The 69,899-nt window shown below is 44.3% G+C and overlaps 5 protein-coding genes, 1 long non-coding RNA gene and 1 pseudogene across 9 annotated transcripts; 4 read left to right on the forward strand and 3 right to left on the reverse strand.

The window, feature by feature from the left end:
* Window positions 1–399: 399 nt before the first annotated feature.
* On the forward strand, window positions 400–13,670 carry LOC121582327 (alanine aminotransferase 2-like). Its single transcript, XM_045213879.1, has 11 exons — window positions 400–1,014; window positions 3,788–3,877; window positions 8,022–8,130; window positions 8,519–8,652; window positions 8,878–9,121; window positions 10,023–10,102; window positions 10,232–10,368; window positions 10,884–11,058; window positions 11,182–11,337; window positions 11,573–11,685; window positions 12,174–13,670. The coding sequence occupies exons 1-11, from the start codon at window positions 694–696 to the stop codon at window positions 12,283–12,285; spliced, it is 1,671 nt and encodes a 556-aa protein (XP_045069814.1). The 5' UTR covers window positions 400–693; the 3' UTR covers window positions 12,286–13,670.
* Window positions 13,671–15,322: 1,652 nt separating this feature from the next.
* Window positions 15,323–18,028, forward strand: LOC121548431 (borealin-2-like). 2 transcript variants are annotated; one of them, XM_041859863.2, is made up of 10 exons: window positions 15,323–15,483; window positions 15,570–15,701; window positions 15,785–15,825; window positions 15,924–15,975; window positions 16,050–16,108; window positions 17,103–17,155; window positions 17,307–17,393; window positions 17,552–17,642; window positions 17,719–17,805; window positions 17,889–18,028. In XM_041859863.2, the coding sequence occupies exons 1-10, from the start codon at window positions 15,363–15,365 to the stop codon at window positions 17,934–17,936; spliced, it is 771 nt and encodes a 256-aa protein (XP_041715797.2). In that variant the 5' UTR covers window positions 15,323–15,362; the 3' UTR covers window positions 17,937–18,028. The 2 variants fall into 2 exon arrangements, with proteins under 2 accessions (XP_041715797.2, XP_041715799.2); XM_041859865.2 differs by having other exon boundaries at window positions 16,050–16,054.
* Window positions 18,029–28,428: 10,400 nt separating this feature from the next.
* Window positions 28,429–33,307, reverse strand: LOC123483948 (dnaJ homolog subfamily A member 2-like). Its single transcript, XM_045213881.1, has 7 exons — window positions 33,039–33,307; window positions 32,822–32,902; window positions 32,506–32,639; window positions 32,202–32,398; window positions 29,692–29,836; window positions 29,477–29,604; window positions 28,429–29,219 (listed from the first exon to the last, which is right to left on the reverse strand). Exons 1-7 carry the CDS (start codon window positions 33,305–33,307, stop codon window positions 29,034–29,036), a joined length of 1,140 nt encoding a protein of 379 aa, XP_045069816.1. The 3' UTR covers window positions 28,429–29,033.
* Window positions 33,308–37,675: 4,368 nt separating this feature from the next.
* Window positions 37,676–40,378, forward strand: LOC123483946 (borealin-2-like). 2 transcript variants are annotated; one of them, XM_045213874.1, is made up of 10 exons: window positions 37,676–37,836; window positions 37,923–38,054; window positions 38,138–38,178; window positions 38,275–38,326; window positions 38,401–38,459; window positions 39,453–39,505; window positions 39,657–39,743; window positions 39,902–39,992; window positions 40,069–40,155; window positions 40,239–40,378. In XM_045213874.1, exons 1-10 carry the CDS (start codon window positions 37,716–37,718, stop codon window positions 40,284–40,286), a joined length of 771 nt encoding a protein of 256 aa, XP_045069809.1. In that variant the 5' UTR covers window positions 37,676–37,715; the 3' UTR covers window positions 40,287–40,378. The 2 variants fall into 2 exon arrangements, with proteins under 2 accessions (XP_045069809.1, XP_045069810.1); XM_045213875.1 differs by having other exon boundaries at window positions 38,401–38,405.
* A 7,495-nt stretch (window positions 40,379–47,873) lies between these two features.
* Window positions 47,874–52,796, reverse strand: LOC123483947 (annotated as a pseudogene).
* A 2,687-nt stretch (window positions 52,797–55,483) lies between these two features.
* Window positions 55,484–67,382, reverse strand: LOC123483945. Its single transcript, XR_006658347.1, has 3 exons — window positions 67,372–67,382; window positions 60,370–60,372; window positions 55,484–56,298 (listed from the first exon to the last, which is right to left on the reverse strand). It is a non-coding gene; the product is annotated as an uncharacterized LOC123483945 (long non-coding RNA).
* Window positions 56,899–59,564, forward strand: LOC121583275 (borealin-2). 2 transcript variants are annotated; one of them, XM_041899456.2, is made up of 10 exons: window positions 56,899–57,059; window positions 57,146–57,277; window positions 57,361–57,401; window positions 57,500–57,551; window positions 57,626–57,684; window positions 58,680–58,732; window positions 58,884–58,970; window positions 59,129–59,219; window positions 59,296–59,382; window positions 59,466–59,564. In XM_041899456.2, the coding sequence occupies exons 1-10, from the start codon at window positions 56,939–56,941 to the stop codon at window positions 59,511–59,513; spliced, it is 771 nt and encodes a 256-aa protein (XP_041755390.2). In that variant the 5' UTR covers window positions 56,899–56,938; the 3' UTR covers window positions 59,514–59,564. The 2 variants fall into 2 exon arrangements, with proteins under 2 accessions (XP_041755390.2, XP_041755391.2); XM_041899457.2 differs by having other exon boundaries at window positions 57,626–57,630.
* Window positions 67,383–69,899: the final 2,517 nt, after the last annotated feature.

A 69,899-nucleotide genomic window follows, 5' to 3' on the forward strand; every position in this document is an offset into this window, starting at 1 on the left:
CAACTCTGATATTGTTTGTTTTTGCCGGGATGTCAAGAGTCCTACTCATATCAGTACACTCCTAACAATCACGAAACACATTTTCCATCAAATAAGCCTCACGTAGCAAATAAGCCATTCCATTTTTGTAGACCAAATTCGACACTCTCTTTTTGACCTCCATACTAAAATTCCTCACTTTGTGAGCGAATAAAACGAAACGTTATCCCTCTCGCATCGCCTCTCCTCTCATATTACCCGTCTTCATTTTCAGCTATCTCCAGCTATCAGCCGCCTTTCGGCGTTCTTCGCACCCGTCTTCCATCGGGGTGGGTATTGTAGTTTTGAAACGTATGTCTAAGCATATAGTTAGGGAGGAGATTCTATAAAACAACGACAATACCCAGCATCCACCTCTGCCGTGAAAGGGTTGTAGAGGGACGCGGTTAAAATGTATGGTCGTAGTTGATGTGGTGTATTGAATTCGATCGTCGATATGGTTGTTGTGTCATACTTGAACATCATGCATTTTAGATTTCGTGGATTTACAAACGCTTTTAATTAAGTTTTAAAATAACTTTGAAGCAATCCATCACCGCTTTTCCTTGCCAGTGAACTAACGCTCAAAGACTGAAAGAGAGCTAGCTAACGCGTTTATGTGCCGCGCTCATTAATTTCCCTCGTTGTGGTTCTTCTAGCTACCCTGCTGAGATCATGCATCGACTTCAACACTTGGCAAATAGATCATTGATTGCAGGTGTTTTTGACCAGTCTCCAGCCCTTGTGCGGACAAAGGCTCGGGAAACCTCATGTTTAGTGCAGTCCATACGACTCAAAACACAAGGACCCGTTGAAGAGTATGGACTGAAGAGATTCAGTACAGCTGGGGCAACCGTGGTATTGAGAGAGAATGGCAAGATGCGAGAAAAGACTCTGACCATGGACACCATCAATCCGCAGGTGAAAGCGGTGGAGTACGCTGTGAGAGGACCCATTGTCACGAAGGCTGGGGACATTGAGAGAGGCTTGCAGCAGGTGAAAACACATTGCCCATCATTCTAGCTAGCGAGGAAAAAATCTACTTGGTGAGCTTGCTGGCTCATGCTAACCAGCATTTACCGGCAACTAGCTATTTACACAGCCGTAACGTTGGCACATCCTCCTGAGCAAGCAAGCTAGCTAACTAGTCATGGATATGTGCTCTCATGTTTTGTAGGATCAACTAAAATAGTGAACGACAGATGGGAAATGGAGACGTAACGTTAGCTTGCTAGCTAGTTTTTCTAGAAGGACGTGTGTAGCGTCTTCTCTCAGTGCTGATACAATGTTGCATCATCCTCCTCGATTCGGGGTGAATCCACCCCCTTGTAGGTGTGTGATAAGGAGCCAATCCTGCCTCATGATTTTCTCAACCTTCGTGGTCCCTCCTCGTGGACGTGGCAGTGATGAGTTTTGACAGGGGACCACCAGACAGTGAATTTCTAAATCTACCGTCTGGGATTTTTCTTTGTTTGCTTCTGGAAACGTGGTCCTCTGTAGCTCAATTGGTAGAGCATGGCGCTTGTAACGCCAGGGTAGTGGGTTCGATCCCCAGGACCACCCATACGTAAAATGTTATGCACACATGACTGTAAGTCGCTTTGGATAAAAGCGTCTGCTAAATGGCTTATTATTATTATTATTATTATAAACGGTCCACTACAATCCGGAATGTTGAATACAATTACATGTGAAGTTACTCTACCGGTTGTCGGCGTGGTTGGTCCTTTTGCAGGTAGGACTTTGAGACTATATCCACAGGAAAGTATTATGAACACTTTTCAAAGCACTGGTAGTGCGTTCCGCTAATTATCACCTGAAGCATGCATACATGATGCAAATACTTGCACGCAAGGCATGAATACTTGCCAAACATGTAACGTTACAGTGCGCATGTTTACATGGTTTTACGCCTGCTTCAGGTGATATAATTCTGAACGCAACTCAGTGCTTTGAAAAGTTGGTCTAATAATACTTTCCTGTGGATATATTGGCTCAAATTCCTACCCGCAAAAGGACCAACCACGCAGAAAACCAGTAGAGTGAACACATTTAATTATATTCAACATTTCGGCTTATATAGGACCATTTCCAGAATCTAACACTCTTGGGGGGGTTGTAAAAAGTCCTGACAAAGGCCTTGAGGCCGATATGTAAAGCTTAATAAAGAACAGTGATACTAGCAAGAGCAGTGGGCATGGCTTCTATTTTCTCTCATGTTATTCAATTGTTACCATGCACCTGCAACAAAGATAGCTCAACTGCGCAAGTCCCTTTTTCAATTCAGAATCAAACACTGAAAAATCCCAGAAGGCACCATCTGGTTCCCAGGCAATGATGAACTTAGCTAGTGAAAGCTCATCGAAAGATACTGGTAACTAACCCTTCTATCAGTGGCTCAACTGGAGGACTCCTTGTGATCCAGACTGTTGAGCGAAAGCCAGTCTTCGAAATCTACTCACACTATCCTTTCACTTGAGTCTTACACTCACTTGCTTCTCTGTCATGTTGGATAAGTTGATTGATGTGTGCCTTGGGAAATGGCAGTTCAACTAATAATATCCCTGAAACAGGTGCCTTCCTAGGGGTCGGTAGGAGCACATGATCCTCGTACCACCCACAGATACAAGACCACACTAGGGTGGGTCGTTTTATGTCCCCTGCATACTCTTGTCAAAAATATGATTTAGATACTGGGCCAACACAAGGGCATTCAAATGTAATTGTAGGCCTACAGCATTTGGGTTAGGCTAATACATAATGTAATGGATGGTGTCAATCAATGATAAACCCCCAGTATACATAATCATGCAATGTATTTGCTCTTTGACCCCAACCATGACTGGAGTGATTATTTGATCCATCACTTGCTGTAACAACTCCTCTAATATACTCTTCTGTCTTGTAGGCCTAAATCTGCCTCAACAGTTACACTGATAGAAATAATAGCCTACTTAGATCTGTACTACACTGAACAAAAATATATAAATGCAACATGTAAAGTGCTGGTCCCATGTTTCATGAGCTGAAATATTGAACCCAGAAATGTTCCATTTGCACAATAAGCTTATTTCTCTCAAATTGTGTGCACAAATTTGTTTACATCCCTGTTAGTGAGTATTTTATCCGTTGTCATGAAATCCATCAAACTGACAAGAAGCTGATTAAACAGCATGATCATTGCTGGGGACAATAAAAGGCCATTCTGAAATGTGCAGTTTTGTCACAGCACAATGCCACAGATGTCTCAAGTTTTGAGGGAGCATGCATTTGGCATGCTGACTGCAGGATTGTCCACCAGAGCTGTTGCCAGATAATTTAATGTTAATTTCTCTACCATAAGCCACCTCCAACGTCATTTTAGAGAATTTGTCAGTACGTCAAACCGGCCTCACAACCGCATGCCACGTGTAACCATGCCAGCCCAGGATCTCCACATCCGGCTTCTTCACCTGTGGGATCGTCTGAGACCAGCCACCAGTCTGATTGGCTGGGCCTGGCTCCCCAGTGGGTCTGCCTGGCTCCCAAGTGGGTGGGCCTATGCCCACCCATGGCTGCGCCCCTGCCCAGTCATGTGAATACCATAGATTAGGGCCAAATAAATGTATTTCAATTGTCTGATTTCCTTATATGAACTGTAACGCAGCAAAATCTTTGAAATTGTTGCATTTCATATTTTTTAAAGTAAAGTTCTTAATATGTGCAGGGATATTTAAAAAATTGTAATTTTCTCTCGACATTAATCTAAATTGTACTTTTTTTCCTCCAGGGTCAGAAACACCCCTTCACTGAGGTCATCAAAGCCAACATTGGAGATTCACATGCCATGGGGCAGAAGCCAATCACCTTTCTCCGTCAGGTGAGGGGCAGGGATGGGTCAGGAAAAGTGTGGTCTTGCAAAGTCATATTTACATCACCTGTCCTACCACCATAAGGTCAAATAGACTTTTAATTCCATAATCACCCTCTCTAACTGGACTGTTGATTCGATGATCTTGCTAAGGAAATATTCTTGCTAAGGAAATATTCTGGCAGGACGGCTATCTGTTTATTCCGAGTTACTAAATCAGTCATCCTTTGCTGGGCATCAGTTTGGCTGATGAGGCTGCACATCTACTGTTTTGTTTAGGCTACTATTTGCACTCTGAAACATTAGAGGAACGTCCTGGGCTCATGGAAAGGTTGGAAATGGGATCACCTTCATTAATACTTAATAATACATTCATCTCTTAACAGCAGCATAAACATTTGTTATCTACCTCTATCTGGTATTCTAGAAGAATTGCCTCAACAAAAAAAACCATGAAGCATATTCTTACTCTACTTACTGTTGAATTCCACCCAGCAAATTTGTGTCGGATTGGCTAACTGGGCATGAGCACAGACTCAGAGCACACAGTATGGGGTGTTCTGTTGGTCTCTTCTAGTGAAAGTGCACATTCCAGAGATGGGGCTACATTATGTCCAGTCTTGTGCTCCACATTGTTATAACAATCGCCTTGGGCGATATTGAATTCATTTGAATTAATGTATTTGCGTGATCTTCCAAATGTCTATATGTCAAGAATCAAGTTATATTTAATTTTTTATGAGCGTTTATGTCGTCGTCGTCGTCCCCGCCACTCACAACAACAAAGATGAGAGATCACTTCTTCCTCTCTGACAAGCGGATTCAACTCGCTATTTGCATTTGAGGTTTGGTCCAACAGAATTGGTCAAATAAAATTGTATTTGTCACATGCGCTGAATACAACAGGTTACCGTGACCTTACCGTGAAATTCTTACTTACGAGCCCTTTCCCAACAAAGCAGAGTAAAAAAAAAAAAAAAGTAAGGAAGGAAACTAAAGGAAAAATGGACACCGAAACACATTGAGACATTTTACTGTAATAGAGAAGTTAACCTTTCTAACGATACCCCTTTTATGTCTCAAGTCTTCAAATTGCGCGCAGAGCCGACACTACTAAAACAAGAGTATCAATGAACATTGATTCTGGAAAATTAATGCTCAATTTGTCGCGCGCGACATTGCAGGACCATGTACCGCTAGAAGCATTTTAGCCAAAGACTGTTATACTAGCTGTCTAGTCTGTGTTTAATAATTGTGCAATAAGCATAAAACACAATTATATAAGGATTTGGCAACTCCTTCTCATTCTGAGAAATAAGGTAGGCCACTTGATTTCAACATCTGAACAAAGTGGACAGGCTAGCATGCTGTTCAAACAGTTGGAGACAGACAAGGGTGTGTTCATAACAATTCAACTGTTCTACCTTGTTAGCAAGCAAATATATCTAATTTGGCTAAACTTGAAATATAAAGGTTAGCTGGCTACTCACTAGCATGTGGGCTTGTGGTTGAGAGATTGTTTATGAGACCTGTGTTTAACTTTCTATAATTCCTGCTACAAGAAGTTAGTATTTTTTTTAAAATTAACCCATCCACCTCCATCCCCTCTTCAGAGGACACAAATATCTTATTTTGTTTTTGCAGCTTTTTTGCTACATATACACTAACATTCAAAAGTTTGGGGTCACTTAGAAATGTCATTGTTTTCGAAAGAAAAGCATTTTTTTTGTCCATTAAAATAACATCAAATTCATCAGAAATACAGTGTAGACATTGTTGATGTTGTAAATGGCTATTGTAGCTGGAAATGGCTGATTTTTAATGGAATATCTACATAGGCGTACAGAGGCCCATTATCAGCAACCATCAGTCCTGTGTTCCAATGGCACGTTGTGTTTGCTAATCCGAGTTTATCATTTTAAAAGGCTAATTGATCATTAGAAAACCCTTTTGCAATTGTTAGCACAGCTGAAAACTGTTGTGCTGATTAAATAACCAATAAAACTGGCCTTCTTGAGACTAGTTGAGTATCTGGAGCATCAGCAATTGTGAGTTCGATTACAGGTTCAAAATGGCCAGAAACAAAGAACTTTCTTCTAAAACTCGTCAGTCTATTCTTGTTCTGAGAAATGAAGGCTATTCCATGCAAGAAATTGCCAAGAAACTGAAGATCTCATACAACACTGTGTACTACTCCTTTCACAGAACAGCACAAACTGTCTCCAACCACAATAGAAAGAGGAGTGGGAGACCCCAGTGCACAACTGAGCAAGAGGACAAATACATTAGAGTGTCTAGTTTGAGAAACAGGCGCCTCACAGGTCCTCAACTGGCAGCTTCATTAAATAGTACCCGCAAAACACCAGTCTCAACGTCAACAGTGAAGAGGCGACTCCTGGATGCTGACCTTCTAGGCAGAGTTGCAAAGAAAAAGCCATATCCCAGACTGCCCATCTTCATCTTTTCTTTTTATTGGCCAGTCTGAGATATGGCTTTTTCTTTGCAACTCTGTCTAGAAGGTCAGCATCCCGGAGTCACCTCTTCACTGCTGACGTTAATTTTAGAATAAGGATGTAACGTAACAATGTGGAAAAAGTCAAGGGGTCTGAATACTTTCTGAATGCATTGTATATATCTCGTGAATTGTCCATAAGTTTGAAAAAAATAGAGATATGATTTTTAGGCCATATCGCCCAGGACTACAGTTGCACCCAGGGCAGCCCACTTCAGATCTTCCATTATCATTAAAATAATATCCCCAGTGATTGAATGAACTATTAGGCTAGCTTTACCAGGAGGCCTGTTTTTTTTTAAATATTGTTGAAGTACCGGTATGTGAAGTCTATATAGCCTAGTTTGAGTAGTTCTATGAAGCCTAACTCTGCACCACCCACCTTACTTTGTCTATAATAAACTTGCGTTGTCAGGTGGCTTGAAAGTAAATCTGTCAGTTGCCGATGACATTGTGTGCAGACCAGTGTGACCATGGAACTCTGTCGTAAAACTTTCCATGTGATTCAGTAGCTTGCAAGGCAGCAAGCTTTGTTGATGCCAGTCAATGCCACTGCTATGTCACTGTCCAAGGTGACTTGTGTCCCTGGCCTCACTCCCCAATATTTACTGCTATGGAACCATAGAACCTGTGTGCCAATGTCATGCTGCCTATTTGACTGTGGTCAAAGGTTCTGCCCTAAATCTCATCTGCAAACATGCTCTCCACCACCTAGCAACTTCACTACAAACAAATAAACACAGAACAGATTGTGTAAATTACTTGTGGCTAGGCTACACTAGCCTCCTATTGACGGGTTGGCTGACAACGTTACAGAAATGATGCGCGCACATTAATGGGTCCAGAAGCAGTGCGTTATGATTCTGAATGGTCAGATAGCTAGCAACAATGACAGGAAGCAGCCATGTTGGGAATTGTAGGAGGCACGTTTCAGCTAGTTTTATCTTGCTCTTGATGTCTTGTTTTGATGTGTTTTGACTTATTTCATGTCAATGCTAATATGGCACAAATTCGCTAGCTAGCTAACCAACAACTGTAACGATATATTTGAGACAAGTGCTCATTGTACAAATTAATTTGTTTTCAATAAACATTGGAGACTAAATATAGTTTACATGTTGACAACAATCTAAGTCAACCCTGTCTGTTTTGCCCCATAGTTGCGTATGCATCGGTTTTGTTGCTAAACCACCAACCCGCCTATGTACTTCATATTGGTAAAATGGAAGGCCATTTTTAAGTTGCTTATTTTATGTCTGTCATTGTGTAAACCCATGAGTCCTCTCGATAGAATGAGTAATGTTCAGATGAGTGTTGTTGATTTGCTTTAGAACCTATTCTCAGAGTGAAAGATCACAACGTATCTTCCTCCTCCACACATACTAGTCCTTACATGCAACAAGGGCTACAAACAGGAATCAGAAATTCCATTAGAACTGTACAAGATGTACAAGTGCAAACATGATTGTGTGGAAGGATGGCTTCAGGAAAGAAGGTTTTTCCTCCTGCTGGTTCACCTGGGATGCTTATGTAATGCTATTTACATATTATGTAAAATAAATTGACATTTTAAATGTGAAGGTGTCTGTGTGTCTTGATGGGGGTGAAGTTAACATGAACACCTCCTGTCTGTATGTTCAGGTGGTGGCTCTCTGCTCATTCCCAGAGCTGTTGAACAGCCCTAGTTTCCCGGAGGATGCCAAACAGCGTGCCCGTCGCATCCTACAGGGCTGTGGGGGACAGAGCCTGGGTGTGTACTGTATGCCTGTCTGAGTGCACTGCACTCACATTCCTGTGTTGAAATATAGCCTAATAATATAGCTTTAAATGCTGACCAAGTAGGAGATTTGGCCTCCTGTGCACTGTTGATGGGTTCAGAATTGTCTCACTGACAAAGAACAGGATGCTAAGTTAATGCAGAACCTAGCAGTGTTTTGGTTACAACGATATGCATTGGAATTCTTTCTGTGACCTACATTTGCTGCAAGATATGCCTAATAGTTCATGTAAAACTGCATTGTACGGTGGAGCTAGAAAGTGTATGCAAGTTGAAGTTATCTAAGCTCTAATTTATTTCCTGAAACAGAACATGAAAACCAAATCCGGAGTTGATACCATATTCTGTGTGTTAACTCCAGGGTCGTATAGTGCCAGCCAGGGAGTGGACTGTATTCGGCAGGACATTGCTGTCTACATAGAGCAACGGGATAAGGGTGTGCCTGCCGACTGGGACAATATTTACCTCACCACCGGAGCTAGTGATGGCATCGTGGTAAGTCTTTAGTTCTCAACCCTTTCGAATAATCCTCTTACAAACAAAAGGGAGTTGGTTGGTATTTGTTTAATGTGAGCTGTGACTGAAAGTTCGTTGGATTTATTAGGGATTTTCATGTTTTTGACAGTGAGTTGTTTTCTCTTATAATCAATATTGTTTTCATTCGGGATGCTTTCCTACTAGTTGTTGCTGTTGTGAAACGATATTCTCATCTGACTGTAGAGCATCTTGAAAATGCTGGTGTCGGGCCAGGGCCGGTCCAGGAGTGGTGTGATGATCCCCATCCCTCAGTACCCCTTGTACTCTGCAGCCATCTCTGAGATGGAGGCCGTTCAGATCAACTACTACCTGGACGAGGACAACTGCTGGGCCCTGGATATCAACGAGCTCCACAGAGCCTACCAGGCTGCCAAGGAGCACTGTCACCCCAGAGTCATCTGCATCATCAATCCAGGCAACCCTACCGGTGGGTCTCACCAGCCAGAACAATGAGATTAGGCTCCTTATGTAATGTGGCTATCCAGTGTTCAACACATCAAAGGCCAATATCACACACATCCAAGACCAGTTTCCACCAAATCCAAGACCAGTATCCAACATATCCAAGCATGAGCATCTCAAATCTATATGTTGCAAATGTTTCCCATGTCCCATAAGGCCAATAAGCATGATGATTAACTTTAAGAGGTCGCTATGTTGATACTGTACAACCAATTGAAACAAGCAACTAGGCCAAGGGTCATTGTGCAAGATATTATATGTGGAACCCCCTCTACTCTGCTTTGTCATGTAGGGGAGCTGATGGGTGTTTATAGCCTGCATAGGAAACTGGATCAGTCTTCACAAGCTGACATTATGTTCAAGGAATCTGACTCCCTCTTACATAGCTGTAACTTAACTTGATAAAGCTGTAATTTAATAGTCTGCCTGACACCTAACTTGAAGTCTTCCTGACTTCAGAGTCTGGAAAGGCTCCATGATGTTGTAGGCAAGATGTGTTCATAATGAATGGGGCTCTGCTTTTTTTACTGATTGGTTCAACTATTTCTCACTCAAACACCCACATTAACAGCCACACAATCAAAACTCAAGCCAACTTCTGTGTGAATAACAACGGGCTCCTGTCCAGACCATTGTGTCACAGTTCTCCCTCGCGTCCACCAGGCTAGTAACCGTCCGTGAGGTAATACTGTGGTCCTCTGGTTTCCAGCTGCCTCCATAATACAGTACATTCTGTCTTTGTAGACATGGTGTCCCATGTACAAATGGAAGGCCCATGTAGAGTTGCCCATGTACTCAATTTCAGCACATGTGGTGACCACTCTCCCTACCCCTTCTCTCCTTTCTTTCTCTCTGGCAATATTCAGGTCAAGTGCAGAGTAAGAAGTGCATCGAGGAAGTCCTCCACTTTGCCTACGAGGAGAATTTGTTTGTTATGTCCGATGAGGTAATTGTTTGCTGTTTCCAACTACTGTAGTGTATTGATCTGAATCGACACCGACTATTTCTCGACTTTTCCAGTCCTATGAGAAGTATCAATTCTCCATTGATATAATCCTCCTATGTGTGTGTCCAGGTGTATCAGGACAACGTGTACTCCCCAGACTGTCAGTTCCACTCCTTTAAGAAGGTGCTCTATGAGATGGGCCCAGAGTACTTCAACACTGTCGAGCTGGCCTCATTTCACTCCACCTCCAAAGGCTACTCAGGAGAGTGAGTATTCATATCCACGTGCCCCTTGCACGGGGTCACTATTTCCCCAAAGTACCCTTAAAACACCACACGCTGTCTGTGCTCACTCTGAATTCTCTGTCTGACCGCCATAAGTAGTCAATGACTTACATTACACGTTCCTATGTGTACATAACAAGCTGTCCATCTCTTATAGTCTTTGTCTTATGTATTTGATCTACAAGAGCACTCTGTATAATGTTTGCCTTTTGCGTTAGTACGCCATGTTGCCCTGGGAGACAGATCCGTGCTGTGATTTAGCCAACTCCTCTGATTTGCATTGTCATGCTTGTTTAAACGTCAGACGAGATGGCTAAATCACAACACAGGCTACCAGGCCAAAAAAAACGATGCTCTTGGAATGCAGACTGACTGGCTCATCAGATTGTCCTTGCCATGGTTGATTTGATCTAGGATAAACTCCAGTTTGGTTCTATTGTGTGTGACTGTGTACCCAACACTAACGCTCCCCTCTCCTCTGTCCTCTTCCCCTGCAGGTGTGGGTTTAGAGGGGGCTATATGGAGGTTCTCAACCTCGACCTGGAGGTCAAGGCACAGCTGGTGAAGCTGCTGTCTGTGAGGCTGTGTCCCCCTGTCTCTGGACAGGCTGCCATGGATGTCATCGTCAACCCTCCTCTGCCACACGAACCCTCCTATCTCCAGTTCCACAAGGTCTGTCACTCAATGTTCAGAGAGGGGGGGGGGGTCAATGCTCTAGGGTTCATTTGTTAGTGTTCAGTTTTGATTGTCATCCAAGACACATGTCTGACCTCTGTGTATCGTGTTGTCTTTCAGGAGAAGAGTGCTGTGCTTGGAGCTCTGGCTGAGAAGGCCCAGATGACTGAGCAGATCCTCAACACGGTCCCTGGGATCAAATGTAACCCTGTGCAGGGAGCCATGTACGCCTTCCCCCGCATCTTCATCCCCCTACGAGCTGTGGAGGAGGCCAAGGTCTGTTCACCTAACAGCCATCTATAAACCTACTGCTAAAATGGGATTCCTTTCTACACCCATTTGTCCATTAGTGAATTTGTCACTTCTCAACTCGGAGAACTCAACTCATGCATAAAACTTGCATGGTGTAGGTACTGTGCAGCTGACCACAAATTGGCATCGGCATATAATTATATACCTCCACACCCAAAAACTAGAAAAACAGGTTTGTAACTGTGTCTCTCTTCTGCAGTCCCTGGGAATGTCTGCTGACATGATGTACTGTCTGAGGCTGCTTGAGGAGACTGGCATCTGCCTCGTTCCAGGCAGTGGCTTCGGCCAGAGGGAAGGGACCTATCACTTCAGGTAACTGCTCAACTCATGGAAACATTGCTGACCATCATACATTTACAAAGACGGAAGAATTTAGAGAAGCCTTTCAGAAAGATTGTCTGTGACAGTGTTTTGTTTGTCCTGATTCACCAGCTGGATCAGATTGTAACAGTAGCTAGTGACCTACATTGAAGCATTGTAACATAACCATTACAGTGCCACGTCTACCAGGCTCAAATTGGTCAGGCACTGACATCTCGCTTGCATAAGTAAACTAAAAAGATTTAACTGAGATGGAAATTGCAAATATTACACTAGCCTGAAAGGAGCTAACTGACTAGCTGGCCTACTTTCATTCCAGCTCTATGTTTATATCTTACAGATGCTGTGTTTACTCTGCATTGATCTCTTCCTTCCTGTTTGTCTCTTGCCCGCTTCACGTGTAACAACGTTTGGGAGAATTTTACTTCTGGGTAACCGAGATTACCCGCTAAATTGTTTTGCATATGATTTCCCCCTAGAATGACCATTCTGCCCACGACAGAGAAGCTGAAGGTGCTCCTGGAGAAGCTCAGAGATTTCCATATCAAGTTTCTGAAGGAGTACGCGTCATTGGAGGAACCAAAGAGATGAGAGCACAGAGGATGACGCTCTAGAACAGTTCAGATAGTCCTCGTTTGAGAATGTTTAACACAGCATAAAAAAAACAGCATTTACAGAGGTATCGACTAACGCTAACGTAAAGAAAAAAGTAACCCCTTTTTTCCTCTGCTAGTGTAACCTATGATTGCTTGAAGTTTTAATCTGATTTTAGGAACAGTACTTGTGTTTAAGAGACATTGTGCCTTTGTCAGACAAGAGGTAAAGGTGTGGGGAATCTGCAGTTGCTACATACATACATATTAGGACTTAATTAAATTGTAAATCGATGTACCCATTGATTCTTGAAGAATACATCTGATAAATGCCTCATAAGCTGTCGTACCCCATCAGAACCCAAAATATATAAGCTTTGTAAATGTAAACAATATAGCCTTAACACGGTTAAAACTGTGTAATGTTGATATCATGGATGATCAGTCCTTGCATCCATAGCTCTGGCTATGAATTTGGTTACAATTCTCCAGTCCCATCCCTCAGATTTTTATTGGAACGGGCAGGGAGAACGTTTTATTGCAACTACTGCTGATTGCCCCTTTAACACTAAAGCAATGTAAATTGTGATGTATGCGAAGGTTCTCCATTATAGAGGATGCACTGGGGAATGGGACACAATGTTCTGGTTTTAAAAAATATATACATTTAGTTGTTTTTGTGCCCGGGAAGTTATTTACTCTGTGTTGTATTTTCTATCTGTCTTGAGGCTTTTGTGTCTCCTTAGAGGCATTTAGTGTTAGAGATCTAGACAATGGGGCACTGTAAGTGCTAATATTATCTTGGAACCAGCTGTACCTTTCCATGTGCCAAATGGAACTGGAAAACAGAGGTTGTTTATGTAGGTCATGGACTCCGGGCAATGAGTACTGCTACATCAGCTCTTTCTGATCCGAAAAACAGCAGGGAGGGATTCTCCTAACCATTTATAACATAACATCCTATCAGTCCAAGTCATAAAGCTTTGAGCCTGCATAGCTCCCTGTTGGGCACAGGTTTACCCATACAGTACCTATCTAGCATGACAGATGCACTTGGAGAGGGGTTTTTGGGGGGTGAATGTCTGTACTCTCGGGTGCTTAGTTACAGGTGCTTAGTGCCGGCCATTATGTGGTTGTTATGGAAAGAAATGCAATTGTTTGTGTGCTACTCTTAAATGAGTTTAAAGGTCAAACCAAGGGAATTGTAGGTTCTGGTAATTCTGTATATCGGCATGTCCCCTTATTAGGCTATTTATTGCATAGATTGTTTACGCTTTTTACTGACGGTGGCTTTAAGTCTATCATTCACATTTGTATCACAACTAATCTCAGATGATCTCCCGAGTGGCGCAGTGGTCTAAGGCACTGCATCGCAGTGCTAGCTGTGCCACTAGAGATCCTGGTCCGAATCCAGGCTCTGTCGTAGCCGGCCGCGACCGGGAGACCCATGGGGCGGCGCACAATAGGCCCAGCGTCATCCAGGGTAGGGGAGGGAATGGCCGGCAGGGATGTAGCTCAGTTGGTAGAGCATGGCGTTTGCAACGCCAGGGTTGTGGGTTCGATTCCCACGGGGGGCCAGTATGAAAAATAACATAAATAATGTATGCACTCACTAACTGTAAGTCGCTCTGGATAAGAGCGTCTGCTAAATGACTAAAAATGTGAATGTAATAGAGATGGTGGGTTGAATACACTTTTGGGTTTTTGTTTGTTAAATGTTTTTGGGATGCTTCTGCCAGTATCTATCTTTCTGCACACTGCGAGCCGCAGGAGATGTTATTGTAAAGTGAAACAGTTTACAATTTCATTTTTAAGTTGGAGATGAGCGTAGTGACCCACACAAGGCAGTCTAAAAGCTTCAGTTAAACCAATTTCAGCCAGCTGATGAACTTTTATTCTCTGATATCATCTCATCTCTATTTTTGTATGCAGTTTAATGCTGAATGAAGTGTTCAAGCATTAACCTAACCTCGGCAGCCATTCAATGTATGAAACTCTTGACTGACCTCAAAACATGAATTGTTTTTAACCATTTGACTGCAATGAGGTGCCTTCAATGGCGACAAGCTGTAATTTACATTGAGTGACTTTTGAGAATGTCAGCAAATTAATATTTTTTTTATCAATACAATGAAATGTTTTTAAAATGCACATATTCTGCTAAATGTTTGTTTTCATTTGTTTGCCTGGTTTGTATTCATTGTTCTTTCTTCATGAGCTGAAAGTTAACTGGAAAAGGTTTTGGGTTCAACATCGATATGCTTATACATATCAACGTAGTTTCTAACTGAAATAAGACTGTTAACCCCAGTGTTTGCTTGTCTTGTTTACGTTTTGGATATGCGATATTTAAAATAATTCCAGATTTGCATTTCTTCTTTTGTTATTATTTCTGTTTTGTACAATAAATACTTTTGAGATCCATTTTGAGAGAAGATTCAAAATATTTTTTTGTCTGAAATGAAGGCTGCATTTACACAGGCAGCCCAATACTGATATTCTTCATTAATTTGTATTTTGACCGTTCAGATCAGCTCTGAAAAAGATCTGATGTGATTGGTCAAAAGACCAATTAGTGGACAAAAATATCAGAATTGGGCTGCCTGTGTAAATGCATAAATGGTTTCATGCAATGTGAATTGAATTTAATGATTGTACTTGGAGAAACTACTGAATCTAATGTTTAGCCATTTGCCCAAACATCAGAAACTACAATGACACAGTTCAACAATAAACAGTTTACCCTCTAATACAGGAGGACAATTCACTCTCCACCAGTCATTGAATAACTGCATGTCACACTTCCAACAAAGAAAACATCAGCTTTCCAGTACTGAACTGTTGATAGATCTTAAACTTGGCCATCTTTTAAATTAATATTAGATTGACCCACAGGACACAGTTTTGTCCTAGCCCAGCACTAATGGTTAGTGAGTTGAGTTATTAGTGGCCTCAGGTGGATTCTAGGGTCAATTTAAGGTCAATTGACTGGTCAGGAACACCTGGTGTCCTGAAGGTTATAAATCAGCGTTCAGGTGATGTGGAGGCAGGGGGAAAAGGCACACTGATGAAACCATGGCACCAAGAAGGATAAGAAAAATCAGCAATCAGGCAGAAGGACACACAGATGGTCAAATTAGCAAGGAGATGCGCCAAAAGCAAAAGGCGCTTTTTATTCAACAGTTCGAGAAAGAAGGTTTTTAATTTGAAGAAGGCCTAACCCTACCGTCCGTTTTCCATGTTCTTCAAATGAACTGAATTCACTATGTTCTCCCTTTACAGCACAGGACCGTATAAACGAGATGGAGGCAAAATTGGAGCAGACTCTTGCAACAGTAGATCGGGTTTTCAAAGTGGAATTGATGAAAATGCCACCTGCGCTTCAAAAAACCCTGATAATAGATTTAATAAATGGTGCGATTTTCAATTGTATTTTAATTATTTTTTGGAATACATGTATGTTTTTATTTAGGTTGTTTCCACCCTTACTTTCCTAGAGGATGACATTTCGGCAGGTGAAGTCACAATCGCCATAAAGGTAGGATGGAACATCGATTATCCGACTGGCTATAAATGGCTTAGTACTGCCTCCTTGTGGCTTACTGTAGAAATGTCAACGTCCAACATATTTTACAGACCGAGTCACCCGAGATTCACCAGCCTCTCACTAGGAAGCTCAGTAAAAAAGGTAATGGTTTATTTCCTCAATTAATTTAAATGCATATAAACTTGTCATTAACGATACATTTTTTACTTCTGTAGTCAAAGTAAGTGAAGGTGCATCGGCTCATAAACGGAAGACTACAACAGAACCATCAAAGGTAGCTTGCAATTCAAAGAGCTTTATTGGCATGGGAAACGTATGTTTACATTGCCAAAGCACGTGAAATAGATAATAAACAGTGTTATAAAGATGTGCAAATGGATAAAGTACAAAAGGGAAAATAAACAGAGGTTGTATTTACAATTGTTTGTTCTTCACTAGTTGCCCTTTTCTTGTGGCAACAGGTCCCAAATCTTGCTGCTGTGATGACACACTGGTATTTCGCCTAATATATGGGAGTTTATCCAAATTTGATTTGTTTTCGAGTTCTTTGTAGGTCTGTAATCTGAGGGAAATGTCTCTCTGGTAATACATTTGGCAGGTTAGGAAGTGCAGGTCAGTTTCCACCTCGTTCTGTGGGCAGTGTGCACAGGCAGACCTGGCTCTCAAGAGAAGACCGGCTATGGCTGCATCTCAATAGCAAGACTATGTTCACTGAGTCTACACATAGTCAAAGCTTTCCTTAATTTTGGTTGTCAGTGGTCAGGTATTCTGCCACTACTCTCTGTTTAGGTCCAAATAGCAGTCCAGTTTGCTGTGTTTTTTTGGTAAAGTCATTCCAATGTGTTAAGTAATTATCATTTTGTTTTCTCACGATTTGGTTGGGTCTAATTGTGTAGCTGTCCTGGGGCTCTGGTCTCTGTGAATCGCTTCCTTTAAGGTAGTTGTAGAATTTAACGGCTCTTTTCTGTATTTTGATAATTAGCGGGTATCGGCCTAATTCTGCTCTGCATGCATTATTTGGTGTTTTACGTTCTACACCCATGTTTATGCAGAATTCTGCATGCAGTCTCAATTTGGTGTTTGTCCCATTCTGTGAATTCTTGGTTGGTGAGCAGACCCCACAACCATAAAGGGCTGATGTTTAGGCAGCGGTAGGTATAGTTTAGCTCCCACTTTATTTGCATGGCATTAGACCAATGTGTGATTGGGAACAGACTGGGCATTTCCACATAGAAAATGTACTAAATTGTATTTTTCTTTTTCTAAAGGGTTCCAAGAAAGCCAGATCACTTGCCAATAGCTCAAGCACTGGAAGCCTACGGTAACTCTCCCTATATATTCATCAGTCCTGGTGAGCAACCGGGTGCTACTCATTTTATTCCAGTACACCACTCAAACACCTGATTGAACTAATTCAGTAGTGTTAGCTGAAACGCCCTCTTCTGGTTGTTTCTGCTCATTTGTTCTTGCAGGTGTGCCACATCCACAAATACAAAAAGAACCAAAACTCGTCTTGCCAAAATCAGTGATCAGTCGCCACTGACTGGAACGAAACACAGGTTTGTCTTCACTTATCACAATCCCAGTGCAGTGTAACTGCAGTTCTGCAATTACTGGGTCCAAAATACCAGTTGAGTCGACTGCAGTTTCAAAACTGCAATCTTTTAAGGGATATCAGAGTTTATCAAATTAATTCTGTCCTAAATTCTGTTTCTAGATCTGTTTTGCGGTCAGCCAGTGATGACCACCTGTATTGCTCCCTGTCTGGATTGTCTCCACATGTAACAATCTCTACAGCCCATGGAGAGGTAACTTTTCATATTGAGGTTGTTGGGGTTTAAGTTATTTCAAGCAGTCTAAACTAGTCATATATTTTCTCCAAAGACATTGTGCCTCTCGGATGATACTGTTGAAGATGTCGACATTGGGTTACTGGATGACATGGCTGTTCTCCAGATGCAGAAGTTGATGGTAAAATGTAATCTGTTGTGAATTTCTCATTTAAAATGGACAATATATCCCCTACAATTAATTGACTAATCTTTCTCATTTAGAAACTGATGGACTACCTTTTCAACAAAGTCAAAGCGAATCAGCAATGATACCAAGACATCTAACGTTGATCCACTAATGCCACCTATGCATGTTTTACGTTCAAATTAAAAGTTGTGATTCAATAAATTGTATTTGTATATTCATGTTTACTGGCTGGTGAGCGCTATTTAGCCACATGAAGTTGGTTGTTGTGAGCATCCTATTGAATGTTTTGTATCAATGATAGTAAGACTTGATAGTTGGCTATATGAACAAATAATAATATAATGGTCTTCAATTTACATTTTAGTCATTTAGCAGACGCTCTTATCCAGAGCAACTTACAGTTAGTGAGTGCATACATTTTTTAAAATATATTTTTTTCATACTGGCCCCCCGTGGGAATCTAACCCACAACCCTGGCGTTGCAAACGCCATGCTCTACCAACTGAGCTACATCCCTGCCGGCCATTCCTTCCCATACCCTGGACGATGCTGGGCCAATTGTGCGCCGCCCCATGGGTCTCCCAGTCGCGGCCGGCTTCGACAGAGCCTGGATTTGAACCAGGATCTCTAGCACTGCATTGCAGTGCCTTAAACCACTGCGCCACTCAGGAGACCGTCTTGCTAACAGTGCTTGACTTGGGCAAGAGCTCACCAGGGCTGAGTACCAGCAACTAAAATGTTCTACAGTTTGCGCTCCTGTTCCTCTTATAGAATATTAACTCTAAGGTATTGTGGCGCTCCTGCACATGTACCATCCCAAGTCGGGTTTATTTAAGCAGTACTCAACTTATTGTGCCTGAATTTCTCACTTTTTGAAAACATCTGTCGTTGTAAACGCCATGCTCTACCAACTGAGCTACAGAGGGCCTATATACAACTCATGTATACACTGAACAAAAATAAACATGCAACAATTAAAGATTTTACTAAGTTCACATAAAGGAAACCTGTCAATTGAAATAAATTCAATAAACCCTAATCTATGGATTTCACATGACTGGGAATATATGTTGGTCAGATACCTTCAAGAAACATTTATGTATAGGGGCGTAGCTCAGGAAATAGAAGTTACAAATGTAACTATGGTTCTACGAATACCTTGTAAACCAGGGTTCTTCAATTCCGGTCCTGGAGGGCCGAAACACCTCTGTTTTTCATCCTCTCCTTCTAATCAGGGGCTAATTCAGACCTGGGACACCAGGTGAGTGCAATTAACTACCAGGTAGAAATAAAAAACAGAAGCGTTTCGGCCCTCCACGACCGGAATTGAAGAACCCTGTTGTAAACCATCCGTATGGTTGAAAGTATGGATTATGACCTCTCCGGAGCGCGAGGGATGAGTAATAAAGGTGACGTGACGTGACGTGGGAGGACGTGCCCACACGGTTCATGTACGGTCTTATGTCAGACCACGCACTGTCTCAGAGAATCTTCTCGCCCAAAAGATTCCGAGTGACAGGAAAGTACTGATGGTCTTCCAGGTATTCGTAGAACCATTTTTTTTTGTTAGGGGTTAGATCAGCTTTAATATTGCAGATAGATTGTAACGTCCATCAATGTAATTATCTGCATCACTTCCAATCCCCCATATGGTTTGTTTTCGCATATAAACTCAGCAAAAAAAAAACATCCTCTCACTGTCAACTGTGTTTATTTTCAGCAAACTTAACGTGTAAATATTTGTATGAACATAAGATTCAACAACTGAGACAAACTGAACAAGTTCCACAGACATGTGACTAACATAAATTGAATAATGTGTCCCTGAACAAAAGTAACAGTCAGTATCTGGTGTGGCCACCAGCTGCATTAAGTACTGCAGTGCATCTCCTCCTCATGGACTGCACCAGATTTGCCAGTTCTTGCTGTGAGATGTTACCCCACTCTTCCACCAAGGCACCTGCATGTTCCCGGACAGTTCTGGGGGGGAATGGCCCTAGCCCTCACCCTCCGATCCAACAGGTCCCAGACGTGCTCAATGGGATTGAGATCCGGGCTCTTCGCTGGCCATGGCAGAACACTGACATTTCTGTCTTGCAGGAAATCACACACAGAACGAGCAGTATGGCTGGTGGCATTGCCATGCTGGAGGGTCATGTCAGGATGAGCCTGCAGGAAGGGTACCACATGAGGGAGGAGGATGTCTTCCCTGTAACGCACAGCGTTGAGATTGCCTGAGGTTCTTCCTTTTTGACTTTCTTACTGGGGGGGGAGCCATTGGTTTCGTGGGCTTTCCCTCTTTTGGTGGCCCTGGGTGGGTCCTTGCGAACAACGCCGGACGCTCGTAAATTATCTGTGAAACCAGGCCCGTTGTTCTCTCAGCTCAGAATGTGAAGAAAATAAATTATAAAATATTTATTATGCAATACACCGATTCATCAAATTAACTAATATAATAGCAACCGAAGACTGTATACAACAGCTACCACAATACACAGTAAAGGTAGAGTGCTACAATAACCTGGCGGGAGCTGTACAGCACCAGCAAAAAAAATATCGGATGAGCTTAGCTATGACCACAGCCTGACACAGGGCTGGAGCAGGAGAGGTAGCATGTTTAAACATAGGCATATTTACAGTGGGGGAAAAAAGTATTTAGTCAGCCACCAATTGTGCAAGTTCTCCCACTTAAAAAGATGAGAGAGGCCTGTAATTTTCATCATAGGTACACGTCAACTATGACAGACAAATTGAGAAGAAAAAAATCCAGAAAATCACATTGTAGGATTTTTAATGAATTTATTTGCAAATTATGGTGGAAAATAAGTATTTGGTCAATAACAAAAGTTTCTCAATACTTTGTTATATACCCTTTGTTGGCAATGACACAGGTCAAAAGTTTTCTGTAAGTCTTCACAAGGTTTTCACACACTGTTGCTGGTATTTTGGCCCATTCCTCCATGCAGATCTTCTCTAGAGCAGTGATGTTTTGGGGCTGTCGCTGGGCAACATGGACTTTCAACTCCCTCCAAAGATTTTCTATGGGGTTGAGATCTGGAGACTGGCTAGGCCACTCCAGGACCTTGAAATGCTTCTTACGAAGCCACTCCTTCGTTGCCCGGGCGGTGTGTTTGGGATCATTGTCATGCTGAAAGACCCAGCCACGTTTCATCTTCAATGCCCTTGCTGATGGAAGGAGGTTTTCACTCAAAATCTCACGATACATGGCCCCATTCATTCTTTCCTTTACACGGATCAGTCGTCCTGGTCCCTTTGCAGAACAACAGCCCCAAAGCATGATGTTTCCACCCCCATGCTTCACAGTAGGTATGGTGTTCTTTGGATGCAACTCAGCATTCTTTGTCCTCCAAACACGACGAGTTGAGTTTTTACCAAAAGTTCTATTTTGGTTTCATCTGACCATATGACATTCTCCCAATCCTCTTCTGGATCATCCAAATGCACTCTAGCTAACTTCAGACGGGCCTGGACATGTACTGGCTTAAGCAGGGGTACACGTCTGGCACTGCAGGATTTGAGTCCCTGGCGGCGTAGTGTGTTACTGATGGTAGGCTTTGTTACTTTGGTCCCAGCTCTCTGCAGGTCATTCACTAGGTCCCCCCGTGTGGTTCTGGGATTTTTGCTCACCGTTCTTGTGATCATTTTGACCCCACGGGGTGAGATCTTGCGTGGAGCCCCAGATCGAGGGAGATTATCAGTGGTCTTGTATGTCTTCCATTTCCTAATAATTGCTACCACAGTTGATTTCTTCAAACCAAGCTGCTTACCTATTGCAGATTCAGTCTTCCCAGCCTGGTGCAGGTCTACAATTTTGTTTCTGGTGTCCTTTGACAGCTCTTTGGTCTTGGCCATAGTGGAGTTTGGAGTGTGACTGTTTGAGGTTGTGGACAGGTGTCTTTTATACTGATAACAAGTTCAAACAGGTGCCATTAATACAGGTAACGAGTGGAGGACAGAGGAGCCTCTTAAAGAAGAAGTTACAGGTCTGTGAGAGTCAGAAATCTTGCTTGTTTGTAGGTGACCAAATACTTATTTTCCACCATAATTTGCAAATAAATTCATTAAAAATCCTACAATGTGATTTTCTTTTCTCATTTTGTCTGTCATAGTTGACGTGTACCTATGATGAAAATTACAGCCTCTCTCATCTTTTTAAGTGGGAGAACTTGCACAATTGGTGGCTGACTAAATACTTTTTTTTCCCACTGTATGCGAAACACAAACGAATGGCCGTCGTTTAATAAGCCAAGCTGACAACACACAGTGGCAGCTATGTGGAGTTGGTCAACTAGCTGACGACACACAGTGGCAGCTATGTGGAGTTGTTAAGCTAGCTGACGACACACAGTGGCAGCTAGGTTGAGTTAGTAAACTGGCTAGCTAACTAGCTAGCTATCTTGTACCATGCTAGTAATACCAGGGGAGAGTGATGCCTACGGGAGGCAATCCGAATCTCACGTCATATAATGTTAGCTGGCTAACAATATTCCTAGGGAAGTGACCCGTCCGAGTTTTAAATAGTCGAAGTATGACTAGTGCCCGGTGGCCTCGATAACGAGCACAGCAGTGGAGGATATCGTGACAATGTTAGCACCGGAGGACGGTGTTCAACACACACACCTGCTGGGGGGCTAAGTCAGCACAAGACAAAGAAGCCCGGTATCCTCCGATAAAAGGGATAGGTAGGGGAGAGCTGTCACAGCCTTGAAGGCACATTTTACGCTCTGACCCACAGGTCACAGACTGTTGGTGACAGACTGACAGTACACACTCACACAGAGTTTAGCTTACCCTACCGGGACCTGGGAAGATGCGATCCGAAAAAACAGGAGCAGCGGCTAAGCTAACTTTGCGAGAAGAAATGAGACAGTGCCTGTTCTGACGTACGGTTTTATTTGAACCGCGGGCACGTCCTCCCACGCCTCACGTCACCGGCGTGAATTTGTTGTTATTATTACTCGACCTACGCGGAGCGCGAGGGATATAATCCATACTTTCAACCGTACTGAAGGTCTGAAAAGTATGAAGTAGAACCAGTCAGTATCTGGTGTGAACATTTGCCTCATACAGCACGACATCTCCTTCAATGTCCCACTCCTCTTCAATGGCTGTGCGAAGTTTGTGGATATTGGTGGGAACTGGAACACGTTGTCGATCCATAGCATCCCATCATGCTCAATGGGTGATGTGTCTGGTGAGTATGTAGGCCATGGAAGAACTGGGACATTTTCAGCTTCCAGGAATTGTGTGTGTACAGATCCTTGTTACATGCGGCCGCCCAACAACCTTCCCGCTTGACCCGATCTCCTCCTCTCTTCTCCAGACCATTTCCGGAGACCTTCTCCCTTACCTCACCTCGCTCATCAACTCATCCTTGACCGCTGGCTATGTCCCTTCCGTCATCAAGAGAGCGAGAGTTGCACCCCTTCTCAAAAAACCTACACTCGATCCCTCCGATGTCAACAACTACAGACCAGTATCCCTTCTTTCTTTTCTCTCCAAAACTCTTGAGCGTGCCGTCTTTAGCCAACTCTCTTGCTATCTCTCTCAGAATGACCTTCTTGATCCAAACCAGTCAGGTTTCAAGACTGGTCATTCAACTGAGACTGCTCTTCTCTGTGTCACGGAGGCTCTCCGCACTGCTAAAGCTAACTCTCTCTCCTCTGCTCTTGTCCTTCTAGACCTGTCTGTTGCCTTTGATACTGTGAACCATCAGATCCTCCTCTCCACCCTCTCCGAGTTGGGCATCTCTGGCGCGGCTCACTCTTTGATTGCGTCCTACCTGACAGGTTGCTCCTACCAAGTGGCGTGGCGAGAATCTGTCTCCACACCACGTGCTCTCACCACTGGTGTCCCCCAGGGCTCAGTTCTAGGCCCTCTCCTATTCTCGCTATACACCAAGTCACTTGGCTCTGTCATATCCTCACATGGCCTCTCCTATAATTGCTACGCAGACGACACACAACTAATCTTCTCCTTTCCCCCTTCTGATAACCAGGTGGCGAATCGCATCTCTGCATGTCTGGTAGACATATCAGTGTGGATGACGGATCACCACCTCAAGCTGAACCTCGGCAAGACGGAGCTGCTCTTCCTCCCGGGGAAGGACTGCCCGTTCCATGATCTCGCCATCACGGTTGACAACTCCGTTGTGTCCTCCTCCCAGAGTGCAAAGAGCCTTGGCGTGACAACACCCTGTCGTTCTCCGCTAACATCAAGGCGGTGACCCGATCCTGTAGGTTCATGCTCTACAACATTCGGAGAGTACGACCCTGCCTTACACAGGAAGCGGCACAGGTCCTAATCCAGGCACTTGTCATCTCCCGTCTGGATTACTGCAACTCGCTGTTGGCTGGGCTCCCTGCCTGTGCCATTAAACCCTTACAACTCATCCAGAATGCTGCAGCCCGTCTGGTGTTCAACCTTCCCAAGTTCTCTCACGTCACCCCGCTCCTCCGCACACTCCACTGGCTTCCAGTTGAAGCTCGCATCTGCTACAAGACCATGGTGCTTGCCTACGGAGCTGTGAGGGGAACGGCACCTCCGTACCTTCAGGCTCTGATCAGTCCCTACACCCAAACGAGGGCATTGCGTTCATCCACCTCTGGCCTGCTGGCCCCCCTACCTCTGCGGAAGCACAGTTCCCGCTCAGCCCAGTCAAAACTGTTCGCTGCTCTGGCACCCCAATGGTGGAACAAGCTCCCTCACGATGCCAGGACAGCGGAGTCACTCACCACCTTCTGGAGACACTTGAAACCCCACCTCTTTAAGGAATACCTGGGATAGGATAAAGTAATCCTTCTACCCCCCTTACCCCACCCCAAAAAAAAGAATTTTTTTTTTTTTTTTTACAATACTAAAATAAATAACAAAAAAAAAAAAAATTTTTTGTGGTAAAGTGGTTATCCCACTGGCTATAAGGTCAATGCACCAATTTGTAAGTCGCTCTGGATAAGAGCATCTGCTAAATGAAACATGTGTCACGATCGTCTTGACGAGAAGGAGTAGACCAAGGCGCAGCGTGTGAAACGAACATGACTTTAATAGTAAAGCACAAGTACAAAACAAAACACGATCGTGAAGTCCACAGTAACACTGACTGAACACGGAACAAAAACCCACAAACACAAGGTGAACACAGACAGTTTAAATATGGCTCCCAATCAGAGACAACGAGCCAACAGCTGACACTCGCTACCTCTGATTGGGAGTCACTCATTCAAACAAAGAAATACAACCACCTAGAACAACCCAACCAAACAGAACACAACGAAACGAACACACCCTGGCTCAACATACAAAGTCCCGGAGCCAGAGCGTGACAGTACCCCCCCCTAAAGGCGCGGACTGCGACCGCGTCTCAAAACCCCAAACAGGGGAGGGCTGGGTGGGCATTTCTCCTCGGAGGCGGCTCCGGCTCCGGGCTTGACCACCACCCTTCCACAATCCCCCCGTAGCGCCCCCGGTCCGGTCTGACCCCGCTGGCTGGATCTGGACCGGACATAGACGGAGCGGATTGCTCAAACTCCGTAGTGGAGTAGCTGACCTGATCAGGCACCGGACTGACGATACGCACCCTTGGCTTGGTGCGTGGAGCCGGAACGGACCTCACCAGGCTGACGACTCGCATCCTTCGCTTGGTGCGAGTAGCAGGAACGAGCTGGACCAGGCTGACGACTCGCACCCCAGGCTTGGTGCGAGTGGCAGGAACAGGCCGGGTCGGGCTGGCGACGCGCACCGTAGGTTTGGTGCGAGTGGCAGGGACAGGCCGGGCTGGGCTGGCGACGCACCCCGTAGGCTTGGTGCGTGGAGCAGGGACAGGCCGGGCTGGGCTGGCGACGCACACCGTAGGCTTTGTGCGTAGAGCAGGGACAGGCCGGGCTGGGCTGGCGACGCACCCCGTAGGCTTGGTGCGTGGAGCAGGGACAGGCCGGGCTGGGCTGGCGACGCACCCCGTAGGCTTGGTGCGTAGAGCAGGGACAGGCCGGGCTGGGCTGGCGACGCACCCCGTAGGCTTGGTGCGTGGAGCAGGGATAGGCCGGGCTGGGCTGGCGACGCACACCGTAGGCTTTGTGCGTGGAGCAGGGACAGGCCGGGCTGGGCTGGCGACGCACCCCGTAGTCTTGGTGCGTGGAGCAGGGACAGGCCGGGCTGGGCTGGCGACGCACACCGTAGGCTTTGTGCGTAGAGCAGGGACAGGCCGGGCTGGGCTGGTGACGCACCCCGTAGGCTTGGTGCGTGGAGCAGGGACAGGCCGGACCGGACTGGTGACGCACACCACTTGCTTGGTGTGAGGAGCGGGACTGGGTTTCTTCATAACCCTCCGCTCCCTCAGCTGCCTACACAGTTCCTCTCGCCGTGCCTCTACTCTCACCCTCTCCCTTATCGCCTCCAGTACCCACGTCGTCCATGCCCTGTGCCCCCCCCTAAAAATTTATTGGGGTTGCCTCTCGACTGTCCGACTTTGACCCGTTTGCCGCCGCTGCTCCTCTCTACGGCGCGCCTCCCATGTCCAGGCTGCCTGCTCCTGGACACGCTGCTTGGTCCTTTTATGGTGGGTTTTTCTGTCACGATCGTCTTGACGAGAAGGAGTAGACCAAGGCGCAGCGTGTGAAACGAACATGACTTTAATAGTAAAGCACAAGTACAAAACAAAACACGATCGTGAAGTCCACAGTAACACTGACTGAACACGGAACAAAAACCCACAAACACAAGGTGAACACAGACAGTTTAAATATGGCTCCCAATCAGAGACAACGAGCCAACAGCTGACACTCGCTACCTCTGATTGGGAGTCACTCATTCAAACAAAGAAATACAACCACCTAGAACAACCCAACCAAACAGAACACAACGAAACGAACACACCCTGGCTCAACATACAAAGTCCCGGAGCCAGAGCGTGACAACATGAGGTGATGGCGGCGGATGAATGGCACGACAATGGGCCTCAGGATCTCATCACGGTATCTCTGTGCATTCAAATTGCCATCGATAAAATACAATTGTGTTCACTGTCCGTAGCTTATGCCTGCCCATACCATAACCCCAATGCCACCATGGGGCACTCTGTTCACACCGTTGACATCAGCAAACCGCCTGCCCACACAACGCCATACACTGTCTGCAATCTGCCAGGTACAGCTGAAACCGGGATTCATCCGTGAAGAGCACACTTCTCCAGCGGCCATCGAAGGTGAGCATATGCCCATTGTGGTTGGTTACGACGCCGAACTGCAGTCAGGTCAAGACTACGAGCACACAGATGAGCTTCCCTGAGACTGTTTCTGACAGTTTGTGCAGAAATTCTTCAGTTGTGTAAACCCACAGTTTCATCAGCTGTCGGGTGGCTGGTCTCAGACAATCCTGTGGGTGAAGAAGCCAGATTGTGGAGGACCTGGGCTGGCGTGGTTACACATGGTCTGCGGTTGGACATACAACCAAATTCTCTAAAACGACTTTGGAGGCAGCTTATCGTAGAGAATTGAGCATTCAATTCTCTGGCAACAGTTCTGGTGGACAATCCTGCAGTCAGCACGCGCCCTCAAAACTTGAGACATCTGTGGCATTGTGTTGTGACAAACCTGCACATTTTAGTGGCCTTTTGTCCCAAGCACAAGGTCCACCAGGGTAATGATTATGCTGTTTAATCAGCTTCTTGATATGCCACACCTGTCAGGTGGCTGGATTATCTTGGCAAAGGAGAAATGCTCACTAACAGGGATGCAAAATAATTTGCGCACTTTTTTTTTAGAGAAATAAGCTTTTTGTGCATATGGAAAAATTCTGGGATCTTTTATTTCAGCTCATGAAACCAACACTTGACATGTTGTGTTTATTTTTGTTCAGTGTAATTACACATCTAACATAAGACACCTAGGCTGCGTTTATACAGGCAGCCCAATTCTGATCTTTTGCCCAATTATTGGCAAGAGCCGACCTGATTGGTCAAAAGACCAATTAGTGGAAAGATCAGAATTGGGCTGTCTGTGTAAACGCAGCCATAGAGCAGTGTTTCCTAACTCCAGCCCTCGAGTACCCCCAACAGCACACATTTTGTTGTAGCCACGGACAAGTACACCCTAATCAAGCCCTCAATGAGTTGAATCAGTAGAGTTTGTCCAGGTCAACAAACATGTGCGGTTGGGGGTATTCGAGTACTGGAGTTGGGAAACACCTAACCAGCTCATCAAGCTTTGATTAATTGAATCAGCTGTGTAGTGCTAGGGCAAAAACCAAAACGTGCACCTAGGGGGTGCCCCGGACAGTTTGGGAAACCCTGCACTAGAACATACCTACCATAGATGACTTGTCTTTATCTGTGACCACATGGGCAGTGCTATTGAGGCTACAACCCATAGGAATCCCCACCTAGTTGACTACCTTAAAATGGAGGAAGCATGGTGGAAGCCCTCAATGGTGCTGCCCATGCTAAAACGGCCTTTTGGCCAGTAGAGGCCTCTATCATTCTCTATGATACCCATCAACATTAAATGACACAGGACTGAGGCGGTAACTAAGATATTATTTTCCTGGCGGATGTCAATAATTTCCCAGACAATGACAAGACAGAATCACAGACATCCAGTATTGCTGTTTGAGATTTGAAGAACGTTTATTTAACAACTTAATAAACCTTGTTTCACTGAAGTTATGACGCTTTTAAATGGTATTTTTTCAGCTTCGCTCGTTAGATTGGATGTTTAATCAGTGCAGGAACCAATGCGGTCTTAACATGCACCAGGGTTGAGGCCAGATACAGGTGTTTGTATCACACCACTGTATAAGAGCAGCTGATATAAAGCTCACCGACAATCAATTTCATATTATACACAATGTCTTATGTTTGAATTTCTTTCTATATAGGAAGGAAAACAAAAGTAAAAACCTACAAAAAGAAATCAAGCGGTAAAAATCAAGCACAGAAACATACAAACCTAAAAATGTGATGTTTGTGTCCTTTCAGGATCTCCCTCCCCTAACTCACAACTCTCAGTCCAGAGGCTGAGGCCAAAACTGCATTTTATAGTAAGTTTAAATTAATTATTGTAAATACTATGAAAAAAATGCAAGTTACACACCAAGCAAAGGAGAAATGACCTTTTTCCATCTTATCTGGTGTTCTCACAAGGAGAGTGAGGAATGCGTGATCGGGAGCGGGGGGACAACACATACATTTCCCCCTGCGTGAGATGCTACTGGTGGGCACACTGCACTCCAGGGCCGTGGTGGCCTCCCTCATCATCTGAGCTGTCGTTGTAGGCCTCACGTCGTCCTCCAGACGAGCCCTGGCTGACGTCGTAGTCCTGCAGGTCCACCTCCTCTGCGTCCCCAGACACTATGGGAGCCTCGGCACGTGTTGGCAGCAAGTCTTCCAGCTCCTGGAGTTTACAGAGGAGAGGGTCACATCATTAGCGAGAACAATGTCACTTGTGTGGCTCTTAAAATGTGTAGCTCTTAAATGCCATTATCATCATTAGTAATGGTGTTTAAAAGCTGAGGTACCACAAGTGGCAGATTTGTATAACAAATGATCAAATTGTGTCATTCAATCCCATAATAGAACCTGTACCATAATGTTCAAGCTTGTGACAGAAAGGGACACAAGAAAGGCTTTTCCTAGTCCATCATGACTTACATTGAGTTTATCGGGGCTGATCCAGTTGTTGTCTGGGAACTGCACATCAAATTTAATATACAGGTCTCCTTTTTCAAATGGATTACGGTACTGTGGCATCCCCTCTCCTCGCACAACTCTGACCGAGCCTGTAAAATAAACAATGCATTATAGAAACACTACTTTCACATACTGCATGGATTAATATTCACCAGTACAAAATATCAAATTCTTACCTGGCTCAATGACTTTGCCAGCAGCGTACTTGACTACAATCTGTCTGCCGTCTAAGTGTTTCAACGTAAACTGGAATCCACAAAGTGCTTCAACAAGGCCAATCTTATGGGTCATGTGCAGGTCATGGGCCTCTCTTTTGTATGTCTGTTGGCATGAGAAAACAGGCGGAGTGTCAATATAGTAATAGAGAGGTGGTTTTAGGCCAATTTAAATGACAAACATTTGATAGAAATGTAACAAAGTATACCAGAGGACTAACCGATACTATTGGCCAATAGTACATACAGTGGGGGAAAAAAGTATTTAGTCAGCCACCAATTGTGCAAGTTCTCCCACTTAAAAAGATGAGAGGCCTGTAATTTTCATCATAGGTACACGTCAACTATGACAGACAAAATGAGAAAAAAAATCCAGACAATCACATTGTAGGTTTTTAATGAATTTATTTGCAAATTATGGTGGAAAATAAGTATTTGGTCAATAACAAAAGTTTCTCAATACTTTGTTATATACCCTTTGTTGGCAATGACACAGGTCAAACGTTTTCTGTAAGTCTTCACAAGGTTTTCACACACTGTTGCTGGTATTTGGCTCATTCCTCCATGCAGATCTCCTCTAGAGCAGTGATGTTTTGGGGCTGTCGCTGGGCAACACGGACTTTTAACTCCCTCCAAAGATTTTCTATGGGGTTGAGATCTGGAGACTGGCTAGGCCACTCCAGGACCTTGAAATGCTTCTTACGAAGCCACTCCTTCGTTGCCCGGGCGGTGTGTTTGGGATCATTGTCATGCTGAAAGACCCAGCCACGTTTAATCTTCAATGCCCTTGCTGATGGAAGGAGGTTTTCACTCAAAATCTCACGATACATGGCCCCATTCATTCTTTCCTTTACACGGATCAGTCGTCCTGGTCCCTTTGCAGAAAAACAGCCCCAAAGCATGATGTTTCCACCCCCCATGCTTCACAGTAGGTATGGTGTTCTTTGGATGCAACTCAGCATTCTTTGTCCTCCAAACACGACGAGTTGAGTTTTTACCAAAAAGTTATATTTTGGTTTCATTTGACCATACGACATTCTCCCAATCCTCTTCTGGATCAGCCAAATGCACTCCAGCAAACTTCAGACGGGCCTGGACATGTACTGGCTTAAGCAGGGGGACACGTCTTGCACTGCAGGATTTGAGTCCCTGGCGGCGTAGTGTGTTACTGATGGTAGGCTTTGTTACTTTGGTCCCAGCTCTCTGCAGGTCATTCACTAGGTCCCCCGTGTGGTTCTGGGATTTTTGCTCACCGTTCTTGTGATCATTTTGACCCCACGGGGTGAGATCTTGCGTGGAGCCCCAGATCGAGGGAGATTATCAGTGGTCTTGTATGTCTTCCATTTCCTAATAATTGCTCCCACAGTTGATTTCTTCAAACCAAGCTGCTTACCTATTGCAGATTCAGTCTTCCCAGCCTGGTGCAGGTCTACAATTTTGTTTCTGGTGTCCTTTGACAGCTCTTTGGTCTTGGCCATAGTGGAGTTTGGAGTGTGACTGTTTGAGGTTGTGGACAGGTGTCTTTTATACTGATAACAAGTTCAAACAGGTGCCATTAATACAGGTAACGAGTGGAGGACAGAGGAGCCTCTTAAAGAAGAAGTTACAGTTCTGTGAGAGCCAGAAATCTTGCTTGTTTGTAGGTGACCTAATACTTATTTTCCACCATAATTTGCAAAAAAATTCATAAAAAAATCCTATAATGTGATTTTCTGGAGAAAAATAATCTCTATTTGTCTATCATAGTTGACGTGTACCTATGATGAAAATTACAGGCCTCTCATCTTTTGAAGTGGGAGAACTTGCACAATTGGTGGCTGACTAAATACTTGTTTCCCCCACTGTAAATAATGAACATAAGATAATAGCCCCAGGAAGCTGTGCATATACATCCTGTCAGGGTATTGTCTCCCCTCCCCATTGACTCCTCTTTACTGGTCTATTCTTCACATGAGAGGCTGGTGCCATCAACATGTGTCTGTTCTCCCATCTTCTGAGCAGTGAGTGACAGTCTGGAGGTGACACAATGGAGTGGAAATGCTAGGGCTCCAGGATTAGGAACGACGTGCCACTCTTGACTATAATTAATACCAAGTTATGCCAGACATGCAGGGGGCTCAGAGGGTGGGAGGCCAGTACTGGAAACTGGATTACAGCATGTTCACATTGGCCTAACAGCATCGTGCCGTCACTGCAATCTGCTCCCAAAGGATCCCAGTCAAGAGTGCTGGAGGACCCAACACAGCCAGCTGGCTGCTTTTGTTCAACCAACTACCATTCAACATTCTCCATCTATACTCCTCAATTCCTCATAGACGTGAGACATAATAGCTGAGTAATAACAAGTTTACACATCAATGTTGCACCTTCACTAATATGTTTCTACATTGTAATATTGCCTTTAGTCAACAAGAGAAGTAGTCTTAAGGAGTGGGGACCATGGTGTCCAGAGCACAGCAGTTCATCTCTACCTCGTGCTCTTTCTCTTGCAAGACGAGGACAATGTCTCCTGGCTCTACCCCAGGCGCCTGGTCAGCTTCCCCTCCGAAGGTGATCTTCTGCCCATGCTTCATGCCCTTGTCGACATGGACCTCCAGGATTTTCACCTCCTTGCTAACCTTCTTGCCCTCACACTTTTTACAGCGGTCTTTCTCATTGATGACCTCACCTGTAGGTATAACAATAGAAGTTTCAGAGTCTAAGGAGGGGGCAAAGCCTTTTCACACGTATCTGGGTACTACAAGTGTATGGTTCCTAAATGGTACTGTTGCTTACCTTCTCCATTACAATCAGTACAAACTGACTGCATTTGTTGGACCATCCCAGGAGCCAACTGTCTGATCATGATGCGCATACCACGCCCCCTGCAGGCCACACACTTCTGAACTGCGCCAGTCTTCCCACCCTGGCTGTTGAGAAGAAGTTATAATTTTTTGTCTAACACACCAACAAACCTACATGATCAACATGTATGATGCAATAATTGACAGGCAGTGAAAGCAAGACCTCAACACTGCTTCATGTGAGCTAGAGAAGTAATTTGGAGGGGAAATTGTTGCAGATACCATTGGAAGAATGTGGAAACACTTACCCATTACAAGTGCCACAAAGAACATTCTTGCTCAGCTGCAGTTTAGTTGTTTTTCCATTGTACAGGTCTTCCAGTGAAACTCTTAAAAACCAAAGAACTTAATTAGAGACCGTAGCAAGGTCATAGAAACCGCAGGCCACTTGAACAGTCAGACACATTTTTTTTTGATAATCACACAAGAGATCTATGACACCACCAATCCATAGACTAAGCTTACTTGAGTGGGTGAACCATGTCCTCTCCTCTTCGTCTACCACCATTTCGGCTGCGCCCCTGCCCGCCCATGAAGCCAAAGAGTCCGCCGCCGAAGATGTGTGAAAAGATGTCATCCATTTCCCCACCACCTCCACCTCCTTCCCGCAGTCCCTGCTCCCCATAGCGATCATATAGCTCCTTTTTCTCTGGATTAGTCAACACTTCATATGCAAAACTGATCTCATATGCAAAACTGATCTCCTTGAACTGTTTGAAGGAGAGGGTGTACATTAAGTTGTATGACATTTACAGATATTTGATAACATTCATGATGTAGCTACTCAGAAGTTTAAGGAATGATTGAACCCTTTCCTCACATCTTATCCCTCCCAAATTGTTTTACTTCAAGCCATTTCAATACCTTGTCGCCAGCATTTGGGTTTTTATCGTGGTGATATTCCTTTGCTAGCTTCCGGTATGACTGAAAGAAAATGCAAGCACATGAATTAAACATAACATTACAAGCATTGGTTCAAGGCACTGGTTTCGAGTATTTATGCTAGCTAGTTAGCCAATGAGTTGTATAACCATGGGCCTTCCACTTTTTACGTAATCCCAGTAGTAGCCATCAGTGAAATATTGACAGGAATCTGACGTTCCTTTTTACGGTAAAGTTAGTTAGCTGGCCTAAATAAGCTAGCTAGTAAATTGAATTTGAAGGAAACTGCGGAAGACAGCTAGCTACTATATGCGTAATGCGTGTTGACGGACCAGCTAGCTAGCTATTCTCATGACTCAAGTTAGCTACTGGCTAATTAGTTACAATGATTATAAATCACAACTATTAACCAGCTATCCATCAGAATTTCCACAACAAAATCAACCCAAAATGGGAATGTCTGCTGACATGATGTACTGTCTGAGGCTGCTTGAGGAGACTGGCATCTGCCTCGTTCCAGGCAGTGGCTTCGGCCAGAGGGAAGGGACCTATCACTTCAGGTAACTGCTCAACTCATGGAAACATTGCTGACCATCATACATTTACAAAGACGGAAGAATTTAGAGAAGCCTTTCAGAAAGATTGTCTGTGACAGTGTTTTGTTTGTCCTGATTCACCAGCTGGATCAGATTGTAACAGTAGCTAGTGACCTACATTGAAGCATTGTAACATAACCATTACAGTGCCACGTCTACCAGGCTCAAATTGGTCAGGCACTGACATCTCGCTTGCATAAGTAAACTAAAAAGATTTAACTGAGATGGAAATTGCAAATATTACACTAGCCTGAAAGGAGCTAACTGACTAGCTGGCCTACTTTCATTCCAGCTCTATTTTTATATCTTACAGATGCTGTGTTTACTCTGCATTGATCTCTTCCTTCCTGTTTGTCTCTTGCCCGCTAAGTAATCTCTCGTGGACAGATTCACGTGTAACAACGTTTGGGAGAATTTTACTTCTGGGTAACCGAGATTACCCGCTAAATTGTTTTGCATATGATTTCCCCCTAGAATGACCATTCTGCCCACGACAGAGAAGCTGAAGGTGCTCCTGGAGAAGCTCAGAGATTTCCATATCAAGTTTCTGAAGGAGTACGCGTCATTGGAGGAACCAAAGAGATGAGAGCACAGAGGATGACGCTCTAGAACAGTTCAGATAGTCCTCGTTTGAGAATGTTTAACACAGCATTAAAAAAACAGCATTTACAGAGGTATCGACTAACGCTAACGTAAAGAAAAAAGTAACCCCTTTTTTCCTCTGCTAGTGTAACCTATGATTGCTTGAAGTTTTAATCTGATTTTAGGAACAGTACTTGTGTTTAAGAGACATTGTGCATTTGTCAGACAAGAGGTAAAGGTGTGGGGAATCTGCAGTTGCTACATACATACATATTAGGACTTAATTAAATTGTAAATCGATGTACCCATTGATTCTTGAAGAATACATCTGATAAATGCCTCATAAACTGTCGTACCCCATCAGAACCCAAAATATATAAGCTTTGTAAATGTAAACAATATAGCCTTAACACGGTTAAAACTGTGTAATGTTGATATCATGGATGATCAGTCCTTGCATCCATAGCTCTGGCTATGAATTTGGTTACAATTCTCCAGTCCCATCCCTCAGATTTTTATTGGAACGGGCAGGGAGAACGTTTTATTGCAACTACTGCTGATTGCCCCTTTAACATTAAAGCAATGTAAATTGTGATGTATGCGAAGGTTCTCCATTATAGAGGATGCACTGGGGAATGGGACACAATGTTCTGGTTTTAAAAAATATATACATTTAGTTGTTTTTGTGCCCGGGAAGTTATTTACTCTGTGTTGTATTTTCTATCTGTCTTGAGGCTTTTGTGTCTCCTTAGAGGCATTTAGTGTTAGAGATCTAGACAATGGGGCACTGTAAGTGCTAATATTATCTTGGAACCAGCTGTACCTTTCCATGTGCCAAATGGAACTGGAAAACAGAGGTTGATTATGTAGGTCATGGACTCCGGGCAATGAGTACTGCTACATCAGCTCTTTCTGATCCGAAAAACAGCAGGGAGGGATTCTCCTAACCATTTATAACATAACATCCTATCAGTCCAAGTCATAAAGCTTTGAGCCTGCATAGCTCCCTGTTGGGCACAGGTTTACCCATACAGTACCTATCTAGCATGACAGATGCACTTGGAGAGGGGTTTTTTGGGGGGTGAATGTCTGTACTCTCGGGTGCTTAGTTACAGGTGCTTAGTGCCGGCCATTATGTGGTTGTTATGGAAAGAAATGCAATTGTTTGTGTGCTACTCTTAAATGAGTTTAAAGGTCAAACCAAGGGAATTGTAGGTTCTGGTAATTCTGTATATCGGCATGTCCCCTTATTAGGCTATTTATTGCATAGATTGTTTACGCTTTTTACTGACGGTGGCTTTAAGTCTATCATTCACATTTGTATCACAACTAATCTCAGATGATCTCCCGAGTGGCGCAGTGGTCTAAGGCACTGCATCGCAGTGCTAGCTGTGCCACTAGAGATCCTGGTCCGAATCCAGGCTCTGTCGTAGCCGGCCGCGACCGGGAGACCCATGGGGCGGCGCACAATAGGCCCAGCGTCATCCAGGGTAGGGGAGGGAATGGCCGGCAGGGATGTAGCTCAGTTGGTAGAGCATGGCGTTTGCAACGCCAGGGTTGTGGGTTCGATTCCCACGGGGGGCCAGTATGAAAAATAACATAAATAATGTATGCACTCACTAACTGTAAGTCGCTCTGGATAAGAGCGTCTGCTAAATGACTAAAAATGTGAATGTAATAGAGATGGTGGGTTGAATACACTTTTGGGTTTTTGTTTGTTAAATGTTTTTGGGATGCTTCTGCCAGTATCTATCTTTCTGCACACTGCGAGCCGCAGGAGATGTTATTGTAAAGTGAAACAGTTTACAATTTCATTTTTAAGTTGGAGATGAGCGTAGTGACCCACACAAGGCAGTCTAAAAGCTTCAGTTAAACCAATTTCAGCCAGCTGATGAACTTTTATTCTCTGATATCATCTCATCTCTATTTTTGTATGCAGTTTAATGCTGAATGAAGTGTTCAAGCATTAACCTAACCTCGGCAGCCATTCAATGTATGAAACTCTTGACTGACCTCAAAACATGAATTGTTTTTAACCATTTGACTGCAATGAGGTGCCTTCAATGGCGACAAGCTGTAATTTACATTGAGTGACTTTTGAGAATGTCAGCAAATTAATATGTTTTTTATCAATACAATGAAATGTTTTTAAAATGCACATATTCTGCTAAATGTTTGTTTTCATTTGTTTGCCTGGTTTGTATTCATTGTTCTTTCTTCATGAGCTGAAAGTTAACTGGAAAAGGTTTTGGGTTCAACATCGATATGCTTATACATATCAACGTAGTTTCTAACTGAAATAAGACTGTTAACCCCAGTGTTTGCTTGTCTTGTTTACGTTTTGGATATGCGATATTTAAAATAATTCCAGATTTGCATTTCTTCTTTTGTTATTATTTCTGTTTTGTACAATAAATACGTTTGAGATCCATTTTGAGAGAAGATTCAAAATATTTTTTTGTCTGAAATGAAGGCTGCATTTACACAGGCAGCCCAATACTGATATTCTTCATTAATTTGTATTTTGACCGTTCAGATCAGCTCTGAAAAAGATCTGATGTGATTGGTCAAAAGACCAATTAGTGGACAAAAATATCAGAATTGGGCTGCCTGTGTAAATGCATAAATGGTTTCATGCAATGTGAATTCAATTTAATGATTGTACTTGGAGAAACTACTGAATCTAATGTTTAGCCATTTGCCCAAACATCAGAAACTACAATGACACAGTTCAACAATAAACAGTTTACCCTCTAATACAGGAGGACAATTCACTCTCCACCAGTCATTGAATAACTGCATGTCACACTTCCAACAAAGAAAACATCAGCTTTCCAGTACTGAACTGTTGATAGATCTTAAACTTGGCCATCTTTTAAATTAATATTAGATTGACCCACAGGACACAGTTTTGTCCTAGCCCAGCACTAATGGTTAGTGAGTTGAGTTATTAGTGGCCTCAGGTGGATTCTAGGGTCAATTTAAGGTCAATTGACTGGTCAGGAACACCTGGTGTCCTGAAGGTTATAAATCAGCGTTCAGGTGATGTGGAGGCAGGGGGAAAAGGCACACTGATGAAACCATGGCACCAAGAAGGATAAGAAAAATCAGCAATCAGGCAGAAGGACACACAGATGGTCAAATTAGCAAGGAGATGCGCCAAAAGCAAAAGGCGCTTTTTATTCAACAGTTCGAGAAAGAAGGTTTTTAATTTGAAGAAGGCCTAACCCTACCGTCCGTTTTCCATGTTCTTCAAATGAACTGAATTCACTATGTTCTCCCTTTACAGCACAGGACCGTATAAACGAGATGGAGGCAAAATTGGAGCAGACTCTTGCAACAGTAGATCGGGTTTTCAAAGTGGAATTGATGAAAATGCCACCTGCGCTTCAAAAAACCCTGATAATAGATTTAATAAATGGTGCGATTTTCAATTGTATTTTAATTATTTTTTGGAATACATGTATGTTTTTATTTAGGTTGTTTCCACCCTTACTTTCCTAGCGGATGACATTTCGGCAGGTGAAGTCACAATCGCCATAAAGGTAGGATGGAACATCGATTATCCGACTGGCTATAAATGGCTTAGTACTGCCTCCTTGTGGCTTACTGTAGAAATGTCAACATCCAACATTTTACAGACCGAGTCACCCGAGATTCACCAGCCTCTCACTAGGAAGCTCAGTAAAAAAGGTAATGGTTTATTTCCTCAATTAATTTAAATGCATATAAACTTGTCATTAACGATACATTTTTTACTTCTGTAGTCAAAGTAAGTGAAGGTGCATCGGCTCATAAACGGAAGACTACAACAGAACCATCAAAGGTAGCTTGCAATTCAAATAACTTTATTGGCATGGGAAACGTATGTTTACATTGCCAAAGCACGTGAAATAGATAATAAACAGTGTTATAAAGATGTGCAAATGGATAAAGTACAAAAGGGAAAATAAACAGGGGTTGTATTTACAATTGTTTGTTCTTCACTAGTTGCCCTTTTCTTGTGGCAACAGGTCCCAAATCTTGCTGCTGTGATGACACTGGTATTTCGCCTAATATATGGGAGTTTATCCAAATTTGATTTGTTTTCGAGTTCTTTGTAGGTCTGTAATCTGAGGGAAATGTCTCTCTGGTAATACATTTGGCAGGTTAGGAAGTGCAGGTCAGTTTCCACCTCGTTCTGTGGGCAGTGTGCACAGGCAGACCTGGCTCTCAAGAGAAGACCGGCTATGGCTGCATCTCAATAGCAAGACTATGTTCACTGAGTCTACACATAGTCAAAGCTTTCCTTAATTTTGGTTGTCAGTGGTCAGGTATTCTGCCACTACTCTCTGTTTAGGTCCAAATAGCAGTCCAGTTTGCTGTGTTTTTTTGGTAAAGTCATTCCAATGTGTTAAGTAATTATCATTTTGTTTTCTCACGATTTGGTTGGGTCTAATTGTGTAGCTGTCCTGGGGCTCTGGTCTCTGTGAATCGCTTCCTTTAAGGTAGTTGTAGAATTTAACGGCTCTTTTCTGTATTTTGATAATTAGCGGGTATCGGCCTAATTCTGCTCTGCATGCATTATTTGGTGTTTTACGTTCTACACCCATGTTTATGCAGAATTCTGCATGCAGTCTCAATTTGGTGTTTGTCCCATTCTGTGAATTCTTGGTTGGTGAGCAGACCCCACAACCATAAAGGGCTGATGTTTAGGCAGCGGTAGGTATAGTTTAGCTCCCACTTTATTTGCATGGCATTAGACCAATGTGTGATTGGGAACAGACTGGGCATTTCCACATAGAAAATGTACTAAATTGTATTTTTTCTTTTTCTAAAGGGTTCCAAGAAAGCCAGATCACTTGCCAATAGCTCAAGCACTGGAAGCCTACGGTAACTCTCCCTATATATTCATCAGTCCTGGTGAGCAACCGGGTGCTACTCATTTTATTCCAGTACACCACTCAAACACCTGATTGAACTAATTCAGTAGTGTTAGCTGAAACGCCCTCTTCTGGTTGATTCTGCTCATTTGTTCTTGCAGGTGTGCCACATCCACAAATACAAAAATAACCAAAACTCGTCTTGCCAAAATCAGTGATCAGTCGCCACTGACTGGAACGAAACACAGGTTTGTCTTCACTTATCACAATCCCAGTGCAGTGTAACTGCAGTTCTGCAATTACTGGGTCCAAAATACCAGTTGAGTCGACTGCAGTTTCAAAACTGCAATCTTTTAAGGGATATCAGAGTTTATCAAATTAATTCTGTCCTAAATTCTGTTTCTAGATCTGTTTTGCGGTCAGCCAGTGATGACCACCTGTATTGCTCCCTGTCTGGATTGTCTCCACATGTAACAATCTCTACAGCCCATGGAGAGGTAACTTTTCATATTGAGGTTGTTGGGGTTTAAGTTATTTCAAGCAGTCTAAACTAGTCATATATTTTCTCCAAAGACATTGTGCCTCTCGGATGATACTGTTGAAGATGTCGACATTGGGTTACTGGATGACATGGCTGTTCTCCAGATGCAGAAGTTGATGGTAAAATGTAATCTGTTGTGAATTTCTCATTTAAAATGGACAGTATATCCCCTACAATTAATTGACTAATCTTTCTCATTTAGAAACTGATGGACTACCTTTTCAACAAAGTCAAAGCGAATCAGCAATGATACCAAGACATCTAACGTTGATCCACTAATGCCACCTATGCATGTTTTACGTTCAAATTAAAAGTTGTGATTCAATAAATTGTATTTGTATATTCATGTTTACTGGCTGGTGAGCACTATTTAGCCACATGAAGTTGGTTGTTGTGAGCATCCTATTGAATGTTTTGTATCAATGATAGTAAGACTTGATAGTTGGCTATATGAACAAATAATAATATAATGGTCTTCAATTTACATTTTAGTCATTTAGCAGACGCTCTTATCCAGAGCAACTTACAGTTAGTGAGTGCATACATTTTTTTAAATATATTTTTTTCATACTGGCCCCCCATGGGAATCGAACCCACAACCCTGGCGTTGCAAACGCCATGCTCTACCAACTGAGCTACATCCCTGCCGGCCATTCCTTCCCATACCCTGGACGATGCTGGGCCAATTGTGCGCCGCCCCATGGGTCTCCCAGTCGCGGCCGGCTACGACAGAGCCTGGATTCGAACCAGGATCTCTAGCACTGCATTGCAGTGCCTTAAACCACTGCGCCACTCGGGAGACCGTCTTGCTAACAGTGCTTGACTTGGGCAAGAGCTCACCAGGGATGAGTACCAGCAACTAAAATGTTCTACAGTTTGCGCTCCTGTTCCTCTTATAGAATATTAACTCTAAGGTATTGTAGCGCTCCTGCACATATACCATCCCAAGTCGGGTTTATTTAAGCAGTACTCAACTTATTGTGCCTGAATTTCTCACTTTTTGAAAACATCTGTCGTTGTAAACGCCATGCTCTACCAACTGAGCTACAGAGGGCCTATATACAACTCATGTATACACTGAACAAAAATAAACATGCAACAATTAAAGATTTTACTAAGTTCACATAAAGGAAACCTGTCAATTGAAATAAATTCAATAAACCCTAATCTATGGATTTCACATGACTGGGAATATATGTTGGTCAGATACCTTCAAGAAACATTTATGTATAGGGGCGTAGCTCAGGAAATAGAAGTTACAAATGTAACTACGGTTCTACGAATACCTTGTAAACCAGGGTTCTTCAATTCCGGTCCTGGAGGGCCGAAACACCTCTGTTTTTCATCCTCTCCTTCTAATCAGGGGCTAATTCAGACCTGGGACACCAGGTGAGTGCAATTAACTACCAGGTAGAAATAAAAAACAGAAGTGTTTCGGCCCTCCAGGACCGGGAATTGAAGAACCCTGTTGTAAACCATCCGTATGGTTGAAAGTATGGATTATGACCTCTCCGGAACGCGAGGGATGAGTAATAAAGGTGACGTGACGTGACGTGGGAGGACGTGCCCACACGGTTCATGTACGGTTTTATGTCAGACCACGCACTGTCTCAGAGAATCTTCTCGCCCAAAAGATTCAGAGTGACAGGAAAGTACTGATGGTCTTCCAGGTATTCGTAGAACCATTTTTTTTTGTTAGGGGTTAGATCAGCTTTAATATTGCAGATAGATTGTAACGTCCATCAATGTAATTATCTGCATCACTTCCAATCCCCCATATGGTTTGTTTTCGCATATAAACTCAGCAACAAAAAAAACATCCTCTCACTGTCAACTGTGTTTATTTTCAGCAAACTTAACGTGTAAATATTTGTATGAACATAAGATTCAACAACTGAGACAAACTGAACAAGTTCCACAGACGTGACTAACAGAAATTGAATAATGTGTCCCTGAACAAAAGTAACAGTCAGTATCTGGTGTGGCCACCAGCTGCATTAAGTACTGCAGTGCATCTCCTCCTCATGGACTGCACCAGATTTGCCAGTTCTTGCTGTGAGATGTTACCCCACTCTTCCACCAAGGCACCTGCATGTTCCCGGACAGTTCTGGGGGGGAATGGCCCTAGCCCTCACCCTCCGATCCAACAGGTCCCAGACGTGCTCAATGGGATTGAGATCCGGGCTCTTCGCTGGCCATGGCAGAACACTGACATTTCTGTCTTGCAGGAAATCACACACAGAACGAGCAGTATGGCTGGTGGCATTGCCATGCTGGAGGGTCATGTCAGGATGAGCCTGCAGGAAGGGTACCACATGAGGGAGGAGGATGTCTTCCCTGTAACGCACAGCGTTGAGATTGCCTGAGGTTCTTCCTTTTTGACTTTCTTACTGGGGGGGAGCCATTGGTTTCGTGGGCTTTCCCTCTTTTGGTGGCCCCGGGTGGGTCCTTGCGAACAACGCCGGACGCTGGTAAATTATCTGTGAAACCAGGCCCGTTGTTCTCTCAGCTCAGAATGTGAAGAAAATAAATTATAAAATATTTATTATGCAATACACCGATTCATCAAATTAACTAATATAATAGCAACCGAAGACTGTATACAACAGCTACCACAATACACAGTAAAGGTAGAGTGCTACAATAACCTGGCGGGAGCTGTACAGCACCAGATTATCAGTGGTCTTGTATGTCTTCCATTTCCTAATAATTGCTCCCACAGTTGATTTCTTCAAACCAAGCTGCTTACCTATTGCAGATTCAGTCTTCCCAGCCTGGTGCAGGTCTACAATTTTGTTTCTGGTGTCCTTTCACAGCTCTTTGGTCTTGGCCATAGTGGAGTTTGGAGTGTGACTGTTTGAGGTTGTGGACAGGTGTCTTTTATACTGATAACAAGTTCAAACAGGTGCCATTAATACAGGTAACGAGTGGAGGACAGAGGAGCCTCTTAAAGAAGAAGTTACAGGTCTGTGAGAGTCAGAAATCTTGCTTGTTTGTAGGTGACCAAATACTTATTTTCCACCATAATTTGCAAATAAATTCATTAAAAATCCTACAATGTGATTTTCTTTTCTCATTTTGTCTGTCATAGTTGACGTGTACCTATGATGAAAATTACAGCCTCTCTCATCTTTTTTAAGTGGGAGAACTTGCACAATTGGTGGCTGACTAAATACTTTTTTTTCCCACTGTATGCGAAACACAAACGAATGGCCGTCGTTTAATAAGCCAAGCTGACAACACACAGTGGCAGCTATGTGGAGTTGGTCAACTAGCTGACGACACACAGTGGCAGCTATGTGGAGTTGTTAAGCTAGCTGACGACACACAGTGGCAGCTAGGTTGAGTTAGTAAACTGGCTAGCTAACTAGCTAGCTATCTTGTACCATGCTAGTAATACCAGGGGAGAGTGATGCCTACGGGAGGCAATCCGAATCTCACGTCATATAATGTTAGCTGGCTAGGCTAACAATATTCCTAGGGAAGTGACCCGTCCGAGTTTTAAATAGTCGAAGTATGACTAGTGCCCGGTGGCCTCGATAACGAGCACAGCAGTGGAGGATATCGTGACAATGTTAGCACCGGAGGACGGTGTTCAACACACACACCTGCTGGGGGGCTAAGTCAGCACAAGACAAAGAAGCCCGGTATCCTCCGATAAAAGGGATAGGTAGGGGAGAGCTGTCACAGCCTTGAAGGCACATTTTACGCTCTGACCCACAGGTCACAGACTGTTGGTGACAGACTGACAGTACACACTCACACAGAGTTTAGCTTACCCTACCGGGACCTGGGAAGATGCGATCCGAAAAAACGGGAGCAGCGGCTAAGCTAACTTTGCGAGAAGAAATGAGACAGTGCCTGTTCTGACGTACGGTTTTATTTGAACCGCGGGCACGTCCTCCCACGCCTCACGTCACCGGCGTGAATTTGTTGTTATTATTACTCGACCTACGCGGAGCGCGAGGGATATAATCCATACTTTCAACCGTACTGAAGGTCTGAAAAGTATGAAGTAGAACCAGTCAGTATCTGGTGTGAACATTTGCCTCATGCAGCGTGACATCTCCTTCAATGTCCCACTCCTCTTCAATGGCTGTGCGAAGTTTGTGGATATTGGTGGGAACTGGAACACGTTGTCGATCCATAGCATCCCATCATGCTCAATGGGTGATGTGTCTGGTGAGTATGTAGGCCATGGAAGAACTGGGACATTTTCAGCTTCCAGGAATTGTGTGTGTACAGATCCTTGTTACATGCGGCCGCCCAACAACCTTCCCGCTTGACCCGATCTCCTCCTCTCTTCTCCAGACCATTTCCGGAGACCTTCTCCCTTACCTCACCTCGTTCATCAACTCATCCTTGACCGCTGGCTATGTCCCTTCCGTCATCAAGAGAGCGAGAGTTGCACCCCTTCTCAAAAAACCTACACTCGATCCCTCCGATGTCAACAACTACAGACCAGTATCCCTTCTTTCTTTTCTCTCCAAAACTCTTGAGCGTGCCGTCTTTAGCCAACTCTCTTGCTATCTCTCTCAGAATTACCTTCTTGATCCAAACCAGTCAGGTTTCAAGACTGGTCATTCAACTGAGACTGCTCTTCTCTGTGTCACGGAGGCTCTCCGCACTGCTAAAGCTAACTCTCTCTCCTCTGCTCTTGTCCTTCTAGACCTGTCTGTTGCCTTTGATACTGTGAACCATCAGATCCTCCTCTCCACCCTCTCCGAGTTGGGCATCTCTGGCGCGGCTCACTCTTTGATTGCGTCCTACCTGACAGGTTACTCCTACCAAGTGGCGTGGCGAGAATCTGTCTCCACACCACGTGCTCTCACCACTGGTGTCCCCCAGGGCTCAGTTCTAGGCCCTCTCCTATTCTCGCTATACACCAAGTCACTTGGCTCTGTCATATCCTCACATGGCCTCTCCTATAATTGCTACGCAGACGACACACAACTAATCTTCTCCTTTCCCCCTTCTGATAACCAGGTGGCGAATCGCATCTCTGCATGTCTGGTAGACATATCAGTGTGGATGACGGATCACCACCTCAAGCTGAACCTCGGCAAGACGGAGCTGCTCTTCCTCCCGGGGAAGGACTGCCCGTTCCATGATCTCGCCATCACGGTTGACAACTCCGTTGTGTCCTCCTCCCAGAGTGCAAAGAGCCTTGGCGTGACCCTGGACAACACCCTGTCGTTCTCCGCTAACATCAAGGCGGTGACCCGATCCTGTAGGTTCATGCTCTACAACATTCGGAGAGTACGACCCTGCCTTACACAGGAAGCGGCACAGGTCCTAATCCAGGCACTTGTCATCTCCCGTCTGGATTACTGCAACTCGCTGTTGGCTGGGCTCCCTGCCTGTGCCATTAAACCCTTACAACTCATCCAGAATGCTGCAGCCCGTCTGGTGTTCAACCTTCCCAAGTTCTCTCACGTCACCCCGCTCCTCCGCACACTCCACTGGCTTCCAGTTGAAGCTCGCATCTGCTACAAGACCATGGTGCTTGCCTACGGAGCTGTGAGGGGAACGGCACCTCCGTACCTTCAGGCTCTGATCAGTCCCTACACCCAAACGAGGGCATTGCGTTCATCCACCTCTGGCCTGCTGGCCCCCCCTACCTCTGCGGAAGCACAGTTCCCGCTCAGCCCAGTCAAAACTGTTCGCTGCTCTGGCACCCCAATGGTGGAACAAGCTCCCTCACGACGCCAGGACAGCGGAGTCACTCACCACCTTCTGGAGACACTTGAAACCCCACCTCTTTAAGGAATACCTGGGATAGGATAAAGTAATCCTTCTACCCCCCTTACCCCACCCCCACTCCAAAAAAAAGAAAGATTTTTTTTTTTTTTTTTACAATACTAAAATAAATAACAAAAAAATATATATTTTTTTTGTGGTAAAGTGGTTATCCCACTGGCTATAAGGTCAATGCACCAATTTGTAAGTCGCTCTGGATAAGAGCATCTGCTAAATGAAACATGAGGTGATGGCGGCGGATGAATGGCACGACAATGGGCCTCAGGATCTCATCACGGTATCTCTGTGCATTCAAATTGCCATCGATAAAATACAATTGTGTTCACTGTCCGTAGCTTATGCCTGCCCATACCATAACCCCAATGCCACCATGGGGCACTCTGTTCACACCGTTGACATCAGCAAACCGCCTGCCCACACAACGCCATACACTGTCTGCAATCTGCCAGGTACAGCTGAAACCGGGATTCATCCGTGAAGAGCACACTTCTCCAGCGGCCATCGAAGGTGAGCATATGCCCATTGTGGTTGGTTACGACGCTCGAACTGCAGTCAGGTCAAGACTACGAGCACACAGATGAGCTTCCCTGAGACTGTTTCTGACAGTTTGTGCAGAAATTCTTCAGTTGTGTAAACCCACAGTTTCATCAGCTGTCGGGTGGCTGGTCTCAGACAATCCTGTGGGTGAAGAAGCCAGATTGTGGAGGACCTGGGCTGGCGTGGTTACACATGGTCTGCGGTTGGACATACAACCAAATTCTCTAAAACGACTTTGGAGGCAGCTTATCGTAGAGAATTGAGCATTCAATTCTCTGGCAACAGTTCTGGTGGACAATCCTGCAGTCAGCACGCGCCCTCAAAACTTGAGACATCTGTGGCATTGTGTTGTGACAAACCTGCACATTTTAGTGGCCTTTTGTCCCAAGCACAAGGTCCACCAGGGTAATGATTATGCTGTTTAATCAGCTTCTTGATATGCCACACCTGTCAGGTGGCTGGATTATCTTGGCAAAGGAGAAATGCTCACTAACAGGGATGCAAAATAATTTGCGCACTTTTTTTTTGAGAAATAAGCTTTTTGTGCATATGGAAAAATTCTGGGATCTTTTATTTCAGCTCATGAAACCAACACTTGACATGTTGTGTTTATTTTTGTTCAGTGTAATTACACATCTAACATAAGACACCTAGGCTGCGTTTATACAGGCAGCCCAATTCTGATCTTTTGCCCAATTATTGGCAAGAGCCGACCTGATTGGTCAAAAGACCAAGTAGTGGAAAGATCAGAATTGGGCTGTCTGTGTAAACGCAGCCATAGAGCAGTGTTTCCTAACTCCAGCCCTCGAGTACCCCCAACAGCACACATTTTGTTGTAGCCACGGACAAGTACACCCTAATCAAGCCCTCAATGAGTTGAATCAGTAGAGTTTGTCCAGGTCAACAAACATGTGCGGTTGGGGGTATTCGAGTACTGGAGTTGGGAAACACCTAACCAGCTCATCAAGCTTTGATTATTTGAATCAGCTGTGTAGTGCTAGGGCAAAAACCAAAACGTGCACCTAGGGGGTGCCCCGGACAGTTTGGGAAACCCTGCACTAGAACATACCTACCATAGATGACTTGTCTTTATCTGTGACCACATGGGCAGTGCTATTGAGGCTACAACCCATAGGAATCCCCACCTAGTTGACTACCTTATAATGGAGGAAGGATGGTGGAAGCCCTCAATGGTGCTGCCCATGCTAAAAACGGCCTTTTGGCCAGTAGAGGCCTCTATCATTCTCTATGATACCCATCAACATTAAATGACAAAGGACTGAGGCGGTAACTAAGATATTATTTTCCTGACGGATGTCAATAATTTCCCAGACAATGACAAGACAGAATCACAGACATCCAGTATTGCTGTTTGAGATTTGAAGAACGTTTATTTAACAACTTAATAAACGTTGTTTCACTGAAGTTATGACGCTTTTAAATGGTATTTTTTCAGCTTCGCTCGTTAGATTGGATGTTTAATCAGTGCAGGAACCAATGCGGTCTTAACATGCACCAGGGTTGAGGCCAGATACAGGTGTTTGTATCACACCACTGTATAAGAGCAGCTGATATAAAGCTCACCGACAATCAATTTCATATTATACACAATGTCTTATGTTTGAATTTCTTTCTATATAGGAAGGAAAACAAAAGTAAAAACCTACAAAAAGAAATCAAGCGGTAAAAATCAAGCACAGAAACATACAAACCTAAAAATGTGATGTTTGTGTCCTTTCAGGATCTCCCTCCCCTAACTCACAACTCTCAGTCCAGAGGCTGAGGCCAAAACTGCATTTTATAGTAAGTTTAAATTAATTATTGTAAATACTATGAAAAAAATGCAAGTTACACACCAAGCAAAGGAGAAATGATATTTTTCCATCTTATCTGGTGTTCTCACAAGGAGAGTGAGGAATGCGTGATCGGGAGCGGGGGGACAACACATACATTTTCCCCTGCGTGAGATGCTACTGGTGGGCACACTGCACTCCAGGGCCGTGGTGGCCTCCCTCATCATCTGAGCTGTCGTTGTAGGCCTCACGTCGTCCTCCAGACGAGCCCTGGCTGACGTCGTAGTCCTGCAGGTCCACCTCCTCTGCGTCCCCAGACACTATGGGAGCCTCGGCACGTGTTGGCAGCAAGTCTTCCAGCTCCTGGAGTTTACAGAGGAGAGGGTCACATCATTAGCGAGAACAATGTCACTTGTGTGGCTCTTAAAATGTGTAGCTCTTAAATGCCATTATCATCATTAGTAATGGTGTTTAAAAGCTGAGGTACCACAAGTGGCAGATTTGTATAACAAATGATCAAATTGTGTCATTCAATCCCATAATAGAACCTGTACCATAACGTTCAAGCTTGTGACAGAAAGGGACACAAGAAAGGCTTTTCCTAGTCCATCATGACTTACATTGAGTTTATCGGGGCTGATCCAGTTGTTGTCTGGGAACTGCACATCAAATTTAATATACAGGTCTCCTTTTTCAAATGGATTACGGTACTGTGGCATCCCCTCTCCTCGCACAACTCTGACCGAGCCTGTAAAATAAACAATGCATTATAGAAACACTACTTTCACATACTGCATGGATTAATATTCACCAGTACAAAATATCAAATTCTTACCTGGCTCAATGACTTTGCCAGCAGCGTACTTGACTACAATCTGTCTGCCGTCTAAGTGTTTCAACGTAAACTGGAATCCACAAAGTGCTTCAACAAGGCCAATCTTATGGGTCATGTGCAGGTCATGGGCCTCTCTTTTGTATGTCTGTTGGCATGAGAAAACAGGCGGAGTGTCAATATAGTAATAGAGAGGTGGTTTTAGGCCAATTTAAATGACAAACATTTGATAGAAATGTAACAAAGTATACCAGAGGACTAACCGATACTGCTGGCCAATAGTACATACAGTGGGGGAAAAAAGTATTTAGTCAGCCACCAATTGTGCAAGTTCTCCCACTTAAAAAGATGAGGCCTGTAATTTTCATCATAGGTACACGTCAACTATGACAGACAAAATGAGAAAAAAAATCCAGACAATCACATTGTAGGATTTTTTATGAATTTATTTGCAAATTATGGTGGAAAATAAGTATTTGGTCAATAACAAAAGTTTCTCAATACTTTGTTATATACCCTTTGTTGGCAATGACACAGGTCAAACGTTTTCTGTAAGTCTTCACAAGGTTTTCACACACTGTTGCTGGTATTTGGCTCATTCCTCCATGCAGATCTCCTCTAGAGCAGTGATGTTTTGGGGCTGTCGCTGGGCAACACGGACTTTTAACTCCCTCCAAAGATTTTCTATGGGGTTGAGATCTGGAGACTGGCTAGGCCACTCCAGGACCTTGAAATGCTTCTTACGAAGCCACTCCTTCGTTGCCCGGGCGGTGTGTTTGGGATCATTGTCATGCTGAAAGACCCAGCCACGTTTCATCTTCAATGCCCTTGCTGATGGAAGGAGGTTTTCACTCAAAATCTCACGATACATGGCCCCATTCATTCTTTCCTTTACACGGATCAGTCGTCCTGGTCCCTTTGCAGAAAAACAGCCCCAAAGCATGATGTTTCCACCCCCATGCTTCACAGTAGGTATGGTGTTCTTTGGATGCAACTCAGCATTCTTTGTCCTCCAAACACGACGAGTTGAGTTTTTACCAAAAAGTTATATTTTGGTTTCATTTGACCATACGACATTCTCCCAATCCTCTTCTGGATCATCCAAATGCACTCCAGCAAACTTCAGACGGGCCTGGACATGTACTGGCTTAAGCAGGGGGACACGTCTGGCACTGCAGGATTTGAGTCCCTGGCGGCGTAGTGTGTTACTGATGGTAGGCTTTGTTACTTTGGTCCCAGCTCTCTGCAGGTCATTCACTAGGTCCCCCGTGTGGTTCTGGGATTTTTGCTCACCGTTCTTGTGATCATTTTGACCCCACGGGGTGAGATCTTGCGTGGAGCCCCAGATCGAGGGAGATTATCAGTGGTCTTGTATGTCTTCCATTTCCTAATAATTGCTCCCACAGTTGATTTCTTCAAACCAAGCTGCTTACCTATTGCAGATTCAGTCTTCCCAGCCTGGTGCAGGTCTACAATTTTGTTTCTGGTGTCCTTTGACAGCTCTTTGGTCTTGGCCATAGTGGAGTTTGGAGTGTGACTGTTTGAGGTTGTGGACAGGTGTCTTTTATACTGATAACAAGTTCAAACAGGTGCCATTAATACAGGTAACGAGTGGAGGACAGAGGAGCCTCTTAAAGAAGAAGTTACAGTTCTGTGAGAGCCAGAAATCTTGCTTGTTTGTAGGTGACCTAATACTTATTTTCCACCATAATTTGCAAAAAAATTCATAAAAAAATCCTACAATGTGATTTTCTGGAGAAAGAAATCTCTATTTGTCTATCATAGTTGACGTGTACCTATGATGAAAATTACAGGCCTCTCATCTTTTGAAGTGGGAGAACTTGCACAATTGGTGGCTGACTAAATACTTTTTCCCCCCACTGTAAATAATGAACATAAGATAATAGCCCCAGGAAGCTGTGCATATACATCCTGTCAGGGTATTGTCTCCCCTCCCCATTGACTCCTCTTTACTGGTCTATTCTTCACATGAGAGGCTGGTGCCATCAACATGTGTCTGTTCTCCCATCTTCTGAGCAGTGAGTGACAGTCTGGAGGTGACACAATGGAGTGGAAATGCTAGGGCTCCAGGATTAGGAACGACGTGCCACTCTTGACTATAATTAATACCAAGTTATGCCAGACATGCAGGGGGCTCAGAGGGTGGGAGGCCAGTACTGGAAACTGGATTACAGCATGTTCACATTGGCCTAACAGCATCGTGCCGTCACTGCAATCTGCTCCCAAAGGATCCCAGTCAAGAGTGCTGGAGGACCCAACACAGCCAGCTGGCTGCTTTTGTTCAACCAACTACCATTCAACATTCTCCATCTATACTCCTCAATTCCTCATAGACGTGAGACATAATAGCTGAGTAATAACAAGTTTACACATCAATGTTGCACCTTCACTAATATGTTTCTACATTGTAATATTGCCTTTAGTCAACAAGAGAAGTAGTCTTAAGGAGTGGGGACCATGGTGTCCAGAGCACAGCAGTTCATCTCTACCTCGTGCTCCTTCTCTTGCAAGACGAGGGACAATGTCTCCTGGCTCTACCCCAGGCGCCTGGTCAGCTTCCCCTCCGAAGGTGATCTTCTGCCCATGCTTCATGCCCTTGTCGACATGGACCTCCAGGATTTTCACCTCCTTGCTAACCTTCTTGCCCTCACACTTTTTACAGCGGTCTTTCTCATTGATGACCTCACCTGTAGGTATAACAATATAAGTTTCAGAGTCTAAGGAGGGGGCAAAGCCTTTTCACACGTATCTGGGTACTACAAGTGTATGGTTCCTAAATGGTACTGTTGCTTACCTTCTCCATTACAATCAGTACAAACTGACTGCATTTGTTGGACCATCCCAGGAGCCAACTGTCTGATCATGATGCGCATACCACGCCCCCTGCAGGCCACACACTTCTGAACTGCGCCAGTCTTCCCACCCTGGCTGTTGAGAAGAAGTTATAATTTTTTGTCTAACACACCAACAAACCTACATGATCAACATGTATGATGCAATAATTGACAGGCAGTGAAAGCAAGACCTCAACACTGCTTCATGTGAGCTAGAGAAGTAATTTGGAGGGGAAATTGTTGCAGATACCATTGGAAGAATGTGGAAACACTTACCCATTACAAGTGCCACAAAGAACATTCTTGCTCAGCTGCAGTTTAGTTGTTTTTCCATTGTACAGGTCTTCCAGTGAAACTCTTAAAAACCAAAGAACTTAATTAGAGACCGTAGCAAGGTCATAGAAACCGCAGGCCACTTGAACAGTCAGACACATTTTTTTTTAAATAATCACACAAGAGATCTATGACACCACCAATCCATAGACTAAGCTTACTTGAGTGGGTGAACCATGTCCTCTCCTCTTCGTCTACCACCATTTCGGCTGCGCCCCTGCCCGCCCATGAAGCCAAAGAGTCCGCCGCCGAAGATGTGTGAAAAGATGTCATCCATTTCCCCACCACCTCCACCTCCTTCCCGCAGTCCCTGCTCCCCATAGCGATCATATAGCTCCTTTTTCTCTGGATTAGTCAACACTTCATATGCAAAACTGATCTCCTTGAACTGTTTGAAGGAGAGGGTGTACATTAAGTTGTATGACATTTACAGATATTTGATAACATTCATGATGTAGCTACTCAGAAGTTTAAGGAATGATTGAACCCTTTCCTCACATCTTATCCCTCCCAAAATTTTTTACTTCAAGCCATTTCAATACCTTGTCGCCAGCATTTGGGTTTTTATCGGGGTGATATTCCTTTGCTAGCTTCCGGTATGACTGAAAGAAAATGCAAGCACATGAATTAAACATAACATTACAAGCATTGGTTCAAGGCACTGGTTTCGAGTATTTATGCTAGCTAGTTAGCCAATGAGTTGTATAACCATGGGCCTTCCACTTTTTACGTAATCCCAGTAGTAGCCATCAGTGAAATATTGACAGGAATCTGACGTTCCTTTTTACGGTAAAGTTAGTTAGCTGGCCTAAATAAGCTAGCTAGTAAATTGAATTTGAAGGAAACTGCGGAAGACAGCTAGCTACTATATGCGTAATGCGTGTTGACGGACCAGCTAGCTAGCTATTCTCATAATGACTCAAGTTAGCTACTGGCTAATTAGTTACAATGATTATAAATCACAACTATTAACCAGCTATCCATCAGAATTTCCACAACAAAATCAACCCAAAATGGGAATGTCTGCTGACATGATGTACTGTCTGAGGCTGCTTGAGGAGACTGGCATCTGCCTCGTTCCAGGCAGTGGCTTCGGCCAGAGGGAAGGGACCTATCACTTCAGGTAACTGCTCAACTCATGGAAACATTGCTGACCATCATACATTTACAAAGACGGAAGAATTTAGAGAAGCCTTTCAGAAAGATTGTCTGTGACAGTGTTTTGTTTGTCCTGATTCACCAGCTGGATCAGATTGTAACAGTAGCTAGTGACCTACATTGAAGCATTGTAACATAACCATTACAGTGCCACGTCTACCAGGCTCAAATTGGTCAGGCACTGACATCTCGCTTGCATAAGTAAACTAAAAAGATTTAACTGAGATGGAAATTGCAAATATTACACTAGCCTGAAAGGAGCTAACTGACTAGCTGGCCTACTTTCATTCCAGCTCTATTTTTATATCTTACAGATGCTGTGTTTACTCTGCATTGATCTCTTCCTTCCTGTTTGTCTCTTGCCCGCTAAGTAATCTCTCGTGGACAGATTCACGTGTAACAACGTTTGGGAGAATTTTACTTCTGGGTAACCGAGATTACCCGCTAAATTGTTTTGCATATGATTTCCCCCTAGAATGACCATTCTGCCCACGACAGAGAAGCTGAAGATGCTCCTGGAGAAGCTCAGAGATTTCCATATCAAGTTTCTGAAGGAGTACGCGTCATTGGAGGAACCAAAGAGATGAGAGCACAGAGGATGACGCTCTAGAACAGTTCAGATAGTCCTCGTTTGAGAATGTTTAACACAGCATTAAAAAAACAGCATTTACAGAGGTATCGACTAACGCTAACGTAAAGAAAAAAGTAACCCCCTTTTTTCCTCTGCTAGTGTAACCTATGATTGCTTGAAGTTTTAATCTGATTTTAGGAACAGTACTTGTGTTTAAGAGACATTGTGCATTTGTCAGACAAGAGGTAAAGGTGTGGGGAATCTGCAGTTGCTACATACATACATATTAGGACTTAATTAAATTGTAAATCGATGTACCCATTGATTCTTGAAGAATACATCTGATAAATGCCTCATAAGCTGTCGTACCCCATCAGAACCCAAAATATATAAGCTTTGTAAATGTAAACAATATAGCCTTAACACGGTTAAAACTGTGTAATGTTGATATCATGGATGATCAGTCCTTGCATCCATAGCTCTGGCTATGAATTTGGTTACAATTCTCCAGTCCCATCCCTCAGATTTTTATTGGAACGGGCAGGGAGAACGTTTTATTGCAACTACTGCTGATTGCCCCTTTAACATTAAAGCAATGTAAATTGTGATGTATGCGAAGGTTCTCCATTATAGAGGATGCACTGGGGAATGGGACACAATGTTCTGGTTTTAAAAAATATATACATTTAGTTGTTTTTGTGCCCGGGAAGTTATTTACTCTGTGTTGTATTTTCTATCTGTCTTGAGGCTTTTGTGTCTCCTTAGAGGCATTTAGTGTTAGAGATCTAGACAATGGGGCACTGTAAGTGCTAATATTATCTTGGAACCAGCTGTACCTTTCCATGTGCCAAATGGAACTGGAAAACAGAGGTTGATTATGTAGGTCATGGACTCCGGGCAATGAGTACTGCTACATCAGCTCTTTCTGATCCGAAAAACAGCAGGGAGGGATTCTCCTAACCATTTATAACATAACATCCTATCAGTCCAAGTCATAAAGCTTTGAGCCTGCATAGCTCCCTGTTGGGCACAGGTTTACCCATACAGTACCTATCTAGCATGACAGATGCACTTGGAGAGGGGGTTTTTTGGGGGGTGAATGTCTGTACTCTCGGGTGCTTAGTTACAGGTGCTTAGTGCCGGCCATTATGTGGTTGTTATGGAAAGAAATGCAATTGTTTGTGTGCTACTCTTAAATGAGTTTAAAGGTCAAACCAAGGGAATTGTAGGTTCTGGTAATTCTGTATATCGGCATGTCCCCTTATTAGGCTATTTATTGCATAGATTGTTTACGCTTTTTACTGACGGTGGCTTTAAGTCTATCATTCACATTTGTATCACAACTAATCTCAGATGATCTCCCGAGTGGCGCAGTGGTCTAAGGCACTGCATCGCAGTGCTAGCTGTGCCACTAGAGATCCTGGTCCGAATCCAGGCTCTGTCGTAGCCGGCCGCGACCGGGAGACCCATGGGGCGGCGCACAATAGGCCCAGCGTCATCCAGGGTAGGGGAGGGAATGGCCGGCAGGGATGTAGCTCAGTTGGTAGAGCATGGCGTTTGCAACGCCAGGGTTGTGGGTTCGATTCCCACGGGGGGCCAGTATGAAAAATAACATAAATAATGTATGCACTCACTAACTGTAAGTCGCTCTGGATAAGAGCGTCTGCTAAATGACTAAAAATGTGAATGTAATAGAGATGGTGGGTTGAATACACTTTTGGGTTTTTGTTTGTAAAATGTTTTTGGGATGCTTCTGCCAGTATCTATCTTTCTGCACACTGCGAGCCGCAGGAGATGTTATTGTAAAGTGAAACAGTTTACAATTTCATTTTTTAAGTTGGAGATGAGCGTAGTGACCCACACAAGGCAGTCTAAAAGCTTCAGTTAAACCAATTTCAGCCAGCTGATGAACTTTTATTCTCTGATATCATCTCATCTCTATTTTTGTATGCAGTTTAATGCTGAATGAAGTGTTCAAGCATTAACCTAACCTCGGCAGCCATTCAATGTATGAAACTCTTGACTGACCTCAAAACATGAATTGTTTTTAACCATTTGACTGCAATGAGGTGCCTTCAATGGCGACAAGCTGTAATTTACATTGAGTGACTTTTGAGAATGTCAGCAAATTAATATTTTTTTATCAATACAATGAAATGTTTTTAAAATGCACATATTCTGCTAAATGTTTGTTTTCATTTGTTTGCCTGGTTTGTATTCATTGTTCTTTCTTCATGAGCTGAAAGTTAACTGGAAAAGGTTTTGGGTTCAACATCGATATGCTTATACATATCAACGTAGTTTCTAACTGAAATAAGACTGTTAACCCCAGTGTTTGCTTGTCTTGTTTACGTTTTGGATATGCGATATTTAAAATAATTCCAGATTTGCATTTCTTCTTTTGTTATTATTTCTGTTTTGTACTTTGAGAGAAGATTCAAAATATTTTTTTGTCTGAAATGAAGGCTGCATTTACACAGGCAGCCCAATACTGATATTCTTCATTAATTTGTATTTTGACCGTTCAGATCAGCTCTGAAAAAGATCTGATGTGATTGGTCAAAAGACCAATTAGTGGACAAAAATATCAGAATTGGGCTGCCTGTGTAAATGCATAAATGGTTTCATGCAATGTGAATTCAATTTAATGATTGTACTTGGAGAAACTACTGAATCTAATGTTTAGCCATTTGCCCAAACATCAGAAACTACAATGACACAGTTCAACAATAAACAGTTTACCCTCTAATACAGGAGGACAATTCACTCTCCACCAGTCATTGAATAACTGCATGTCACACTTCCAACAAAGAAAACATCAGCTTTCCAGTACTGAACTGTTGATAGATCTTAAACTTGGCCATCTTTTAAATTAATATTAGATTGACCCACAGGACACAGTTTTGTCCTAGCCCAGCACTAATGGTTAGTGAGTTGAGTTATTAGTGGCCTCAGGTGGATTCTAGGGTCAATTGACTGGTCAGGAACACCTGGTGTCCTGAAGGTTATAAATCAGCGTTCAGGTGATGTGGAGGCAGGGGGAAAAGGCACACTGATGAAACCATGGCACCAAGAAGGATAAGAAAAATCAGCAATCAGGCAGAAGGACACACAGATGGTCAAATTAGCAAGGAGATGCGCCAAAAGCAAAAGGCGCTTTTTATTCAACAGTTCGAGAAAGAAGGTTTTTAATTTGAAGAAGGCCTAACCCTACCGTCCGTTTTCCATGTTCTTCAAATGAACTGAATTCACTATGTTCTCCCTTTACAGCACAGGACCGTATAAACGAGATGGAGGCAAAATTGGAGCAGACTCTTGCAACAGTAGATCGGGTTTTCAAAGTGGAATTGATGAAAATGCCACCTGCGCTTCAAAAAACCCTGATAATAGATTTAATAAATGGTGCAATTTTCAATTCTATTTTAATTATTTTTTGGAATACATGTATGTTTTTATTTAGGTTGTTTCCACCCTTACTTTCCTAGCGGATGACATTTCGGCAGGTGAAGTCACAATCGCCATAAAGGTAGGATGGAACATCGATTATCCGACTGGCTATAAATGGCTTAGTACTGCCTCCTTGTGGCTTACTGTAGAAATGTCAACATCCAACATATTTTACAGACCGAGTCACCCGAGATTCACCAGCCTCTCACTAGGAAGCTCAGTAAAAAAGGTAATGGTTTATTTCCTCAATTAATTTAAATGCATATAAACTTGTCATTAACGATACATTTTTTACTTCTGTAGTCAAAGTAAGTGAAGGTGCATCGGCTCATAAACGGAAGACTACAACAGAACCATCAAAGGTAGCTTGCAATTCAAAGAGCTTTATTGGCATGGGAAACATATGTTTACATTGCCAAAGCACGTGAAATAGATAATAAACAGTGTTATAAAGATGTGCAAATGGATAAAGTACAAAAGGGAAAATAAACAGGGGTTGTATTTACAATTGTTTGTTCTTCACTAGTTGCCCTTTTCTTGTGGCAACAGGTCCCAAATCTTGCTGCTGTGATGACACACTGGTATTTCGCCTAATATATGGGAGTTTATCCAAATTTGATTTGTTTTCGAGTTCTTTGTAGGTCTGTAATCTGAGGGAAATGTCTCTCTGGTAATACATTTGGCAGGTTAGGAAGTGCAGGTCAGTTTCCACCTCGTTCTGTGGGCAGTGTGCACAGGCAGACCTGGCTCTCAAGAGAAGACCGGCTATGGCTGCATCTCAATAGCAAGACTATGTTCACTGAGTCTACACATAGTCAAAGCTTTCCTTAATTTTGGTTGTCAGTGGTCAGGTATTCTGCCACTACTCTCTGTTTAGGTCCAAATAGCAGTCCAGTTTGCTGTGTTTTTTTGGTAAAGTCATTCCAATGTGTTAAGTAATTATCATTTTGTTTTCTCACGATTTGGTTGGGTCTAATTGTGTAGCTGTCCTGGGGCTCTGGTCTCTGTGAATCGCTTCCTTTAAGGTAGTTGTAGAATTTAACGGCTCTTTTCTGTATTTTGATAATTAGCGGGTATCGGCCTAATTCTGCTCTGCATGCATTATTTGGTGTTTTACGTTCTACACCCATGTTTATGCAGAATTCTGCATGCAGTCTCAATTTGGTGTTTGTCCCATTCTGTGAATTCTTGGTTGGTGAGCAGACCCCACAACCATAAAGGGCTGATGTTTAGGCAGCGGTAGGTATAGTTTAGCTCCCACTTTATTTGCATGGCATTAGACCAATGTGTGATTGGGAACAGACTGGGCATTTCCACATAGAAAATGTACTAAATTGTATTTTTTCTTTTTCTAAAGGGTTCCAAGAAAGCCAGATCACTTGCCAATAGCTCAAGCACTGGAAGCCTACGGTAACTCTCCCTATATATTCATCAGTCCTGGTGAGCAACCGGGTGCTACTCATTTTATTCCAGTACACCACTCAAACACCTGATTGAACTAATTCAGTAGTGTTATCTGAAACGCCCTCTTCTGGTTGATTCTGCTCATTTGTTCTTGCAGGTGTGCCACATCCACAAATACAAAAAGAACCAAAACTCATCTTGCCAAAATCAGTGATCAGTCGCCACTGACTGGAACGAAACACAGGTTTGTCTTCACTTATCACAATCCCAGTGCAGTGTAACTGCAGTTCTGCAATTACTGGGTCCAAAATACCAGTTGAGTCGACTGCAGTTTCAAAACTGCAATCTTTTAAGGGATATCAGAGTTTATCAAATTAATTCTGTCCTAAATTCTGTTTCTAGATCTGTTTTGCGGTCAGCCAGTGATGACCACCTGTATTGCTCCCTGTCTGGATTGTCTCCACATGTAACAATCTCTACAGCCCATGGAGAGGTAACTTTTCATATTGAGGTTGTTGGGGTTTAAGTTATTTCAAGCAGTCTAAACTAGTCATATATTTTCTCCAAAGACATTGTGCCTCTCGGATGATACTGTTGAAGATGTCGACATTGGGTTACTGGATGACATGGCTGTTCTCCAGATGCAGAAGTTGATGGTAAAATGTAATCTGTTGGGAATTTCTCATTTAAAATGGACAATATATCCCCTACAATTAATTGACTAATCTTTCTCATTTAGAAACTGATGGACTACCTTTTCAACAAAGTCAAAGCGAATCAGCAATGATACCAAGACATCTAACGTTGATCCACTAATGCCACCTATGCATGTTTTACGTTCAAATTAAGTTGTGATTCAATAAATTGTATTTGTATATTCATGTTTACTGGCTGGTGAGCGCTATTTAGCCACATGAAGTTGGTTGTTGTGAGCATCCTATTGAATGTTTTGTATCAATGATAGTAAGACTTGATAACATCTCCTGCGGCTCGCAGTGTGCAGAAAGATAGATACTGGCAGAAGGATCCCAAAAACATTTTACAAACAAAAACCCAAAAGTGTATTCAACCCACCATCTCTATTACATTCACATTTTTAGTCATTTAGCAGACGCTCTTATCCAGAGCAACTTACAGTTAGTGAGTGCATACATTTTTTAAATATATTTTTTTCATACTGGCCCCCCGTGGGAATCGAACCCACAACCCTGGCGTTGCAAACGCCATGCTCTACCAACTGAGCTACATCCCTGCCGGCCATTCCTTCCCATACCCTGGACGATGCTGGGCCAATTGTGCGCCGCCCCATGGGTCTCCCAGTCGCGGCCGGCTACGACAGAGCCTGGATTCGAACCAGGATCTCTAGCACTGCATTGCAGTGCCTTAAACCACTGCGCCACTCGGGAGACCGTCTTGCTAACAGTGCTTGACTTGGGCAAGAGCTCACCAGGGCTGAGTACCAGCAACTAAAATGTTCTACAGTTTGCGCTCCTGTTCCTCTTATAGAATATTAACTCTAAGGTATTGTGGCGCTCCTGCACATGTACCATCCCAAGTCGGGTTTATTTAAGCAGTACTCAACTTATTGTGCCTGAATTTCTCACTTTTTGAAAACATCTGTCGTTGTAAACGCCATGCTCTACCAACTGAGCTACAGAGGGCCTATATACAACTCATGTATACACTGAACAAAAATAAACATGCAACAATTAAAGATTTTACTAAGTTCACATAAAGGAAACCTGTCAATTGAAATAAATTCAATAAACCCTAATCTATGGATTTCACATGACTGGGAATATATGTTGGTCAGATACCTTCAAGAAACATTTATGTATAGGGGCGTAGCTCAGGAAATAGAAGTTACAAATGTAACTATGGTTCTACGAATACCTTGTAAACCAGGGTTCTTCAATTCCGGTCCTGGAGGGCCGAAACACCTCTGTTTTTCATCCTCTCCTTCTAATCAGGGGCTAATTCAGACCTGGGACACCAGGTGAGTGCAATTAACTACCAGGTAGAAATAAAAAACAGAAGTGTTTCGGCCCTCCAGGACCGGAATTGAAGAACCCTGTTGTAAACCATCCGTATGGTTGAAAGTATGGATTATGACCTCTCCGGAACGCGAGGGATGAGTAATAAAGGTGACGTGACGTGACGTGGGAGGACGTGCCCACACGGTTCATGTACGGTTTTATGTCAGACCACGCACTGTCTCAGAGAATCTTCTCGCCCAAAAGATTCCGAGTGACAGGAAAGTACTGATGGTCTTCCAGGTATTCGTAGAACCATTTTTTTTTGTTAGGGGTTAGATCAGCTTTAATATTGCAGATAGATTGTAACGTCCATCAATGTAATTATCTGCATCACTTCCAATCCCCCATATGGTTTGTTTTCGCATATAAACTCAGCAAAAAAAAAAACATCCTCTCACTGTCAACTGTGTTTATTTTCAGCAAACTTAACGTGTAAATATTTGTATGAACATAAGATTCAACAACTGAGACAAACTGAACAAGTTCCACAGACATGTGACTAACAGAAATTGAATAATGTGTCCCTGAACAAAAGTAACAGTCAGTATCTGGTGTGGCCACCAGCTGCATTAAGTACTGCAGTGCATCTCCTCCTCATGGACTGCACCAGATTTGCCAGTTCTTGCTGTGAGATGTTACCCCACTCTTCCACCAAGGCACCTGCATGTTCCCGGACAGTTCTGGGGGGGGAATGGCCCTAGCCCTCACCCTCCGATCCAACAGGTCCCAGACGTGCTCAATGGGATTGAGATCCGGGCTCTTCGCTGGCCATGGCAGAACACTGACATTTCTGTCTTGCAGGAAATCACACACAGAACGAGCAGTATGGCTGGTGGCATTGCCATGCTGGAGGGTCATGTCAGGATGAGCCTGCAGGAAGGGTACCACATGAGGGAGGAGGATGTCTTCCCTGTAACGCACAGCGTTGAGATTGCCTGCAATGACAACAAGCGCAGTCAGATGATGCTGTGACACACCGCCCCAGACCATGACGGACCCTCCACCTCCAAATCGATCCCGCTCTAGAGTACAGGCCTCGGTGTAACGCTCATTCCTTCGACGATAAATGCGAATCCGACCATCACCCCTGGTGAGACAAAACCGCGACTCGTCAGTGAAGAGCACTTTTTGCCAGTCCTGTCTGGCCCAGCGACGGTGCGTTTGTACCCATAGCCAACGTTGTTGCCAGTGATTTATGGTGAGGACCTGCCTTACAACAGGCCTACAAGCCCTCAGTCCTGCCTCTCTCAGCCTATTGCGGACAGTCAGCACTGATGGAGGGATTGTGCGTTCCTGGTGTAACTCGGGCAGTTGTTGTTGCCATCCTGTACCTGTCCCGCAGGTGTGATGTTCGGATGTACCGATCCTGTGCAGGTGTTGGTACACGTGGTCTGCCACTGCGAGGACGATCAGCTGTCCGTCCTGTCTCCCTGTAGCAATGTCTTAGGCGTCTCACAGTACGGACATTGCAATTTATTGCCCTGGCCACATCTGCAGTCCTCATGCCTCCTTGCAGCATGCCTAAGGCACGTTCACGCAGATGAGCAGGGACCCTGGGCATCTTTCTTTTGGTGTTTTTCAGAGTCAGTAGAAATGTCTGTTTAGTGTCCTAAGTTTTCATAACTGTGACCTTAATTGCCTACCGTCTGTAAGCTGTTAGTGTCTTAACGACCGTTCCACAGGTGCATGTTCATAAATTGTTTATGATTCATTGAACAAGCATGGGAAACAGTGTTTAAACCCTTTACAATGAAGATCTGTGAAGTTACTTGGATTTTTACGAATTATCTTTGAAAGACAGGGTCCTGAAAAAGGGACGTTTCTTTTTTTGCTGAGTTTATATATACACATATGCACACACACATACATAAATACATATCCAATACAATATTTTCCTTTATTACTTTCCAACCCCTAATTGGAGTAAACTAGTGAACAACAATGCTTAGGCCTCTACTTCCAGCTTATACATACTATATACATTTTATGGACACAGTCAATTTTACAATATTTCTATTTTGTTCTTTTTAACTGCTGAACTTCCTCTACCCTCAACCTCTCCGATCATTTTCATGATGTCCATCCGGTTTGCCTCTACATGCAATATCCCCCAAACTGTGCTCTTTCACAAAAGTTCTCAACCTATATACTTATTATGGACACAGTAGGTTTTACATTAGCTATTTTGTTATTAGTTATTAGTCCCAACCTTCAGCTCCATTCAACCCCTCCAATCTCTCATAACACCATCCATATTGGATTTCTACTTGCCATATATTTCTCAACTGTACTGTCATGTTTCACAAAAGTTCTGAACCCTTCTATTCTCATTGTTTCTACAGATTGTAAATTGAAAATAAACATTTTTGCTAAAAGTATTATTATATTATTGATCGATTGACTATGACTTTTCAGATCGCCCAGTAGTGCTATCTGCATGGTTAGCTCCAGGTAAATATTGCAATCCTTCAGTTACAATCATAACTTCTGTTCTACTTCATACTTTTCAGACCGCCAGTACGGTTGAAAGTATGGATGACTCATACCAACAAGGTCACGATGAATAGCACTACTAACCTCTGATTAATGCACCAGTGCCAATGGAAGAATGGCAGAGCCCATGGTGTAGCAGGATGCGACGTTGACCTTGTAAAATCTTGAGAACGTGCAGGGTGACGACCAGGTAGCAGCTGGGTATATCTCATTCAGGGGGATGCCACTCAGCGCAGCCCAGGATGTGGCGACACTTCTGGTCGAGAGACATATCACACCTTTTGGGACAGGGAGCCCTACTCCCCTGTAGGCCTGAGTGAAGACATCCACAACCCAGTGTGAAAGCCTCTGCTTGGACAATGCAAGGCCTTTTGTCTTCCCACTGAAGCGCAGAAACAGCTGGTCTAACTTCCTGTAGGACTCCAAGGCTTGAATATAGAGTTTGAGGGAACGGACTGGACACAGATTTGTTCGCTCCTCCTCCGCATTCTGGAAAGGAGGGGGGCAGTAGGCCGCCATTTCGATGGCTTGATTGATGTGAAGGGGTGATAAAAACCTTAGGCAAAAAGGCTGGATTGGGCCATAAGGTCACGCCTAGGTCATCTGCCTTCCATCATAGGCAGACAGGGCTCATAGAGCGCACGTGGAGCTCATTCATACGTTTCGCTGACAAAATAGCTAAGAGGAAAGCTGTTTTCAGAGATAAAATAGTTATGTCCGAAAGGAGATTTCGTCCGGTAATAGCAGGACCGCAGCCAATCAGTAGAGGGTCGGGCTCTTTAGAGGCCACACCCATAGCTGTAGTTGGTCTGGGGGCTGGGATGCCATATCCTGCCGTCCAACTGTGAGAGCAGGTCCTGTCTGTGAGGGAGCTGCCATAGCTCTCCCTCCAGAAGACTGAGGGTTGGAAACCAGGGTCTCGCTGGCCATCTGGGGGCTACAAGCAGGAGCCTGTGCTGAGCCTGAGAGACCCTGTGCAGCGTTGCTAAGATCAGGGGGGTCGGAGGGAAAGCATACAGTAGGCCCTCTGGCCATGAGTGGGCTAAGGCTTCCATGCCCAGGGGGCTCTTGGACTCTGCCAGAGAGAACCAGAGGGAGCAGTGGGATGTTTGCTCTGAGGCGAACAGGTCCATATGTGCTGTTCCAAACTGCTGCCATATCGTCTTCACTACTTGTGGGTAAAGTCTCCATTCCCCCGGGGGCGGTTTCTGTTGCGACAAGAAGTCTGCCACCTCGTTCACCTTGCCTGAGAGATGAATGGCTCGTAGGGAGGCCAGATGTGGTAGGGCCCATATCAAGAGTTGTTGGGTCACATGTAGGGACCATACAGACCTTGTTTCCCCTTGATGGTTGATGTGGAACACTGTCAATGTATTGTCTGATCTTTTCAGGACATGTTTGTGTTTGAGAACCGGCAGAAAGTGATTCAGGGCTAGGTAAACCGTCTGAAGTTCTAGCACGTTGATGTGCTCTTTCCTCCAGCGGGGGCACCACTCTCCTCATACAGACCTGTGTTGCCACACTGCTCCCCAGCCTGTTAGCGAAGTGTCGGTCGTCACTACCTCCCGCCTTGCCGGAATTGATCCGAGAGGGACACCTGTAGTCTGGTAGGCTCTCTATCTCCACGGCCACAGAGTAGAGTAGGATGCCCTTGTCACCCATATTTTGTCGTTTCTGTCCCGCTTGGGGTCCAAGCGGAGGTTGTTGAACCACCGTTGTAGTGGCCTTAAAGACAGCAGGCCTAACGGTGTCACTGTGGAGGCCGCCGCGAGCATGCCCATCAGTTTGAACGTTCGTACCTTCACCAATGCATTCAACTGAAATTGTTGCAGAAGAAGAATGCTGTCCACGCGCTGAGGTGTTATTCATGCCCTCATAGCGCAGGAGTTCAGAGCCATGCCAATGAAGGTGACCTTCATTGGCATGTGCGACCCTTGGCCGCACACTTGCGAGAGGGGGCGCAGATGAGCCAGTCGTCGAGGTAAGGAAGCATCTTGATTCGTTGTAGGTGGAGGGAGCTCAGGGCTGCGCTCACGCATCTTGTGAAGACGCGAGGAGCCTGGGAGAGACCGAAGGGTAATACCGAAAACTGGTATGCCTGGCCCTGGAAGGCGAACCGCAGAAAACGCCTGTGTTCCGGTAACACAGGAACGTGAAAGTAAGCATTCTTTAAGTCCAGGGATGTGAACCATTCCCATGCAGCTACGGTCTGGAGAACGTTGACAGTCCGCAACATGTGAAAGGGGAGAACTTTTAGGAAAATATTGAACCGTTGAACCAAGGGCCTCCCTCTGCCACGACTGTGATGCCTGGTTTCTGGGCTGTTTGTTCCACAGTGGTGTAGCCTGACTCAGCTGTTTTCTACTTTCGATGGCCCGCTCAGCCGTGGGGCCGGAGAGCAGTCCGGGGACCAATGGGAGCTTTCTCAGCGTCCTTCTGGAATCAGTGGGCTTGGGCAAGCCAGACCTGGTAACGAGTCACAACAATGGTGGACATCAGTCTGCCTAGCTCTCTGGTCATGAACGCAAACGCTTGAAGAGATGCGTCATTCAGGTTGCAGAGGTCCAGGTCTGCGTGCTCCAGCTGGAGCATCCTGTTCTGTGTGAGCATGAGAAGGAGTTCCCAATCTGGGCCATGTGGGACGCTGTGTCGTAGGCCCATGACAGTAGCTCATCTGTGGCCCTGTACTGCGGTCTGGGGCGTCATCTTTCAGGGCTTCATCTGGGGAGAATATTAGCTCTGCTATGCATTCATCCACCTTAGGCATATGGTCCAGCCCATGTTGTTTTGCGTCGCACATGGCAGATAGCATCCTACTGTCCTTGCTGTGGTGGACAAGGGCCCGTGTGTCGGCCCAGCATCTCTGAAGCTCCGTAAGAAAAGTCGGTGAAGGTGGCACACTGAATAGTGTAGCTGCCGGGGCCTTCTTAAAAAAATGGGTTAGCTGCTGTGGCTTGAGGGTCATCAAGCTCTAGCCTAACTAAGGCCGCACGCAGGACCGCATATATGGGCAGAGCTTCCTTCTGACTCCGTGTGATCAGAGCCTCGGAATGATTCCTCTGACCCATCTTTAGTGTTGAGACTCTGAATGGGTCCACAACACTGGTTGGCAGCTCCTTCACCATGTTGGTCACTAAAGTGCCGGTTGGAAACCTGAGTGGACAGCAGGTTATCATCCCGGCTATCTGAGTCCTCTGTTGCGTCCCCCATGCTGGAGGGTGTGCTAGAGGGCCCCGACTCAGGGGGCTTGAAGAAACGCAAAAGGGTTTTTAGCTGCTCTATCTCAGAGGATAAGGAATCAACCTTCTGAGTGAGGTTCTTCCTTTTTGACTTTCTTACTGGGGGGGAGCCATTGGTTTCGTGGGCTTTCCCTCTTTTGGTGGCCCTGGGTGGGTCCTGGCGAACAACGCCGGACGCTGGTAAATTATCTGTGAAACCAGGCCCGTTGTTCTCTCAGCTCAGAATGTGAAGAAAATAAATTATAAAATATTTATTATGCAATACACCGATTCATCAAATTAACTAATATAATAGCAACCGAAGACTGTATACAACAGCTACCACAATACACAGTAAAGGTAGAGTGCTACAATAACCTGGCGGGAGCTGTACAGCACCAGATTATCAGTGGTCTTGTATGTCTTCCATTTCCTAATAATTGCTCCCACAGTTGATTTCTTCAAACCAAGCTGCTTACCTATTGCAGATTCAGTCTTCCCAGCCTGGTGCAGGTCTACAATTTTGTTTCTGGTGTCCTTTCACAGCTCTTTGGTCTTGGCCATAGTGGAGTTTGGAGTGTGACTGTTTGAGGTTGTGGACAGGTGTCTTTTATACTGATAACAAGTTCAAACAGGTGCCATTAATACAGGTAACGAGTGGAGGACAGAGGAGCCTCTTAAAGAAGAAGTTACAGGTCTGTGAGAGTCAGAAATCTTGCTTGTTTGTAGGTGACCAAATACTTATTTTCCACCATAATTTGCAAATAAATTCATTAAAAATCCTACAATGTGATTTTCTTTTCTCATTTTGTCTGTCATAGTTGACGTGTACCTATGATGAAAATTACAGCCTCTCTCATCTTTTTAAGTGGGAGAACTTGCACAATTGGTGGCTGACTAAATACTTTTTTTTCCCACTGTATGCGAAACACAACGAATGGCCGTCGTTTAATAAGCCAAGCTGACAACACACAGTGGCAGCTATGTGGAGTTGGTCAACTAGCTGACGACACACAGTGGCAGCTATGTGGAGTTGTTAAGCTAGCTGACGACACACAGTGGCAGCTAGGTTGAGTTAGTAAACTGGCTAGCTAACTAGCTAGCTATCTTGTAGCATGCTAGTAATACCAGGGGAGAGTGATGCCTACGGGAGGCAATCCGAATCTCACGTCATATAATGTTAGCTGGCTAGGCTAACAATATTCCTAGGGAAGTGACCCGTCCGAGTTTTAAATAGTCGAAGTATGACTAGTGCCCGGTGGCCTCGATAACGAGCACAGCAGTGGAGGATATCGTGACAATGTTAGCACCGGAGGACGGTGTTCAACACACACACCTGCTGGGGGGCTAAGTCAGCACAAGACAAAGAAGCCCGGTATCCTCCGATAAAAGGGATAGGTAGGGGAGAGCTGTCACAGCCTTGAAGGCACATTTTACGCTCTGACCCACAGGTCACAGACTGTTGGTGACAGACTGACAGTACACACTCACACAGAGTTTAGCTTACCCTACCGGGACCTGGGAAGATGCGATCCGAAAAACGGGAGCAGCGGCTAAGCTAACTTTGCGAGAAGAAATGAGACAGTGCCTGTTCTGACGTACGGTTTTATTTGAACCGCGGGCACGTCCTCCCACGCCTCACGTCACCGGCGTGAATTTGTTGTTATTATTACTCGACCTACGCGGAGCGCGAGGGATATAATCCATACTTTCAACCGTACTGAAGGTCTGAAAAGTATGAAGTAGAACCAGTCAGTATCTGGTGTGAACATTTGCCTCATGCAGCACGACATCTCCTTCAATGTCCCACTCCTCTTCAATGGCTGTGCGAAGTTTGTGGATATTGGTGGGAACTGGAACACGTTGTCGATCCATAGCATCCCATCATGCTCAATGGGTGATGTGTCTGGTGAGTATGTAGGCCATGGAAGAACTGGGACATTTTCAGCTTCCAGGAATTGTGTGTGTACAGATCCTTGTTACATGCGGCCGCCCAACAACCTTCCCGCTTGACCCGATCTCCTCCTCTCTTCTCCAGACCATTTCCGGAGACCTTCTCCCTTACCTCACCTCGCTCATCAACTCATCCTTGACCGCTGGCTATGTCCCTTCCGTCATCAAGAGAGCGAGAGTTGCACCCCTTCTCAAAAAAACCTACACTCGATCCCTCCGATGTCAACAACTACAGACCAGTATCCCTTCTTTCTTTTCTCTCCAAAACTCTTGAGCGTGCCGTCTTTAGCCAACTCTCTTGCTATCTCTCTCAGAATGACCTTCTTGATCCAAACCAGTCAGGTTTCAAGACTGGTCATTCAACTGAGACTGCTCTTCTCTGTGTCACGGAGGCTCTCCGCACTGCTAAAGCTAACTCTCTCTCCTCTGCTCTTGTCCTTCTAGACCTGTCTGTTGCCTTTGATACTGTGAACCATCAGATCCTCCTCTCCACCCTCTCCGAGTTGGGCATCTCTGGCGCGGCTCACTCTTTGATTGCGTCCTACCTGACAGGTTGCTCCTACCAAGTGGCGTGGCGAGAATCTGTCTCCACACCACGTGCTCTCACCACTGGTGTCCCCCAGGGCTCAGTTCTAGGCCCTCTCCTATTCTCGCTATACACCAAGTCACTTGGCTCTGTCATATCCTCACATGGCCTCTCCTATAATTGCTACGCAGACGACACACAACTAATCTTCTCCTTTCCCCCTTCTGATAACCAGGTGGCGAATCGCATCTCTGCATGTCTGGTAGACATATCAGTGTGGATGACGGATCACCACCTCAAGCTGAACCTCGGCAAGACGGAGCTGCTCTTCCTCCCGGGGAAGGACTGCCCGTTCCATGATCTCGCCATCACGGTTGACAACTCCGTTGTGTCCTCCTCCCAGAGTGCAAAGAGCCTTGGCGTGACCCTGGACAACACCCTGTCGTTCTCCGCTAACATCAAGGCGGTGACCCGATCCTGTAGGTTCATGCTCTACAACATTCGGAGAGTACGACCCTGCCTTACACAGGAAGCGGCACAGGTCCTAATCCAGGCACTTGTCATCTCCCATCTGGATTACTGCAACTCGCTGTTGGCTGGGCTCCCTGCCTGTGCCATTAAACCCTTACAACTCATCCAGAATGCTGCAGCCCGTCTGGTGTTCAACCTTCCCAAGTTCTCTCCCGTCACCCCGCTCCTCCGCACACTCCACTGGCTTCCAGTTGAAGCTCGCATCTGCTACAAGACCATGGTGCTTGCCTACGGAGCTGTGAGGGGAACGGCACCTCCGTACCTTCAGGCTCTGATCAGTCCCTACACCCAAACGAGGGCATTGCGTTCATCCACCTCTGGCCTGCTGGCCCCCCTACCTCTGCGGAAGCACAGTTCCCGCTCAGCCCAGTCAAAACTGTTCGCTGCTCTGGCACCCCAATGGTGGAACAAGCTCC

The sequence above is a fragment of the Coregonus clupeaformis genome, unplaced genomic scaffold, assembly GCF_020615455.1.
Source record: "Coregonus clupeaformis isolate EN_2021a unplaced genomic scaffold, ASM2061545v1 scaf0165, whole genome shotgun sequence".
NCBI classification, from domain to species: domain Eukaryota; kingdom Metazoa; phylum Chordata; class Actinopteri; order Salmoniformes; family Salmonidae; genus Coregonus; species Coregonus clupeaformis.

Excerpts from the sequence above, each read along its gene's own strand:
- LOC121582327 (XM_045213879.1), top strand. The coding sequence starts at position 694 with ATGCATCGACTTCAACACTTGGCAAATAGATCATTGATTGCAGGTGTT. Across the intron at positions 8,653-8,877 it reads GAGCTAGTGATGGCATCGTG|AGCATCTTGAAAATGCTGGT; the intron begins GTAAGTCTTTAG and ends ATCTGACTGTAG. Across the intron at positions 11,059-11,181 it reads CCTATCTCCAGTTCCACAAG|GAGAAGAGTGCTGTGCTTGG; the intron begins GTCTGTCACTCA and ends GTTGTCTTTCAG.
- LOC121548431 (XM_041859863.2), top strand. The coding sequence starts at position 15,363 with ATGGCACCAAGAAGGATAAGAAAAATCAGCAATCAGGCAGAAGGACAC. Across the intron at positions 15,484-15,569 it reads TCAACAGTTCGAGAAAGAAG|CACAGGACCGTATAAACGAG; the intron begins GTTTTTAATTTG and ends CTCCCTTTACAG. Across the intron at positions 17,394-17,551 it reads CTGACTGGAACGAAACACAG|ATCTGTTTTGCGGTCAGCCA; the intron begins GTTTGTCTTCAC and ends TTCTGTTTCTAG.
- LOC123483948 (XM_045213881.1), bottom strand. The coding sequence starts at position 33,307 with ATGTACACCCTCTCCTTCAAACAGTTCAAGGAGATCAGTTTTGCATAT. Across the intron at positions 32,399-32,505 it reads TACTGATTGTAATGGAGAAG|GTGAGGTCATCAATGAGAAA; the intron begins GTAAGCAACAGT and ends TTATACCTACAG. Across the intron at positions 29,837-32,201 it reads TGCAAGAGAAAGAGCACGAG|ACATACAAAAGAGAGGCCCA; the intron begins GTAGAGATGAAC and ends TCATGCCAACAG.
- LOC123483946 (XM_045213874.1), top strand. The coding sequence starts at position 37,716 with ATGGCACCAAGAAGGATAAGAAAAATCAGCAATCAGGCAGAAGGACAC. Across the intron at positions 39,993-40,068 it reads TCTCTACAGCCCATGGAGAG|ACATTGTGCCTCTCGGATGA; the intron begins GTAACTTTTCAT and ends TTTTCTCCAAAG. Across the intron at positions 40,156-40,238 it reads TCCAGATGCAGAAGTTGATG|AAACTGATGGACTACCTTTT; the intron begins GTAAAATGTAAT and ends TTTCTCATTTAG.
- LOC121583275 (XM_041899456.2), top strand. The coding sequence starts at position 56,939 with ATGGCACCAAGAAGGATAAGAAAAATCAGCAATCAGGCAGAAGGACAC. Across the intron at positions 57,685-58,679 it reads CTACAACAGAACCATCAAAG|GGTTCCAAGAAAGCCAGATC; the intron begins GTAGCTTGCAAT and ends CTTTTTCTAAAG. Across the intron at positions 59,220-59,295 it reads TCTCTACAGCCCATGGAGAG|ACATTGTGCCTCTCGGATGA; the intron begins GTAACTTTTCAT and ends TTTTCTCCAAAG.